This window comes from Populus alba, chromosome 6, assembly GCF_005239225.2.
Source record: "Populus alba chromosome 6, ASM523922v2, whole genome shotgun sequence".
Lineage (NCBI taxonomy): Eukaryota > Viridiplantae > Streptophyta > Magnoliopsida > Malpighiales > Salicaceae > Populus > Populus alba.
Genome location: NC_133289.1, coordinates 17,261,432 through 17,323,195, shown reverse-complemented (window position 1 = coordinate 17,323,195; position 61,764 = coordinate 17,261,432). Strand labels below are relative to the sequence as shown.

The 61,764-nt window shown below is 33.3% G+C and overlaps 7 protein-coding genes and 1 non-coding gene across 12 annotated transcripts in view; 4 read left to right on the top strand and 4 right to left on the bottom strand.

The window, feature by feature from the left end:
* Window positions 1-1,308: 1,308 nt before the first annotated feature.
* On the bottom strand, window positions 1,309-13,021 carry LOC118043793 (FIP1[V]-like protein). The gene is made up of 9 exons (XM_035051866.2): window positions 12,022-13,021; window positions 9,729-9,970; window positions 7,811-7,937; window positions 7,669-7,737; window positions 7,403-7,540; window positions 6,824-6,925; window positions 6,380-6,714; window positions 3,435-5,082; window positions 1,309-2,509 (listed from the first exon to the last, which is right to left on the bottom strand). Exons 1-9 carry the CDS (start codon window positions 12,793-12,795, stop codon window positions 1,925-1,927), a joined length of 4,020 nt encoding a protein of 1,339 aa, XP_034907757.1. The 5' UTR covers window positions 12,796-13,021; the 3' UTR covers window positions 1,309-1,924.
* A 2,724-nt stretch (window positions 13,022-15,745) lies between these two features.
* Window positions 15,746-19,643, top strand: LOC118043794 (uncharacterized). The gene is made up of 8 exons (XM_035051867.2): window positions 15,746-15,993; window positions 16,109-16,197; window positions 16,542-16,605; window positions 17,724-17,801; window positions 18,068-18,144; window positions 18,260-18,326; window positions 18,416-18,523; window positions 19,293-19,643. The coding sequence occupies exons 1-8, from the start codon at window positions 15,922-15,924 to the stop codon at window positions 19,320-19,322; spliced, it is 585 nt and encodes a 194-aa protein (XP_034907758.1). The 5' UTR covers window positions 15,746-15,921; the 3' UTR covers window positions 19,323-19,643.
* Window positions 19,644-22,401: 2,758 nt separating this feature from the next.
* LOC118043795 (probable CCR4-associated factor 1 homolog 6) lies at window positions 22,402-23,650 on the bottom strand. The gene is made up of 2 exons (XM_035051868.2): window positions 23,467-23,650; window positions 22,402-23,297 (listed from the first exon to the last, which is right to left on the bottom strand). The coding sequence occupies exon 2, from the start codon at window positions 23,270-23,272 to the stop codon at window positions 22,463-22,465; it is 810 nt and encodes a 269-aa protein (XP_034907759.1). The 5' UTR covers window positions 23,273-23,297; window positions 23,467-23,650; the 3' UTR covers window positions 22,402-22,462.
* A 4,938-nt stretch (window positions 23,651-28,588) lies between these two features.
* Window positions 28,589-31,651, bottom strand: LOC118043744 (uncharacterized). The gene has a single exon (XM_035051809.1). It carries the CDS (start codon window positions 31,649-31,651, stop codon window positions 28,589-28,591), a length of 3,063 nt encoding a protein of 1,020 aa, XP_034907700.1.
* Window positions 31,652-32,400: 749 nt separating this feature from the next.
* TRNAT-AGU (transfer RNA threonine (anticodon AGU)) lies at window positions 32,401-32,474 on the top strand. The gene has a single exon. It is a non-coding gene; the product is annotated as a tRNA-Thr (tRNA).
* Window positions 32,475-34,723: 2,249 nt separating this feature from the next.
* LOC118043796 (uncharacterized) lies at window positions 34,724-37,120 on the bottom strand. Of its 2 annotated transcripts, none has more exons than XM_035051870.2 (2): window positions 35,847-37,120; window positions 34,724-35,218 (listed from the first exon to the last, which is right to left on the bottom strand). In XM_035051870.2, exon 1 carries the CDS (start codon window positions 37,006-37,008, stop codon window positions 35,887-35,889), a length of 1,122 nt encoding a protein of 373 aa, XP_034907761.1. In that variant the 5' UTR covers window positions 37,009-37,120; the 3' UTR covers window positions 34,724-35,218; window positions 35,847-35,886. The 2 variants fall into 2 exon arrangements, with proteins under 2 accessions (XP_034907761.1, XP_034907760.1); XM_035051869.2 differs by having other exon boundaries at window positions 34,724-35,194.
* Window positions 37,121-48,722: 11,602 nt separating this feature from the next.
* On the top strand, window positions 48,723-53,492 carry LOC118043798 (NADP-dependent glyceraldehyde-3-phosphate dehydrogenase). 2 transcript variants are annotated; one of them, XM_035051871.2, is made up of 9 exons: window positions 48,723-48,994; window positions 49,454-49,647; window positions 49,749-49,877; window positions 50,962-51,081; window positions 51,358-51,494; window positions 51,600-51,755; window positions 52,333-52,711; window positions 52,829-52,945; window positions 53,048-53,492. In XM_035051871.2, exons 1-9 carry the CDS (start codon window positions 48,850-48,852, stop codon window positions 53,159-53,161), a joined length of 1,491 nt encoding a protein of 496 aa, XP_034907762.1. In that variant the 5' UTR covers window positions 48,723-48,849; the 3' UTR covers window positions 53,162-53,492. The 2 variants fall into 2 exon arrangements, with proteins under 2 accessions (XP_034907762.1, XP_073265941.1); XM_073409840.1 differs by having other exon boundaries at window positions 48,861-48,994; window positions 49,465-49,647.
* A 6,380-nt stretch (window positions 53,493-59,872) lies between these two features.
* LOC118043799 (uncharacterized) overlaps window positions 59,873-61,764 on the top strand; it is a 4,782-nt gene continuing 2,890 nt past the window's right edge. The window contains exons 1-3 of one of the 3 annotated variants that reach the window (XR_004686700.2): window positions 59,873-60,049; window positions 60,847-61,050; window positions 61,249-61,430. Coding sequence is in view for 2 of the 3 variants with exons in the window: in XM_035051872.2 (XP_034907763.1) it covers window positions 59,948-60,049; window positions 60,847-61,050; window positions 61,249-61,430 (488 nt within the window). In the remaining variant the exon portion in view is untranslated. The remainder of the gene's footprint in view (window positions 60,050-60,846; window positions 61,051-61,248; window positions 61,431-61,764) is intronic. The other 2 variants (XM_035051872.2, XM_035051873.2) reach the window with 2 other exon arrangements.

Sequence of the window (61,764 nt, the reverse complement as noted above, 5' to 3'; positions counted from 1 at the left end):
TTGCAGTGCCAAGAAATGACGTGGATTCTGGAATCCGGACAAAAATGTCGTTTTTTTTTTCAAGATCTTCTTTGACCTCCTTATTTTCTCCAATTCCGTGATTCTTCTCTTCAATGTTTCCCTGGGACCATCACGGGACACTATTGTATGCAAGGAGTCTCCCAAATGACATAACTGCTTTCCTCAGCCCTAAACCAATACCACCATACATTATTTTTCAAGACCAGTCACGCAAATGATTCAGCCCCAATTGAAAACGAGAGAGAGAGAGAGAGGTGTGCCTTGCGTCATTTACAGACCTCCGTTGCAGTGAGCTCGAGGTTTTCTTTAGGGTTTTAATGATCTGAGAAAGAGATGCAAGGGAAGGAGAAAGCTCTGATTTTTGTACTCTTCAGCGGGCTGTATGCAACATGCATATTTCTCTGCCTTGTGAACCCATCCAATCACGTGAGTTTTGGTAATTAAAAGCATTGTACCTTTTAAAAATAATTTTTAATTAAAAATATATTATAATAATATTTTTTATTTTTAATAACAGTCACTAAAATCATAAAAATAACTAAAATTTTTAATTTATTTCAAATAAAAAATATTTTAAAAAAACCAAGCATTTCCTAACTCAATCATAACTAAGCCATCCTGACAAAAAAAAAATATTATATATATATAGTTTTAAGCAAGACATTCACAAGAAATCAAGTTTTGTTATCTACAATAATAATATGGAAAATATAATTACTTACCAATCATTAGTTAAAAATACTAACTTATCCCTTAACCTTTTAACTGCATCCAATTTTTCTTAAAAGATTTTTATATTTTCAATCTATCTTTTTATTAAATTTCCCCCATTCAAGCTAACAAAATATCGTCATATGACTTTAAAATTAATTTTTTTTAGTTTATTTATTATCATTACATTTTTTATTTATATTTTTTAAATTTATTAAATTTTTTTTTGTTATTGTTGTTCTTAGAAACACTGTCATTGTCTTTGCATTATGTTTTTACATTAAAAAAAATTAAATTAAATCAACCCTCAACACTGTACAAGCCCGCTGAGCTCTGCATATTTAAACACGTGGGTATGTTTATTTTTTTAAATGTTTTCTATAAATATATTAAAATAATATTTTTTATATTTTAAAAAAATAATTTTAATCAAAATAATTAAAAAATATTAAAAATTTTATTAATTTTAAACAAATAAAAGAATTTAAATTTTTTTAAAAATACTTTTTAAAATACAAAAACAAACCAGATATTAAACTAAACACAAGGCCAACGCCCAAGGCAGAGGGCTCTATATAGAAAACCGAAACACTCCATGAGAAATATAAAAGGTGAACAGAGAGCCACTAATAGGACTCCTTTTCTGCCCTGATCATTTCCTAAAACTCATTCCTCTTATACAAAAGCAGATTTCTGATCACATCTGCTTCCCGCTTCCTTCCCCAAATAAAGAGGGAAGAAATGATAAATACAGATAATCGTGCAATATCACTAGTCCACATCTACATTTATGAGAATTTCTTCCAGCATACAAAAGTATTGCACCAGTGCTCCTCCATACAGATTTCTTTCAACTAGTGCTTCATCTCAAGGACTATCCTGTTAACAGTATTTGTGGGTCTCGTATCTCACCCTCACGCCACCGCAGATTAAATCGGTGTACTGCAGTTCAGATTGGCACTAAATGTAATTCTGGGGCCAGCATCAGTGACCAGTTCAATGTTACATCTATTAGTATGTACACATAGATATTAAATAAGTATGGAAACAACATGGTTACGAAGATTTTATCGCTGTCGCTGAGGTACATGGCCATCCCTGGAAGCCATCTTAAATCACTGGCGTATGACAGGAACAAGGCTCTCAAAATCAATAGGGCAATGCACTTGAACATGTATTCTCAACTTCGCTTTCAATTGCTGATCCACCTTCGTTTTCGAGGAGGCCGCTCTGGTTTAATCTCTGAATCTGCAGGAGTCTCAGGTTTGACAGAAGGCACTGCCTCGCTCTCCATCTTTTTTACTGAGAAGGCATCTTTCTCACTTGGCATTGGAAGCTTGAACCTCTCACTCCGCTTCTTCAACTTCTCAACCGTGTCCAGGTGCCGGTCCTCCGATGGCTTTGTATCAGTATCCTTATTCTCTGCATCAGCAACATCTTTCTCTTCACCTGTGCAATGCTTCTCAACAGTCTCGATTTTTGCCTGCTTCTCAACAGTCTCAACTTTCTTAGGGGGTTCATCAGAAAGTTTATTGCCTTGTAAAGATCCACCATTGTTATTCCTATCAGTCTCTTTAAACTTTAAGGAAGCTGATGACTTGCTGATATTGTAATCCCTCTCTTTATGGCTTGTCCAACGCTCCAATTTTGAGCGTCCTCTCCTGGAATCTTGTTGTTCATCATCCGAGGAAGCATTTTTCTTGAGTCTTTTGGAAGAGTTCAATTGCATCAAGATCTCAGCCTCTCTGCTTCCTGGCTCACGAGAGCGTTTTAAAACCTAGAAAAAGTAAAAGATGAACAGCACCAGCTCAGTTCAAGGCACTTTAATCAGCAAGTGGTCAACTAGTTGACAACCAAATGAGTTGCCTAGGGAAAGAGTACATGTATGAAAACTTGATTTTAAAATTAATGATCACACCCCATCTAAGCTCTCGATGTGAACTTCAAGAAATCTTAACAATAAATAAGTTTCCATAAAGAAAATCAAATCTGAATGTAGCCCACCATTGTGAACTAATTTCAAGAAATCTTAACAATCAAAATGGCTAGGCATTCCTAAGCATAACCCTAGGAATTTGCAGCACTGCCTGCCCAATTACCTAGATCTCCACTGTACCTGTCATTGGTAATATTAGATACTGAAGTTGAAAGACTATATATAACACATATCTTAAAGTGAGTTCTGCATCATGTTGAATATCAGTTCAGATTTTATCAGACTTGCTTAAAGTGAGATGACCTCACAAGGCTTTTATCTCCTTGAGCGTGTATGATGTGCTTCAGTAACAGGAAGACTACACCTTTTCTTTTTTTTGCATGGTTCTGTGGCATAGAGGGTGGAGTCATTCGGATCCACCTGAAGGGTTTAGGAAATGAATGGATGAGAAAATGTTGTGGATGAGCGGTATCTATTGGGTAGTTTGGCAGTTGGAGATAAAGCAGATTAGAGAATTGGTAGCTATTCAGCAGCTGTTGTGCATTTTTAATTTCAGGGCTTTTCTGTTTGGATATCCCAGTTGCTTTCTGCTAGCTTAGTTTTGTCATTAGGAGGATGCATCCTTGTATTTATGTTCTGTTTTACCTTCACTAATACAGTTTTCTTCTATCAAAGACAGTTTTATATGTTACTTCATTTATCAATTATCTGCCTTAAAGAGGGTACTCCTTAAGTTCTATTTTCTAGAGCTAAGCATGGAACATACCGTTTCATCACTGTGACCATTCAGGTTGTCTTGGTTTCTTTTGGAAGGGCCCCAAGTGCCATGATCTCCACCATCAGATTCTTTATTCTTCCTTGGGTTTTCTTTATGCTTCTTCTCATGCACCCTTTGGCTAACAGAAGTATCTACAGTGCGATCAACACGAGAGCTTGACCTTTCCTGCCTGGATCTTCTCTCTTCATTACTAAACTGATTTCCTCGTGCATAAACATCATCACGTCCCCTATGATGTGAAAGGCTTTCATCCTCCATTCGGTCCCTTCTTTTCTGGTGTTCACTGATTCGAACTGTATCTTTAAGTTGGTACTCTTTATCAGAAACTTTATATTCATCTTTCCCCCAAGCATGGCCAGCCCATGCTTTGTCATCCACAACACGCCCGCTCCTTGCAGATGCTCGCCCTTCTTCTCTCTCTCGTTTTGGTAAATTTTCTTCACTGGATTGTTTTACCCTATATAACTCCTCCCTCTCCCTCTGCCTCTCACCCCGCTCTCTTTGGAGCCAGACCTCGTCTTTATGCTTAACAGAGTGATAACCATCAAGATTGTCTCTAATCCTTTGCTGATCATCTCTTTCGTGCCTTCGGCGACCGGTATTTTCTCTGTGGCCATGCAGGATCTCCTCCTTATCAGCATATTCTCTTTTCACATATTCTTCATCTTTCCTCCTTTTGCTATGGTAGTCATCTACCATTTCAAACCTACTCTTCAAATTGTCATCTCTTTCCCTGTGCCGTGAACTGCCATCCTTATCATGATGGATCCTGTAGCTGCCATTCTCTAACTGTTTCCTTGAATGAAGATGTTCATCTTTGTCACTCCTCTCAGTCTCCCGAATCTTACCCCGGTGCCTTGATCCCATTTCATCTCCATGTTCCCTCTTCCTGTCTTCAGTTCTATGTTTTCTGCTATGTGGATCTTCATCTCTTTGTTGCCAAGAGATATCTGGATTTTCACGATCCTTTCGCCTATCATAGCTCTCAGGTTTCATATGCAAATGATGGGGCAAGCTAGGATCCAGGTCTCTACGAGGATAAGAATCCTCCCTCCCTCTTATTACACCACGATTTCTTTCCATCTCTCTTCTCACATCACGATCCTTTCTTTGAAAATTCTGTTCATTTTCATCAAGGTGCCGTCTGATGCTCCCTGAGCGTTTAGAACGTCTATCTTGAACAACTTCCTCCTCAACACCATCTTGCCATTTCTGATAATCTTTGCTACTGCCTGATCTTGCTTTGCTATTTTCACTGCTTCTTGCAGCCTTTGAGTCTTCCTCATCATCAAGCTGTTGCAATGCAGGCTGTTCGACATGAGAACTTACCTTTTGTTTCCTTGTAGAATGGTGCACATTTCCATCCTTATCATTAGTGGTTTCTTCATTCTCAGTCATTTCATCCCTTCCCAATCTAGAGCTTCCTTCAGCTTGCAAAGGCTCAACATCATCTTTTTCCTCAGTACTCAACTCTCTTGCATCTCGAACTGTGATAGGAGATGATATCAGTGGACTGATTTTATCATCTATACTTTCAGTTGATTCTTCCTCCACGTCATCAAGAAATTTCTTTTCTCGTGAGTTTTGACTGGGAGTTAAATGAGGAGAACTATCACGTGATCTTCCCTGCATCCGACTGTGAAGAAGAGGAAAGAGTTAAAAAAATTTCAGTAGTTCAGGTGCAGTTTTAACAAGTGAAGACTAAATCAACATCAAAACTAAAAGAAAACTACGACTAATGAATTCTTGATCCATCAAGCATTCACTATGGCAACAGCCTATGGCCTGCTAAACACGAGATTTACAGCTTAAAATAAATTCTCTAATACAAAAAAAAACTATCTCATCACAATTTATAACTGAATAGGTTAAAGATGAAAATATCCATGGGTCCATTAAGTACTCCAAATTCAGGGGCAGACGAATGTGAGTTTTCAGATTGACAAGTAAAACACTATAACCAGCAGTATCACACAAGAGTGTAATTATGACTGAACATAGAAATGTGCATACCTCTAGTTTCTCTCCTAAGAAATCATTAACTCACATTCGTGATCTTTTAGAACTCGGTCTACATTTAATCTATAATTCACTATTTTCATGATCTTTTAGAATCCTCTGACCATGCTTCGGTGAAGCATATGAAAGGTGGCCAAATTGCACCTGCTGGCACTACTCTTGTGAAAATTGATATACATATAAGAACCTCCAGATGGGGGACTTGTGCATCCCTACCCACTATTTATGGCATCCTAAGTATATTCTCTAGAATCTCCTCCTATAAGGTACTCATCAAGATTATCATGTCTTTCAGATGCTTTCAAATGTCAAATGCCTATCACTTGATATCTGAAACACAAAAAGATTCATAAAAAGAGAGAAAATAAGCAGATGCTGGCATATTAGCTCTATCCAAATTGAATACACGCGGCACAGGAAGTATCAAGAGTATTTGGTTTAATTAAAGGCATTTCTATAAGAATTCTCTCATTTTGTTTTGAACACTTATTCTTCTTCTCTAAATGTTGCCACTGCCATAATTATTCTACAGCCCCCAAAGTATCCTCCAGTAGCCACTATCAACCATTATGCCAGCACAGCCCTACTTTTCACTTTTTTACCCCAACTCTTTCTCAACTCAATACCCATTAAACCACTCAAAAGAAAACCAAAATCTTCAACATTTAACCACCATACTCATTCTTCTCCATTTTTATTTTTTTTCAATTTGTCAACATTTTGTCACCAAACTTCATTGTTGTCCAACCACTTGCAAAACCTTAAAACAATTTATACATTCCGCATCAATCCGAAACCCTAAATTCCCAATTTAACAACCCTAGCCCATCACAGAACAAACAAATGCATATTCCTCGAACCTGTCCTGCATTGCCATAATAGAGTAATTGACTATGGTAAGCCTTATTTCATACCTTTCCTCATGAGGGGTGCCAGAGTCCCTACCAGGGTAGGAAGGAGGGTGACCCCTAGAACCAGTCTGGTGGTATGGAGCTGGTGCTTTGGGATGGAAGGGCAAAACATCTCCCTCAGACATATTGTGGGCAGAATTCATGTAAGGTGTTCTCCTCCCACCCTTTCGACCATTGTAGGCCTGTGGAAAACCACCAGCATATTCATTTCCTGTCTGTTCCATGTCATCTTCCGATGCATCGCTCACTTTAAAGTCATCTTTTTGAGGATCATTGTGCGCTCCATCCTGGACACCATCTCTTGGGGGAGAATCATCTAGAGAGCCCTGGCAGACAATCTATTCATCAAAGAAACTTTTAGTTAATCTACACTGCATATGTACTGCACAGATATCAATCAAATGAATATGGCTATATCAGTGCAATTAAAGACAAATGTTTATTTACCTCTATGATGGCATCAGAATCACGTAGTCGAGGAGCTCGACCTTCAATGGAGGGGATGCGTTCACCATAACCAGTTTCAACTTGTATTGCTCTTCCAGTTGGCTAAAAAGCAAATAAAGTAAACCATTGAGTCCTCAGAGCAACACGGAACCAATGATAAATGTAGAGTATCTGACATCTTTAAAACATTTTTATAGAAAACTGTGTTTTTTTGGTTCATTGGGAGGCCAATGGGCCTTGTACTACACAATAAGAGTAGCCCTCCTCCGATCCCTAAATCCACACTCCAAGCCATCACTCCCAACGTTTGAATCTGAGACTTACTAGTGAAAATCCTAAGTCTTAATAGATGGAGTGTCCCACTAGGAAAAATAAAAAACCATGTTTGAATGATTTGGACAATAAGGATGAGTCATTCCTGGCTATGCAACAAGAACGGATATGTTTAAGTTGCAGGCAGTAGATGAATTATACAAGAGAGCCTACTCAAAAAGATGAGGATTTTTGTCTCTGGTTATGAAAAATTAATGGTCAAATTTTATGCTAAATATGTAGAAGAGAATGGAAGTCAAAACATACTATTTGTTGGCGCATACGAGCAGATCCTTTAGTCAAATCACTCTGTCCAATGTCTGACTTTCCAGCATTTGAATTGTCAACTGGAGCATGGAAACCTGTTGCTGCTGCTAGTTCTGGTGGCAAATCAGGATCGTATTCCTAAAGTGAATTCAATTGAAAATCAGAAACTTTCCTCTTCACCAAGTAAAAACTGAAATGTACAATTTATTTTACATGTATGAATATCCATAAGCCATAGCATGCATGATGCCTAAGCATACAATTACCTGCTCTGCCCGCCCACTTTCATAAACACGAATTTTGCTTTGCATTGTAGTCTCCAGTCGATATTGTTCCTGCACAATTGAAATGATCCTCTTACATATTCATATATCTAATAGATAATACAATTTAAAATGCAATATTCACCAGCTGTTTGCAATAATCTTTCCAGCTCTCCTCATTCAAACCAAAGTTGAAGTAGTCTGATATGTCCACGCCAGGATATTTCCATGGCTTTTCCTCAAAGCCATCAATGTCAAAATCAAATATGGTCCTGAAAATAATATTGAGGATTGATAATCATTCATCAGGAGTCAGGACCAACCATACAGCTCAATTGGACAATGCATGGTAGTCCCATACTGAAATGGACAGCTCACAAATTAAAGACCAAACAAAAGGATTTATGTGACATGCAAACACATAACAACTATAGTGAATTTCAACTCACTAGATAAAGACATCAGCATGACAAGGCCTGGGATTAAACAGTGTATTAGGTGAAGATTGAAGAGCAGGATGATTGTGTGGTGGTTGTTCCATATAGGAGTTTATGCGATTATAAACCAAACAAACAGCTTGCTTAGGTTGAAGGTCAGACAGTACAGTACATGCACAGATGGCGATCAGAAGATGTCAAGTCTCAAAGGGGTGGGGTACATATTTCCCATTTCCAAGAAGCATCTGATTTATAAATCTATCTAATTATTGAATATGGATTGACCAAAGTACAGATTTAAAATTAATATGTTTCACAGAAAATGGTATTCCACACAACACATAAATGTAGGAAAAGGGCTCATATATGCAACCTTAATGGAGCCATACTAAAAAAAAATGTTGCTTTTATTCATATAAATTTTAGGAAGGGCAGCGTCAACAGCCTTTTAGGCTATGGAAACAGCACCTGCATTTTGTACCATCTCAACAGGTTCTGTGTCTCCTGCAAGGTGGTGGATCTCAAGTTCAATTTCCACCATATTTGAGAAATATCATCAGGATCATAGTTGATCCAGAAGAGAGTATGCAGGAAAAACTACAGGCTGTTTTGAAATGGAGAAGCCCCCCTTGATGGCTAATCCTGTCCGCCACCCATGACAGGTCTCATATGAGAACCCTAAATCCATCTCATACTTTACTTCAAGAATGCCTTAGAACTTGCTGCATCTCACCTTATTTAGTGAACTTAAGGAAATGGAAAAGATTCTAAAATCAAATCATCTAAAGGACTCTTTTACAAAGGCTTTAAGAACCCATACATCTAATCCAAACCCAAGGTAGAATCTATAGCATGAGGATGATTCAAGAAAATCAATGATGGTGCAACCCTAAATATTACCAAACATGGAATCATGTAAATATGGAAGGCTTTGATCTATCGTTGATGAACTTGTCATTTATTACTCTTGTAACATGAGATTTTGTGCCTCTCTAGCAAATAGTCAGTCAGTCAGAACACCCAATGAAACATGGTAACAGACAATGAAGCAACAGCACATATATATGCTTCTCCTACTATAATGATTAGAGAGAAAAGAGAATTTGTAAACACACAGAGAGAGAGGGGGGGGGGAATGAAAGAATTGATACCCCCAAAAAGATTAAGAGCAAGAAAGTTTCTTGGCTCAGTGCTTTTCTTTTGGCCATGGGTCCGTAGCATTGCATGTGTTATCCACATATGCAGGTAAGAGAGAGAAAGATGCAGACAACAAAGATGAAAGAAAAGCATGAAACCATAAGAATATACAGCAGATATCTTGAACACCCAGCATAGTTTAGAAATTAAATTTCAACTCAATAGACAGTGAGCATCGTATTCAAATATATTTGATTAAGTCAAATTCAGATGCATGGAGCCTCAAACACACACACACACATAGTATCAACAACTTTTATAGAATGTCACATGGACCATTGACCAAAAAAACTAGCTGTGACAATGTAAAAATCCAGCTAATGATGTAAATAATTTACAACTTAAATGCAAGATAATTGATAAAAACAAAATAATGTAATGAAACTCAGTGAGAGAAAAAACCAGTTGATGAATTTAAGTGAAAATTACTTGTGGGAAGGAAGCGTGAATTCCATTCCACTGCCAAAACCCCTCCCTGCACCCCAAGCAGACCCCCCAAATCCTGGATGAAAGTTCTTTTGAGGGGCGCCTTTTATTCCTACTGGTCGCCAGTCACCTCTACCTCGACCAGCTATAGCACCCATGTTCATAGGAGGACGGACTTGACCTGGAGTTCCTCCAGGACCAACACTAGTAGCTGCAGGCATCGGTGCTGCACCAGGTCTTACATACTGCATTCCAACAAAAAATAAGCCATAATGTTGATAGGGAAATGAAATGAAAATAAGAGGCAAGGCCATCAAATTAAAAAGTAAAAACAAAAGAAAGCCATTGGCACCAAATTAAAAACAAAAGTAAGCAGTTGCACCGAACAATGCAGGTGAAGAGAACTCTACATACACAATTAACTTGAAAAAATTATTCTTATGTGCACAGAGAAACTACAAGCTGGCATAAGTTAAGCATGGCTCATCAAAATTAAGCTTCCAATTTAGGAACATAAATCATATCAAAATTAAGGCTACTTTTCATCATACTAGCAACAAACAACAGAATTGGCCCAAATCAAAACATGGGAAAAGGTCAACCTATTCAGCTTTAGAATATATGAAGTTCAAGCCCAAGATAGAATCTGCAATGACAAAGAAGTTATAATTTTCCCTATGAAACGTTCCCTTGGCAAGAAAATGAAAAAAAAAAAATTGCACAAAGAGACAGGCAAGATGGTGAAACTCAAGGTATGGAAAGCAACTTAACAGCTGGGCGTCAAGGAGGAAGTGAGCAATAAGAGCAAAGATGGTAAGAATAGTTTCAAAAATACCAGGCGAGTAACCACATATCAATTTGACCACTGGGGCTATTACAAGTTTTCAACCAAAAGAAAAATGATTATGAATGTTCAATGGAAAGGCATCTCAAACATATGGATTCCAATTCCAAAAAGTAACATGTCAATGGAATTAACTAGTTGTAGGTTTTGAGTTTGAGTTAGACAATTCAATGAATGAAGAGGAATAAATGAGTTTAGCTCAGAATAGTTCATGGCTATCTGAAGCAAATAATACCAGGAGAAAGATATGCATATCCTATGTCATTGTAGGGTGCATCAAATAATACTACTTACTACCTCTAATATACCAGGGAAAATGTTCACTTAAATATTTGTGGGGACTATCAAGACATAAATAATAGGCTGCAGACCATTTGTTTGCAAAATTACATGCACATCTTCTTGGCCATAACAAAATGGAGCAAATTTTACCAAGCATCTCAAGCACTTATTTACCTTCTCAGGTGTTCCTACCGCAGCATTACCCCTATTATACAAATGCAATAGGTCAACCCAGATAACGATTACAACAACCATGAACTTAATTGACACATTTGAGCATGGAGAGACATGCCTAGCTATAACAGCTCCCCATGCATCAACAACAAAGATATCTTGATCGTCATTTTCATCCTCACAATATCCACCTATTTAAACTGATGATCGCAAAGGCCAAAGATTGTTATTGTGACCCACAGGGAAAAAATGCTGACTGCAAGGCATTCTGACATGGTGGAGCAAAGGAGCCCTTCATAATCAAAGGCTAAACTTGAGCAGGGGAGGTAAAATGACAATCATGAAATCTAAGAGGAACCAATGCCAAAGTTTGTTGGCATGCCAAAGATTTCCACAGGATGTAATCTTGGTGCTAGCATCGTTGTCCATTGCATCTGTTCCCGAGCAATAATGTCATTGCAGGAGAATCCAAGGAAAAGTGCTTGCAATTAGAAAAGCTTTTCAAATTTTCATATTTGCATAACAACTAGGAATCTACCCAAGTGGTTACTTCATGAAGATCCCGCGGTTGTTTAACCCAAGAGAAACATGTTTAACAATTGACTAAAAAATTCTCCACAAATATATGCTTCCCAGATACCAAAGCTCGTTCGAGAAATATCAACAATTGAGGTGAATGAAATTTTGCAAACCAATTAATCCTCGATGGCTTGCAGTATTTAGGGAATTTTGAAACTTGAAGCCAGATAATGTATCTAGAAGAAGCAATACCATGAAAAAAGCACATAAAATTCTTGAGCATAACCAAGTAAATTTAAGAATTTTCATTCAACTTTTTCAAGTAATCATACATTTATAAGACAAGGAACTATAAAACCCACTCATATCATATGTACAATAGTTACAAAAGCCCTGACTTGCTTTTCTTTCTTTCTTTCTTTCTTTCTTTCTTTCTTTTAAAGCTCAACATAGAACATCAACAACTACAACACTGACCTTAAACTGAGAATGAAACGGATGATGATGATACACATGATTGCTATACCCAATCTTCGGTCCGACCACCGCATTTCCTTTCCCCACCGCTTCTCCTCCTTCTTTCCTCTCGCCTTCTGCCCCACCTCCTGCAGCCGCACCCCCATCCTCACCGCCACCCCAGTCCTGCTCCTCTATCGCTTGATTTGGTCCATCTCCATCAGCGACAATCACGAGCGGGTCCCCATCCTCGTCATCATCGTCATCATCACCGATCTCTCTATCAATTCCCATGGTCCCGCCAGGATGAGTGTTATCATTCAACACTATTTGCAAATCATCCTCGCTATCACTCTCCTCCTCGTCTTGCCAATCGCCACCACCGCCACTGATCTCAGCAGAAGCTTCCATCTTTCTAGAATCATCTCCCATCAATCCAGGGATAATCGGGCCCGAATCTTCAAGAATCCCAGTATTAACCTCCTCGATATCAAAACTGACCTCTGTGTCCTCGCCAATGGATCCTTTAATAGGCGATTCTGCATCTCCCAAAACCCTAATTCGAGGAGCTGAATAAGAGGTAATTTGAATTGAGTTTTGATTGGATGGATCAGGAGGATTGCCGTGGAGGATCTCGTCATCGTCGTCCTTGACAGCGTCGTTGATATCGATCGGACGGTGGAGAGAAGAGGGTGCAGAGAGAGGTTGTGTTGGTTGCGGAGTAGAGGATAAGGATGATGAGAATGGACGTAAGACGTCAGTGTAGAGATCTCCAAATTCGTCGTCGTCTTCCATCGTAGAGAGAGAGAGTGATAGAGAGAGTTCTTGGTTTTTCAGAGAGAAGTAAAGAGAAGAAAGCTAGCGAGACAAAGGGTTTTGAGGTTTGGGGGGCGTGTTTGTTTCGTGTTTTATTTGTGAAGTATTGAGCATGGCGAGAGGCGGTTGGTTTGGGTCGTAGTTACGAGATCCGGCAGCTTCATTTGGTTTGGGTCAGGCACTTGATGGGTCAATTGGAGTTTTGATCAAGCCGAGTTTTTGGAAATATCTTCTTTTTTTTTTGTATTCAACGTGATATCTTCTGAGTTTTTTTAAAAGATAAAGGTTTAGCTCATCTAAGTCAACTACTAATTTATAACTTGGATTTTAAATTAGATCGATTCTATGATTGGCTCTTTATAACTATAGTTTAGATTTGGGTTTGTTTTTTGTTTTATTTTCTGACATTTGCCTACCAAACAATAGTTAACTCCTTGAATTAAATTGATTTGTTTTTTATAGTTAAAAATCTTTTTTTGAAATAATTTTAAAAATATAAAATATATTTGGTTGGAGTTATTAAAAATACACCATTTACTCAACATAAGAAAGGAAGGAGGAAAAGAACTGATTAGTCAATATTTTTTATTGATTTGGCAATAAAATAAAGTACTAGACCAATATTAAACTCATCTATATTAGACCTGACATATTGCTATAACCAATATATTTGGATTTAGCCATTAGCTAAATTTAATAAAACACAAGTTTAGTATGTTGTCATACTTAATATATTTGAATTTAGCTATCTGTTTAAATCTAAAGTAACATAGGTTTAGTAAATCATATCTTTTTTATGAGTTTGGCTATATGATAGGTCCAATTGATTTTAGAAATATAGGATAATGAAGCTCTATATTTAGATTAATTACATGAATTATTCATATTTAAGGTAATAATATCTCTATATTTATAGATGTATATTAGGTCTCTTAGGAGTTTTACCACACTTATTAACTCATTAAAGAAATGTAAAGGTATTTTACCTTTATTAATGCTATTAAAATAATAAAACTTCCTAGTTTTTTCTTTTCTTAAAGATGACTTTGAAGGTTATAAATATCCAATGAACCATCTAGTGAGAGGGTTAAGACTTTTTCAACTTTAAATAGTTTTCATATGCTTCAAACAATTGATAATCCTAAAATACAAGAACAAAAACCTTTATTCTTATAAGTTACAATTTAAGAATTTTTTAAATTATTTATTGTCTTTTTCATAAAGTTATTGATTTTATCACCGAAACATCTTTAAATACTGTTGATTGATATTGTTTTTCCAGATACTTAGGTTTTTTATCATTAATTTGGTACTTCCTAAACTAAGAAGAAGAAAATAATGTTCTTGAACACATTGATTAACCATTATCATCAAAGACTTTATAATTAGAGGATCTTTAGATACCATCGATTGAAATTGTTTTTACAAGTACTTAGGTTTTTACTATTAGTTTAGTACTTCCTAAGATACTTCGGTCATTGATTAGCGACACCATTAATGGAAAAAAAATGTTCAAAAAATCATAAATAACTATTAGTTAATTCTTTATTTATTTATTTATTATCATCAATGACATATAATAAATATACTTTTAAATAGGTTATTAATCTCCCTACCACAACATATATTGTTGTGTAGCCAACCCTCTAACAATTTATTGACCAAAGAATAACAAAAAATCTTTGGAAAAAATAAAAAGTCGTTTGAGGCTATTTTTTTTTTTTTGCTTCTAATTGTATTTTAGTCATTCCATTGTGCATTTTAATTTTTATTATTTTTCAAGCCTAGTCAAATATCAAATGTCTCCTCATCTGACATTATAATTATGTAAAAACATTGTAAAAATATCAAAGTGTCATTTAACTATAATCTTAATTGTTTGGATTCTAATAGTATTTTAGTCATTTAACTGTGCACTTGAAATAATAAAAGACATTTTTTTTAATTTGAAATGACTAATAAAATTTGTAAAAAAAATTCTCCACTCACCGGTGTTAAATTTGTTTGATGTGAGGGGTAAAACTGTAAAAACACTTCAAGAAACAATGTTTACACTTTATGCTGTGTTTGTTTTCTGGAAAGTGGTTTCCGAGAAACTACTTTCCAAACTTTCATATGTTTGTTTGTCATTAAAAAAATTGACCAACTAAAAACACTTTACAGTCAAAGAAAAATTTTGTTTTGTTTCCATAAAAGTGTTTTCCTAGAAAATTTGGGCGGAAAACACTTTTCGGAAGTTGTGAAAAATTTAAAAATGTCATATTATTTGCTGATTATATTAAATTTGATCTTCAAACTTTTGATTGCTATATATATTTTGTTTTGAATATTTATTTTTTAATTTCATCTCTTAAAATTTAATTTTTATATTAACTTTGGTCCTCATTTTTATAATTGTTATTTGCTTTTTTCTTATCATTTTTTTATTGAAATTTTTTATCTATCAAATTTGGTTCTCATTCTTTTGATTGTTACTTATTTTATTTGAAATAATTTATAAAATGTTAATTATTATTATTTTAGTTTCTTCATCTTTGATTTTTTTTATTTTTTAGATTTGATCTCTATAATTTTTTTTATTTGAGATATTTTATGAAATTATAATTTTTTCAATTTCATTCTCATTCAACTTTTTAATTTGTAAGATTTGTTCCTTATTATTTTAATAAACTTGTGAAAAATAAAACATTAATAAGTTATTTTTCAACTTATTTTTCAAAACATAACCATATACTGAAGAATGTTTTTTAACTTATTTTTTATTATATTACCAAACATCAGAAAATAATTTATTTTTTTAAAATTTATTATTTTTTAAAAAAACTACTTTTCTGGATATTAAAAGTGAATAGCAGTGGATGGATAGAAATAAATTTGACGGTGGTCCATGCAAATACCTCAACAGGCCCAGACCCATAAAAGACCCGAGGTCCGCAAGCTCAATACAACCGGAACGGCAGCAACACAGAACAGAGCACAGCCAATTACCACTCCATGTTCCTGTAATTTCTCACCTTTCAAAGTCCAAACAGACCATAGTATAATAAACTGACTAAAAAATAAACAATTCCCGTAGAAAGAAAGAAAATCAAACCCTAAAAAAACATGATCGGAGTAGGCAAGATCAAGCAATACTCTAACGTCCTCGAAAAACCTCTCAGCAAAGGCAAACAAGAGGTAACCTTCTTGTTCGAGTTTTCGATCTCTAACCTACTCAAGCCATTGGTGTGGTTTTCATTTGTTTCGAAGTCTTGAGCATTCAATTGATTGTTAGGGATTTTGTTTTTTGCAGGTGAGTTTGAGTGCGTTTGCATTTTTGTTTTCGGAACTTGTCCAGTATAATCAAACACAGGTTGATAACATTGCTGAATTAGAGCGAAGGTGAACATCTTGTTTTTGCAATATTTTCTTACTTCAATTCTACTATGATCGCAAATTGCTCGATTTTATATAGTTAAGCATGCGTAATTGATTATTTTGATGAAAAAAATCAGTTATTTTAATCTCATATTAGTATATAAATTAATAATTTTTAGTGTGATTTTTGAAGTGAAAAAAAGAAGAAGGAATGGTTGAAACTAGTGTAATTAGAAGTGTTTACTCTAGACACCTGTAATTTAATTTCGTAACTGTTGTACGTGGCCTTCTATTTATAATTTATTTTTGATATCAAGTATTCGGGGTGTTGTCACTTGTTATAATAATCTTTGTGAGAAATGGAGCAGGCTAGAGGATGCAGGATATGCGGTGGGGGCTCGAGTTCTGGAACTTCTTTGTCATAGGGACAAGGTATTCATATTGCTAAGGGTTCTCCTTGGAACTCCTGTCACAGTTAAAATTTGTTGGTCATGCCTATATCGATGCAATTTCTTATCCACGTTCTCTGAAACAATCACACACATGAGAAGTAGACAAGTTCGGTTAGAAACTTTTTACTTATTTCTTTGGCAGTAAGCTGCAGGGGCAATATCATCACCCCACCCCCAATACAGTGATTATGTTATCTGGCTGTTTTTTATTTTTCTTTCAGAGGCAGCAGGAATTTAGGCATTATACATCTGTATCTCTGATCAGAGTTCTTGGCCATGATTGTATATGATTGGGTTTTTGAATTCGGTGTGAGTAGCATGTGATATGAATTGCAGTTTGTGGGTTAGTTGTGAATAACGAATTACTTAATCAATGTTCCTGTGCTCGAATTGCTGGGAGAGGAGTCACAGTCCATTCTCGTTTTCAGTTCATGAAAGCATATGCTTAGATTGCTGAAATTAGAGTAGCTATATGTTATTTGATCTTCCACTCCACATTTGATGTCTTTAATGGCTCTACATTTTGCTGAATGGATACTTAGAATTTCATGCTGTCCACGGAATTGATACCTTATTTTATGCTGAATGGATTTACTTACGAAATAACTCTTAACATGTTATAGCTAGATCATGACATCAATCCAGAAATTGCTTTGTTAGCTATCTTAACATCATCAACCTTTAGTTTTTGTCTGTGAAATTTGTGACTTGCTAAACTTTGAGCTTATGCATAGATGTTTATATTCAGTCAAATGCTATAAAGGCAATGTCCATACAGTGAGTCAATGGTGTGGTGTGGTCATTAACTGTAGTTTATTTGCATTTCTTTAAGGATCTCATTTTGCATTTCCCTCCTATCTCTCTCACCCTTGTGGCAACTAGTTTGTGGTTATACAAGGGTGTGATTTAAATTGTCTAGAGCTCTGGCTAGTTTGCCTCAGGAGGATTCTATTGAGTAAACTTGTGTTATCTATGATTTGACAAAAATGATTTGGCTTCCCTCTGGAAATAGACCAATAGGTTTGCTTCATTGAACTTTATGTCGCTTTGCATTTGGTTTCTACAAGTGCTGTATCAATGCTTCTTTTGATGCTGCAGGGCAACAGAAGGGAAACACGATTGCTGGGTATTTTGTCTTTTGTGCACAGCACTGTGTGGAAAGTGTTATTTGGAAAGGTAAGTTTATTTGCAGTATTTGAAAGTTCAATGACTCCGTAAGTTCCATTTTATGTGAAAATGGAAAGTCATACCAAGGTGTTTTCTTTATTATTTTATTTCCATTTCTAATCTGCAATTCAGCATGTTTTACCCATTTTTGTCTTCTCAAAGCATTTATTTGTGTACCCTTTTCATTTCCTTTTTCTATACATATGGTTGAAATATAGGTTCATGAAAAATTCAAAGCTGGACCCTTACCAGTCTCTTTCCTGCTATCATGTTAGGTAGCTGACTCCCTTGAGAAAGGCACTGAACATGAAGATGAATACATGATCAGCGAAAAGGAGCTCCTTGTCAACAGGTAGTAATTATATCCTTGCCCTTTTTTGTTCGATGATATGACAATTGCTGTCACAAGTAGCTGGATTTGAGGCTATAAGTTATGATCTAGGTGCTGAACTGTCTTTGTGCTGTAGATTCATTTCAATTCCCAAGGACATGGGGACATTTAACTGTGGGGCATTTGTTGCTGGAATAGTAAGGGTAAGTACTAAATTTAATTCATACCAGTTAACTGACCTTCTGGTGGGCGGAATCTCTGATGAGCTTTTTTTTCCCTTTTCCCTTTGTAGGGTGTTTTGGATAGTGCAGGTTTTCCAGCTGTAGTAACAGCTCATTTTGTACCTATGGAGGGCCAGCAACGACCTAGGACGACCATCTTGATAAAATTTGCTGAAGAGGTAAGGATTACTTTGTTTCCTTTCCCATTCACCTTTGCAAATGGATCAACAAAGATTGATTTTGCTTTAAATTCTGCCTATTCTATTCCAGTTCTTGCAATGTTCTTTCTCATCCCCTGTCTTGAATCCTTGTCATGTTATGTGAAGTTTTGGTTTGCTCCTTTTGAATTGGACTGAAGATTGCAGATAACCTGTTATAAAACTGGATTAACATTTGCATATTACTACTGCAAGGGTATGCACTAGGTGTTCAGTAGAACTGTCCATTTTTGTCAATCAATGAAATTTAAAATAAGTACTTGTATAGGGACATTGCCTTTACTGGTTGCTCCATCCTTGCATTTTTTGGTTGCCGACATCTTTGCGCCCATCTGTTTTGTCCTTCTGAAGACCACTATGGTTTATCTGAGAGCTGCATGAGCCTTGCAGGCTGAGTTGGATGATTAGATCATATCTGATTAGAGATCACCTAGTAATGCCACTCATTTTATTACATATTCTTGTCCAGATAATATTTTCCTTGTCTTCTGAAAAGGACCCTGAAGCTTCAACTGTTTCAGTTTTACTTATCTGCGTTATCTTGCCAAGTCTTTGGGTGACGTAGCACAATATTTTTTTGTAACTGTTTGTAAGATTGGCGTGTAGTTTAGCTTCTTATTCGTGGTCTCAAAAATTTGCTCTATTGAGTGGAGGGTGGACCCATGCTTGCGATATTTCTCACCTCATTCTGGCCACGGCTTTTTTCTCATTTCTCTTTTCTTTATTTCAGGTACTAAGAAGAGAAGCAAGACTAGGTTGATGTCTGTATGAATATTTCATCTGTAACCTTCAGTCTTCTGCAACAACATGGTGACGAATAGTGAACTTTTCAGCTGGTTTGTCAACAAACGAGGATTTTCACCTGGCAATCCTGTCAGCTATACTTGTGACTCTATTCAATTTCTGTCTGATTTTTGTGTATGCTCTTCAAAGCACGGAAATTTTAATGATCTTGTAAAAGCAATTATTGCCACTTCAGTTGATGTGAAGTAAACGATCTCCCTTTTTCACTGCACATAAGATGTAAACATTAGACAGTTTTTTTTTATATTTTAAAAGCGTTTGTTTTTTTTTTTAATAATTTTTTTATAGTGTTTTTAAATTGTTTTGATTAAAAGTAATTTTTTAAAAAATAATAAAATTATAATTTTAATATATTTTTAAATGAAAAGTATTCGAAAAGTAATAATTGAGGTGAATTGAATGTGTTCTTCAAACTTGATTGTAAATTCGAGTACAAATTGTATTGAACTTTCTATAAACTTTGCAATCTTTTCATCCTCTCAAATGAAGATGGCAATGGAGGTTCATAGAGTTTGAGAGGATACACTCTTTACCTGCCCTTCCATGGAACTCTCTTGATTTCTATATCGGTCTCTTTTATGTTATGTTGGAGGTAATTCGAGATGAGGGAGCTATTTTAGATCATTTATATAAAAATAGCCATTTATGAGTTGGATTTCTCCATGTTTTTATCTTATTTATTACTTATTCAATAAAAAATATAAATATTTATATTTATTATCAGGTTTGGAATATCATATAGGTATCTTCAAAATAAAATATCATAATAATATTTATGTGTGTATTTTATTAACATTGAAATATGTAAATATTTTATTGAATTTTAGAAAATATAAATATTTGACGTGTGTATTTATATAATACAAATAAATATTTTAGATTATATTTGGGTTGGTTTAGGTTTGTATCTACAGGGTTAAATTAAATTAGTATCCATACCTCTAGAACTGTCACAGGCAGGCCTTTCCAATATAGATTTACACGGTTTTGTTTTTCAAAATAAATTCATTAGATAAAGTATATTGGTAAATTTTTTTATATATATTTACGAACAAAAATCTACTTGTTCTGTTAGTAATTTTGTTCTTGTTTACATGGAATGCTTAGTGACAGAGGATTAATTTTCTACTTTTCCTCCGAATAGGACTCATGGAGTGGATAGAAAGTATTGGACCGGCTGCCACATCCGGGAGTGCAGACGGCACCAAATGATGTTCCGTCAGCCATCAAACATGTTAGCTTTTACATTTGCTTTGTGGATTTGATTTAGGTAAATAGTTTATCGTTTGTGAAATAACAGTTATGAGAAGAAGCATTCGCTTTCCTTTTAGATTTAGAGTAGACATGACTCCGAAGTGCATCTATGTTTTATTTTTTAAAAGATAATTATTCTATTATAATCTTAATCTTGATTGAGTTTAATAAGTTAATTTTTTTCATTAAATAATTAAAAAAACAGTGATGATAAACAAACTATTTTTTTTTTAAATAATCATGATAACTTAAAAAAAAATATTTTCAAAATAATAAAATTTAGTAAAACAAAGGAAACAACTTTAATTCAAGTCAACTCGAGTTATGATGATAAACATATAATTTGATAATAAAAGACGAGCCAACTTGGATTAATTTCTATACCAGATTATGATATCAGAATAACCTAATAGAAAAGAGATTGAGAAAACTACAAATCTATTTTTTTAAAATAATGTTTAAAATAATGTTGGATGATAAAATAAAAAAAAATATTAACTCATATTAACTTTTCAAACTCGTAACTCGGTTTATTAGACTTGAAGTATTATACATAAAAAACCATAAAATTTAATCCCTAATAAATTAAATATTAAAAGATAAAATTAAAAAAATTAATTATATAAAAGAATTCAAAACAAGAAATAACAATTAAAAAAAAAAGAAGCAAAATATCAATTACAAATTTTAAATTGAATAGTGAAATTGAAAATAAAAATAATTTAAAAACAAAAAAAAATGAGTATCAAATTGAAAATAATATACTAATTTTTAAATAATATTTATTATATATTAAAGTACAAATCTGCCCTTTAGCTCACCATATAATAACAAAAAAAACCATAGAAAATGACAAAAATAACTCTGGATCAAAAGGTAAAGCTTCTGTGCGCCAGCTTTATATTTTTTTGGCTTCAAGAATAATTGTCTTTTCTTGTTTAAAAAACTGTAAAAGACCCTATTACCCCCCGTTAGGCCAATTTTTTTTTATGTTACGAGGGGGAAAATCGTAACTTAACTATTACAATCTACACTGCCACCAGGTCTAGAGCTAGAATAATTGGCGCTGTGGATTTTACCTTTCCGTTTTAGTTTATTTTGTTACCCTCATTGCCTGGACTTCTTCTTCTTTAGATCAAGAACTACCGTCCTCACCTCCATGGCAGAAAAAAAAGTACCCAATTCTTGCTAGACCATTACAGAATCACACTAGGAAAGTCAGCAAAGTCAGCGAAATACCAACTAGACATGACCAATCAACAATTCAGAACAATTTGACCAGGCCTGTCGCTACCTAATACTCCCTCCTCAGCACATCATATCATATGTCTAGTGTCAGCATAAATTTTCCATAATTGATGGTAAGCCACAATTGATGCAAGAATGTCTTCAATAAATAGCAAGATCAGATTGATAAAGGTTCAAGAATAACAGGACGCAACATCAGAACTTACTTGGAGCAGAATCAAGCAACTAGAATGTGTCCAGAATTGAAAGGTCTGACTGCTTCATTTGTTATCAGAGTTAAAATGCCACATTATACTGAAAAACTCCCAGGAGATATGGAAATGCGGTTGGGAGAGACTCCATGCAAGAATCCCAGTCCCAGAGAATGGGACACTTAGAGCACCAAAATATCCTCCTCCAAACATGAGCCCCTCAAAGTTACAGAACCTATCATCTCATCACTACAAAGACTGATATGGAGTGGTAAAACCATCACTGAACGATAAATGAGCAGAAAAGGAAACATGCAAAACAAAGAAAATCAAGAACATATGTGCAGATTAACAAAAATGATTTTATTTCATATTTTTCTTTTGGTAACAAGTATTAAGCCTGTCAATTCTCAACACCAAGACCATACAAAACACCAGCATATCTCTCAGGGGAGCCACTAAAGAAAATCTCCTTCAATTTCATGAAAGCGCTACTAGTAAGCAAACTATCAGAACCTGCTTGGTGAGAAACACCAATCCTCTTCACACCCAACTGCTCAGCCAGCTTGTTCAACCCACCGTGAAGTCCATTACAAAACTTCATCAAATGCTTAATATCATAAAGCACAGGGAAATAAATCTTGATCAGCTTAAAAAAATCTGCTTGTGTATCAGGCAGTTTCTTGCCAGTAAGCATCTTAAGCAAGTACCCAAAATCATACCCACTATGAAATGTAACCCAATGAACATCATCATTCAAAACAATCCCGGACGTCATTAACAACTCAGTAAACCTCGTAGCATCAGCACCTACTTCTGCATTCTTCACAAAATCAATGCCACTTTGGGATAAAAGCTCGATAGAATCATTAGCATAGACATCTTCATTGGGGTTAAAATCACAAAAATTGAATTGCCAAACACAATACTTATCAGTTCCACAGGTTGGCAAGTTCCCTTTTTCATCGGATAATGCAAGGCCCAGTTGAATTAACTTCAAAAGATCAACATTTGCCTTTAGGGTTCGATAGTTGTAATCAGAGCCACTCTGGACACCCCCCACCGGGCGTAAAACAATGCCAGGAAACTCAGTGTCCATTGCAATGTATGGGAAGTCATCAACAATATTGAGGATCAATTTGAATTCTTTTTCAAGATTATAATTCCATACTTCCCTGATAACTACCAAATCTTTGTTATGTACAACCGACATTTTAGAGTTCAAGGCCAAACAAACCCTGAAAAGAAAAAGGAAACAAGAACCCGATTCAATATATGAAACAAGAAAAAGAACCCATTATTAACAAAAAAGAAATTAAATACAACAAAACCCATTTCAATAAATAATGAAACAAAGAAACGAAACCCAAAAGTTAAGAACCCTAAACTTGAAGAAAGAGATGTTACCTCGAGAGATGAAAGACGATGTTCTTGGAGAGGGAAAACAGAGGGTTTTGTCAATGAGTTATAAGGTTCTATTTTTTTTTATTATTATTTTTAATGCTGAAGGCTCTTCCCTTTGCTTGGCTGCTTACATGCTGGGTGGCAGCATGCTCCAAGCGCTGCGATATGGATCAGAGAGACATGGAAAGAGACTTGAGACTGCGAGAGTAGTTACTCGTCTGTGTATATATATAGGCAGGATTTTTCTTTCTTTCTTTCTTTTCTTTTCTTTTATTTTTTTTAAAGAAAAAACAAATATTCGGATTAAGCTATTTCTACATTTTTTTAACCATGGGATAAACGTTATATTTTCATATAAGAAATAATTTAAATAATTTTTTTTTAGTAATATTCATCACAAGTAGGATGACTTTATTATTTCTAAATTGAAAAGTTTTATAACTTTATCATAAAAAAATAAATTAAAAGCAGATATGTAGCAATAATTAAATTTGAAAGAGAGAAAATGTCTCCCAAATCATTTCATAATCATTATAATAATGATTGAGAAACCGATGCCTCGTAAATATCATAATGAGATTGTTTGATTTTTAAATATCCAAATCATTTAATTATTAAGAAAATATAAGTGACATGATGTTAATTATTTTCTTTTAAAAAAAAATTATGAATATTTTTTTTATCATTAATAACATTTTTGTTTTTGTATTTTAAAAGTGTTTTTTTAAGTAATTTTATTTTTATTTTTTATTTTTAAATGATTTTTTATTTATCGTTTTCATATGCTGGTATCAAAAATAAATTTTAAAAAATTTAAAAAATAAATGCTATTACAATACCAAACGAGCTCTAAATCAGAACATATGTTACTAATAGGGATGATAATTTTCGGTTCGGTTTTTATCAAAAAAATAACCAAAACTGGTTTTTTTTTTTTTTTTAAATCTGCTTTTGCTTTCTCTTTCTCAATATTTCTATCTTTCAATATGCCAAAGAATGAAGTCTTTAATTCAATTGCCTTTAAGAAATGGTGTTCTTTTTGTCGGGACTAAAACTCAGTGTCATTTTCATGGCTTTTGCTCATTACTATTGAATCCTCAATCTCACAAAAGCTGCACTCTTTAGCACCTCCTTCTTCTCCAACCCCGCCCCCCTCCCCACACTTTCTTTTAATAAAAATCAATTTGATTTAACTTTCTCTTCTCCCTTATTGAAAACTAAAGCACGCAAGCTATCTACATTTCCCAAATTCCGTCCCATTAGACAGAAAGGTAAACTCATAATTTAATTATATATTTTATTACTTTTCAAATAAATTATTGGATGACTTAATTAATTTGGAATAGTTGTTTTAGAAAAGACAAGGATGAAAGAATCAGAAGTCAATAGTTTTTCTTAATTTTGTTAAATTTGGTAAACTTTATTCGAGTTTACCGAGTTTGACCAAGTTTGCTGATTTTTAAGTTTTCTATCCGATTTTACACGGTATATCTATTTTTGACTCGTAAAATCATAAAAGATATCTCGCAAGTATGATAACCATGGTGTTGTCTATTAGTTTATATTCAAAATATCAGAGAAAGAGAGAGAGAGACATAAGTGGCTGAAAAATTAATTCCTAGTTTTTTAATTTAAAAATTTATTTTTATATAGGAATATTTAATAAACTCCTAAAAAATTTAATAAACTCATTTTCAATCTTAAAATACACCAAAATTAGTATACAAAATGCAAACTTAAATTGAATAAAAAATTATTTTTAACTATAATCTATTTTTTCCAGTGATATGAAAGTTTAAAAATATCTTAATAACACTATTCTACTCTAAAGGAACCTTTTACCACCAAGGCCGGCTCTTTTTATTGCTAGAATAGAGTCAACCAACAATTTTCTATCTTTTTAATTTTCTAGTAATTTTATCTTTTATCTCTTAAAACTTAGAGACTAAAATGTAAAAAAAATAAAGTGTAGGATCTAAGCAAAAAATTCTAAAACTAATGGGACCAAAAATAACTAAATGAAGACTATTAAAATGAAAATGATGTTTTTAATGCAAAAAAGAAAAGCCCTAATAAGTCTTTGTTCTTTTAATTATTTTTAATACTATAATTTTAATTCTCATAAATTGGCATCCAATTCAATACTGAGATTTCACTAAACTCCTTGTATTGTCAATAATATGAAAGAAGAAGAAAATATCAACACATTAAACTCCATAAAACATCACATGAAAGGATGGAATTGACAAAAACGCAAAGTTCAAGGATTAAAATAAAAATTAAAGAAGGCAATGCTCAATGATTAGTGTTGACCGCAGTGAAAGCAAAAAGCTTCGAGTTTTATATCCATTGTATAATAAACCAAAAAGAGAACAAGTTTTCATAGACCACCCGTTAAGCAAGGGGGAAACTCTTGAGTTCGACTCCCAATAATACAAGAAAGGTCCTTTTCTTAGGGGAAAGTTAATTTTCTTTTTTATGAACAATATGATTTATCAAATAAAACTAAAGGCAGCAGTTAAAACAAATATTCCTAAATATTCTAATGATTTGAATTAACAAGAAAAACAATTAATCAAAAACTTCATTTTTTTATTCATATTTTTTTTTATGAAAAGATGTTTTTTTTTTTATTAGAAGCGTTGTTTTTAAAATAAAAAAATCATTATAATCATGAAATGAAGTTAAAAAAAACATGAACCAATCATTTTTATATAAATAAATATAATAATAGTATATTTAGAAAAAATCATATAAAAAATAAAATAGATATCCTATTCTTAGTAAATATAATGATCAAAATTTAAAAAAATTATGTTTATTAAAGTAATATATAGTTGATCATAAAGTCATTATACCATAAAAAGTTCTAATGCTCTAGAAAACTATTGCATAATTGAATAATTATTTTAAATACATTTCTGGCGAGCACTCTATTGTGAGCTAACCAAAAAACTTTTCAACGTAAAAAAAAAAAGCTAAGAAAAAAAATTAAAACTTGAGTCATTGGTTCAATTAATAATTTAAATTATATGAATAAAAAACACAACAAAAAATAAATTGTCAAAAAAATAATAATGAAAAAAAGGTAAGAAGAACCTTATCTAAGTCCATTTAGATTATTAAACAACCAAACATTGAAAAGCAAAATTAAAAAAAAGAAATTAAAACAAAAAAATACCCGAGCTAAACAAGGTTATCTCAAAAATTTCACAACCATGGATATAAGATTAAGATAATCTCATACAAAGAAAAACAGGAAAAAAATTTGAAGACCAATTCCTAGTAAATCGAATGAGAACATGATAACCTCATATAAAAAAAATAAACTGAAGTTCAATCTTTAGCATATAAAATGTTAAAAGAGGAAAATTAAGAAAAAAACATAATTAAAAAATAGGTTGAAAAAACTCGATCCGAGCTTAACCGAGTCAAGATTCAAAATTTCCAACCCAGTTATGATACCAAGTTAACTCCGTTTAAAAGCAAATTGAATAAAATCATGATATTTAATTATTGAATAACCTAATGTAGAAGGAAGAAAACGAAAAAAGAAATTTAATTAAAAAAGCAACAGAAAAACATATGAGTCAACATTGGTTAAGTCATTAACCCTATGATCATGAACACATGATCTGGATAACCCAATAAAAATAAAAGAGAAAAAATTACGAAGACCAATCAATAATAAATCAAATATTGAAGGATGAAATTGAAATATATTACTTTAAAAAAGAACAAAAGGACAACAAAAATCAACCCTTGTTAACCTTTGAAATTGGTGACCCTAATCATGAACCCGAGACTAACTCCATTGAGGGTAAACCATAAAAAAATAACAAAGCAAAACTATAAACAAATAAGAAAACATGAGCTTAAAAAAAAACAATAATTAAGCAAATTAGGGTAACTCTTCTAAACCTAATCTAATCTCTAAAACTTGTCATCCATAAAATATTGGATCTGAATTCAATCAAGAAGTTTCATTTCCAATCAATTTTTAAAGAATGAAATTGTGAAAAACATTATCAATATAAAAAACTTACCAATGCAAAAAAGTTAGCAATAAAAAGAATGGAGATCAAACTTGATTAAAAAAACCCAATGAGAATGAAATTGTAAAAAAATCTAAAAAATAATCTCAAACAAAACAAATAACAATCAAAGGAATAAAGATCGTATTTGAAAGATTAAAAAATGGTAGGGAGTTGACCGATTATTTATAGATTAAAGATGATTTGGGTGAAACTGAAAAATATTTATAATTTTATAGATTATTGAAAATTAAAAAATAGTAATTAAAAGGACAAGGACCAAAAAGAAAGGATAAATAAATTGTAGGGGCCGATTTGGATTCTTGAAGGGGCTAGCACTAGATTTGATGAAGAGAAAGAGACAAAGAAAGAAAAAAGAAAAGAAATGATTGCAATGCCAAACTAGAGGTGCGCTCATTAATGAGCCATCCCATCACGTAAGAGGTGTCAAGACCTTTCAAACATCATAGTATAAGAGGCGTCCCATTTGTGAAAGAGTTATACTAGAATGTGCTCGATCGACCTCTTTTTCTCTTCTCTTTTTTTTTGACGACTTTCTTTGTTCTCTCTCAACATTTAGGGATGAGAAACTAACAAAAAAGAACATTAAGTTCATAAACATCAGGGACCAACTATAGTATAAACTAAGAATTCAGGGACTAAAATGTAATTTTATGTACCTTTTCAACATTTAGATCTATTTTATTTTATTTTGTTTATTTTTATTTTTATTTTTTTAATTACAATTGAAAATTATATTTTATAAAATTAATCTTTAATATAATATAAAAAATTCCTTGATCCTTTGCACATGTGAGAGTATACAAGACAAAAAAAAAAAAAAAAATACTGACACATAAAACTACGCAAAGATAACTTTGTAGAATGAAGAATGTCATCCCTAATGTTATGTTATTTGAGGTAGTAAACAGTGCAGCACTGCTCTGTTTTTGTTGTTGCTGTAATTTCAAAGGACATGCCTCAAAGGAATTTTACATCCATGACTCATGTAGTTCTGCATAATCATAAACATGCCTGTTGAGTAGGAAACATGATAATCAACAAGATTACAATTCTGGAGCAATTATATCTCAGATTTCTTCGTCAAACTTATCGGACAACTTTCTTAATTCTAATAACTGGCTTAGCTTCTTCCAATTCTGCTGGATGTGGACTATTACTGCTAGCACAACCATTATTATTACAACTGCAGACTTTCTAAACTCAGAAGTACTCTCCGGGCTCACAAATTCTGGATCTTGGAATTTGGAGTCCAGAAAAGGATTGCTGATATGGTCGTAAAGATGCAGAACAAGCCTAATCAAGGTGAGCCCGATGTAGTGTGCTTTGTGCAGTGATTTAACATTTGTCTGCAACAAGAAGTTGCTGATAATCTGAGGAAGTAGAAAGAAATCTTGAACATCTCCTGCAAAATCTTTTAGGATTCTCATCCAAATTTGATGCACATGAATAGATCCTGTTTTATAGCCACCATTTTCAGGAGTAAACAGCATGTCTCGATGCCCATATACAGATAGCCATATAAGAACACCTGTGTGTACAGCCGAAGTACTTAGAAGGACCAGTTTATTGTGAGGAACCCAAAGATGTTTCATCTGGGAAGTACAAAGTGGTTTGTTCTGATATTTGTACACCGTCAGGAAAATCCTTGAAGTGAGCAGCAAAGAAACCAAAACAAGAAATCTTCCAGCATAGTCGAGGACTTTTGGCAACAGCTCGTACCAATCAAGATCATAAGAAGAAGATATGAAGAGAATTTCAGCACCACTGAGCACTGGAAGGCTATAACCAAGAACCTGAAGAGCAAGCATGACAAGAGATACATAAGGAATAACATTTGTTTGTTTCTTCATATAATGGAGTTGGATCCATGTCATTGCAATTACCCCACTAAGCAACAGAATTCGAAGAATCCCTTCAAATGTTCTTCGATAGGCCACAGTCAATGTACGGTTTTGATAACGAGGCAAGCTGACAGGGCCAAAATATAAGGGGTCATTTTGACCCATTCGATAGAGTGAGCGGTCCTGACAAGGAGTCTTGTTAGTCAGCAAGCTAACAGGGCCAAAATATAGGGGATCATCTCGACCCCTTTGGCTGGTGATGGTGATTTTGGTATGTTCCATGTTTCCAGAGGGGTACTGAATTTCAACTTCAATCAAACAATCTAGGCCCCGTTCTACACCAGTGCCTCCGACTGCAACCTTTCTGCAGCCAATAAGATGCATCTCACCAATAACTGGATCATATATACCTTCCAAGAACACCTGTGACATATTCCTGTAAGATATCATGGTAAATTCCCGAGTTTCTTCTTTCAATTCTCTGAAAACAAGATGTGTTGAGACATTCAGAAGCTGTCTGTTGGTGAAGGTGACATTAGCTGTTGTATTGAATGCAACCTCCTTTGAACCATCATCGTGGAAGTGTCCAATTAGTGGACCCAGCGAAAGTACCTCCATACGAATGGAGATACGTGTACCAAGACCATCAGGTAGCTGATCAGGGGCAATACAGCCATCAACGAGGAGCTCATCGGAGAGCGAATCAAGCTGAGCTCGTGATTCTGCTCCTTTTAGAGCTGGATACCTCGACAGAGAATGGCTGAGGGTAGTGAAACGCTGAGCTCGCTTTTTAAAGGAACTAGCCAGACTAAGCTTTGAGTAATTGTATGACAAGTAACGGGTACTATACGAATAGAATGGGTTCCTCAAATATGAAGGTTGCATCACTAAATCAAAAAGAAGATGATAGTTTGAGCTTACTCCATTTCTTATGTTAGATATGCTTCCGAACACTAAACTCCTCTGCTTGATCGACAATGCTCGAGGAAAATAGAGTGATATCCGTAAAGTGCATCTTTTGAGTTCTGAATCACCTCCAGTACGACAACCAATCATACAAAGTTTCCCGCTTGAAGGATTCCAGCTCCCCTCAGCATTGAAAACCAAGCCTGAAAGACCGGTCAGTGTTCGTACTAAATTTGGATCCATTTCTGCAGGAATTACTCTCAGCACCGCTGAAACTTCTGCACCATGACTGTCATTTGAAGTTGCTTGACTGCATTGGACATGTTGCAATATAAGCTTAATGTGTTTGTAACTCAAATTCACGTCCCCAATGTCCTTCCCAAATAAGACGGATGTCAATTTTCTGTCCTCTAAATAGCTTCCACTAAGTTTATAATCTGGAAAAACACTGAGAGCTTCCCACGAAACCTGATCGAGAACTGTACAGAACTCTGACCAAGTAAACTTTTGGACTCCATCTTCCATCACCTCATCATGAAAATATGGATATGGCTCACAAGTTGTTGACGCCTGCACCGTTGAGCTAAATTGATACATCGATTGATGGCCCAACTGAGAGGATATGTAGACTGTATCAAAGTACTTAGGACTCGCCTTTTCATTTAAGCTTTGCATTTCTCCATGGATTTCTCTATTTCGCAGACTGAAGGTCATAGGATAGCGAAGGACAAGTGAGATTTGATCAGTTTCTAGACCAAAGCGATTCGCGAAATCTGAAGGAACATAAATCCCGATGCCGCTAGTGACTGTTGACTTTCCCAGCAAACACAAGTTGCGTTCCCCTCCATTCTGTTCCTTCTCGGTATAAAGCCCCTCAAAGGCAAATGTAAGGGCAGATGTACCAGGTCTAATGAAATTTGGCTCTGGGTTGAAACCATGAACAAACGAGCTCTCTCTGGACATGCCGATCACCAAATATCCTCCAACACTAACCGTGTTTTGAAAATGCTGGATCGGGCTAACATCCTTGACCTCAAAAGACACCAAATTCAAGGCAGCGGGGAGAGAAGTAGTGCTGGTTGGCAAGCCACTGTCAAAAAATGGCATCAATGGCACCCCACCAGTTTTCTGCTCCCAGTCTCCGTTGCTGAAAGAGAGCCCTCCCATAAGTCTAAACTTTGTATCTTCATCAGTTTTCAGTTCAGAAGCTGACGACAGGAGAGAGCGGCACTGCTTTTCAGCTTCAGATAATCTGCTGTAAGTGAAAGTAACCGAAGGATCACTCAATGTACGGTACACGTCTTCATCAGGAACTGCGAAGCTAGCGATCATGAAAAACTCTAACAGGGCCAAAAGAAACAAAAGCAAATTCTGGATCTTCATCAAAAAGAAAAGAAAATACAGCAGAAATCAAGTTGCAGATAAATTAAATAGCAACCATGACCGATCTAGAAATCATACAAAAGTAAATAACAAAATCCCAGGAAAAAAGATACGAAAATCACAAATAACCTCAGTTTCACTTGATCTTAAACTGCAGAATATGGTAATGGGGCACTCGCAGGATCAAGGATATGTTTATTGAAGAAGTCAAAAGATAAAGCAACCGGTTGTAGCCAGTAGCAATGGTTGACTTTACAAAATGGCTTGCAAATATTTTTATCTTCTTCCAGAAAAACAGCCTTAAAGAAAGCACTGGGATGCAGAGCCAAATTGTCCCATGAAAGCGGAGAGGCTAAGTGGATATGTTGTGGAATCTTTTGTTACAAGGGACTCAGGATCCTTTGTAGTCAATGATCAAGCATAATTATTAGCATTGCAGATGATTTTGCCTGGAAAGAAATATCACACTTTGTGTTTCTGATTCACTGATTCAAAATAATATTTTTATTTTATTTTTGTAAAATTATTTTTTATATTAGCACATTTAAATTATCTAAAAATATAAAAAAATAATTTTAAATAAATTTTTGTAAATCTTTGAAAAACAAACGGCTCCTAAAAATGTAGTCAAAGTTATTAATATAAATCGGTTATCTAAAATTAATGATAAATTAGATTTAATAATAACAATATGGTCCATAAAGCTGTTGTTTGCTTTTTATTTCCAACAGAGAAACTGGTGACAGCAAGCTTTCATAGCTCAGTTGGTTAGAGCACCCGTTTAGTAAGCGGGAGGTCTTGAGTTCGACTCTCAATGAAAGCAGGAACCGCTGCTCTTCTTCACCCTATTTTTTTTTTCTATTTTAATGGGTAATGGTGAAGCTACCTCTCGAATGGACTTTTCGGATGCATGGAGGACAATTTGGGGGAGAACACAAGCAGCTTAAATTCTCGTCAGATGCCTATAAACTGAGTGAACAAGAGGGCCTGCAAATGGTTTTTTTTTTCTACAATTTCAAGCGACTAAATTAGTAAAACTTCTTATTTATTATTCGAATGTCATCCATCAAATAAATATGACACAAATCAAATTTGAACAAAGTTAGCAGATTTCAAAAACTGCAGCAAATCCCATTTGCGGCACAGCCTTCTCTCCCTAATTACAATAAGTTGCTGGGTTATGAACTCTAATGAAGAGGTTCAAGTGTGCTTGGGTCATACTCTCCTTTCTTGCTAAAAGGCATCAAGTGTTCATACAAGTGTTCATACACTCTCAGCAAAAAACAATGCATGACAAAAACACACGAACTCACAACATAGTTTCTTCATGTGGCAGATGAATCCTAAGTGGAAGGTTTCGACTAGAAAGATGTTAAAACTTAAAACTGCATAATATTAACATGGTTGGAGTGAAAAGGAACTAGGGCGTCCGAGCATTTAACTACTTTGGTTAAAAAAACTAGAACTATCAGGTACCATACTATACTAAGACCCTGTTTATTTGCTAGAAAATAATTTCATTTTGAAAAGTAAATTCTGGAAAAATAAAGTTGGAAAACATTTTCTGATGTTTTATTATGTCATGGAAAATAAATTAAAAAATAACTTATTAATGTTTTTTTTTTTCAAGTTTATTAAAATAATAAGAAACAAATCTTACAAATTAAAAAGTTGAATAAGAATGAAATTGAAAAAAAATATAATTTCATAAATTATCTCAAATAAAATAAATAATAATCAAAATAATAGAGATCAAATCTAAAAAATAAAAAAAATAAAAAATAATGAAATTAAAATAATAATAATTAACATTTTATAAATTATTTCAAATAAAATAAGCAATAATAAAAAAAATGAGGATCAAATTTGATAAATAAAAAATTTCAATAAAAAAATGATAAGGGAAAAACAAATAATAATTATAAAAATAAGGACCAAAGTTAATATAAAAATTAAATTTTAAGAGATGAAATTAAAAAATAAATATTCAAAACAATATATATATAAAATTTAAGGACCAAATTTGATATAATCAGCAAATAATATAACACTTCTAAATTTTTCACAACTTCCGGAAAGTGTTTCCCGCCCAAATTTATCAGGAAAACACTTTTTTAAAATCAAGTTAAATTTTTCTTTAACTGAAAAAGCATTTTCTATTAATCAATTTTTTTTAATAATAAACAAACACAAGAAAATTTAGAAAATAATTTTTCAAAAACTATTTTATAGGAAACAAACATCGCCTAATAATAGGTTTGTAATCCACCCACACAGATAGCTGTACTCTCACTTCATGTTTCTTTTCTTTTTAACTTTGCCTTGGGCATTTCATTTAAACTACAGTTTACCAGATATATTTCAAATCATACAGTTTTTATAATGTCAGAATGTTAATATCAAGTCTGCACCAGCCTAAAAAGCTTTGCCATACCCATCCTTGGCAGACTTCAGCCTATCAAAATTATCACTACCAAACTTATCCCAGATACTCAATACGTTACAAACCATAACTTACTCTCCCAAAGGCATCATCTCCCCCATAAGACACTGATCTTGGACCTTTAATTTTATGGGAGGGCGATGGTAAAAGATGAAATTTTATTGAGGAAGGAAGGGTACAAAGCTACAGAGCTTTTCAATCGCTTAGCGCATCTGCTCAAGAGACATCTCTGAAAACAGCTGTGGCAAAACACCATAAGAAGCCAGAAAAAAATGCCAGCTGCTTGTCCTGAAATATTCTAGAATCTAGAGTTCCTCTCACACCACACATGCCAAAACATTGGCAAAGAAATTATACATCTCCACAAAGCTTTTACCTCCCTTAGAATTAATAAAACCCTCAGACCTGATCAGAATAAACTCCAAGTTTTGTGCAAAACTAAACCCTAAAAGAGACAAAAATGAAAGCTTGCACATTATTTGAACTACAGGAAAGGAATGCACAACCAGTAGCTCAGAGGTGTCGGACTAAGCAACCATGATTTGGATGAATTTTTTTAAAAAAGCAGGCTATTTATAGGGGAAGTTTAGGATGCCAGCGTAAGAGCACACATAAAGACAGCTAGGCAGTACGCAGCAGGCACAAACAATATTCTCACATTTAAGTAAAGCCCAAATATAAAAGCAATCCATGAACTCCACATGGATGTCAGAATAAAGAAGGGTGTATGTGGGCAACATTGAATAACTCTTCCCAAATAACTACATGATGAAAAAGTGAAGCTAGAATTTATCATCCAGTTTTAAGAAACTGGCACTTTAAATTAATATATTTTTGCCAAAGTTAATTTAATAAAATTATTTTATAATCCTGGCTGATCAAGAAGAAAAGGTAGCACACTGCAAGAACAAAGACACCGAGGAGCGACCGCTAAGGAGCTGTTCCAGTTGTTTCGTACATAGGCATATAGGCAGCTAATCTTCCAATGGCAGTAGATCAGTCAAGGGTGATCTCAGTCATGGGATCAAGGCCAAGAAAGATGGAGGTTCAATGGGATCCATTCTCTTTGATTGCCCTTATTTGTCTATTGACTTGATGCTCTTCATCTCAAACAAAAGAGTTCACTATTATTAAACAAAATTATAAAGGCAAAGTAAGATAAAAATTACAAAACTCTTGCTCAATGTTTTAATGTTGACTTGGTAAATGTTTTATTAATCCAACTTTCTATCGTTGCTCCCATCTGAATCTATGTAACTGATTTTGGCTCTCTGAACTCAGAAATAAAAAGAACTAATGAAATCATAATAGCTTGGGATCTACCAACAGCACTTGTAAAAACAGGTAGTGCAACACTTAATGATAAAAAATAGAACATGCATAGAAATGTTGATTTGGGGGCATGCAATCAAGTGAATACAAGGGTATATTAGTCCCAACATATCAATAGTCTATTAACCAACCTTTTGTCTAGGTTGCACCAATGACCTTAGTAAATTTCAGCCCAGTAACGGTATCACTATTGAACTTAATACATCCGGATCATCAATAAACTACAAACCATGAACAGAAATCTGCCAGCAACACTTGTGTTATATAACACATTATAATGAAAAACACAATGCACAGAGCAAGTTTGATTTAAAATCAAACAATCAAGGTAAATACAAGAAAATACCAGTCAACATATCAATACTTTATGTTCACAACAATGAACTGTAAGCAAATTAATTAGGAAGAACAAAGAATCACCTCATAAAGGAGGCCCTATGCCCTCATACACATTCAACAATTAGTTCCTACCAAGCGGAAGGGATCTGCAACTATATGTCTCCTTGAATTTTTTCTTCTGTGATGAAGTAAATATGGATGTATATACCTCCTTAGTGGCATTAGCTGGTACCATATCTGCCGCCTTAAACCGCTTCAAACCACCATTACTAACCCCTTTCACATTCTCAACCTTCCCATTTCCTTTCACTTTCCCAGCCAACTTATCCACTCCCTTAACATCAACAATCCCATGCTTTTGACCACTCAACCGTGAAGACACCACGCCCTGACCTGCAAACTCCTCTCCATTATCCTCCACTTCCCCATTCTTCACCTTCCTTTTCTTCTCCTTCACCTTCAATCTATCCCCCTCCATTCTCTCCCTTAAAACCACCACCTCTTCCTCACTCCCATTTATCACAATCTTATCACACTCCTCAAACTCCTTATAACAAACCAAACATGCTGACGACTTCACCTCCTTCAATGCCTTAGCACTCAAAACATGCCCACAAGTCTTTAAACAAAAAAACTTATACTTCCCATTAAACTCTAACCCCGTTACTGGACATTGAAATCGGGCATTACCCAACCCCTCACCTGGAACCACCTCTAACTGTATGTTAATCATATCTTTCAAACCTTTTATATAACCAAACTCTTTAGGCAATTTTTTACCAATCAACGCCTCAACTAAAGCTTCCTTATTAAACATATTACCGAGGCGATCAATTACGCAAGGTTGCGTCAAGGGCTCATTTGAAAGTGAGCAATTAAGCCATTTCGATAGGCGTTGCTCATGTGGATCTACTTTATCAGGCTTTTTTTCAGCATACATGTTGAGATAGCAGTCCCTGGACTCTGCCCCCGTGGCACCGCCATCGCCACCGCCGCCAGAAAGCCGGGTTTGTAAAATTAGCGTGGAGAGGGGGGTGATTTGGGGATTTGGTAAAACAGAGGAGTCTTTTAAAGGTTTTCCATTAAGGGTGAAGTAGAAAGAAGAGGGGTTTTGGCTGTTGGGTAAAAGAGAGAGCTTGAGATTGTGGAGGGTTAGGGTTTGAGTTGGGTCCAGAGTTAGGGTATGGGTTTTGAATTGGGGATTTTGGGATTGGATGAAAATTTGATGGCTTTTTGTGTGCATTTTGGGAGATGAGGTGACTAAGGATTTTGGGATTTCTAGGGTTTTTATTTTGATGATTTTGGGAAGAGAGCGAGGGAGATTTGATCCAGAAAAGGTCAAACGGGGATTTTATTCGATAATCGGAGTCACCGACAAGATTATCGTCGAGCAACTTAAGGACATGTCGTTTACAAAACTGCTGTCTTCCAGGTTAGATTTGACGGGCTGCCGTTCATTGGGCCTATGTTTTTCTTTTCTGAGTAGTTACTGGACTTACTTGGCTTGTTCTAAATGGGCTTTCTAGCTTCTTTTTATCCTTCTCCAAAGCAGTCCATGATCTTAAATTGGGCCAATCCCTTGACTTTTGAAACATCTGATAAATAAATAAAAACTTAAGAATTTATTCGAAGAAATTGAAATATTTTTCTTGTTTATATGGTTATATTGCATTTTACCTATGAAATGTTTTAGAACATAAGATTTTTATAGGTTGTTTAAGTAGCCATGGACAACACCGATTAATTACGGGTAACATTCTTCCTTAACAAGTACTATCTCATTTTATTATTATTATTATTATTATTAATGTTGGAAGATTTTGTTTAAGAAGAAGGTTAATGGATATATTTGAATTTAAATTAAAAGCGAATTTCATTAATTTTTTAGGTAATGGTTTTCATACGTATATATAGAGATTCACATGGTTTCCTAATTAATTTCATAGATAAATGCTTGGAATTATAAAGGGTAGATGCCTAGATTTCAAATTCTGTAAGTAGAGTATATTTTCGTACAGTACAAAATAGAATGATCACATTGCTGTGGCAATGTTAATTTGAATATGATATTTGTCCCGTGTTGATTTTATACCAAATTTACAATTGGTGACTTCCATGTCCAAAAGAAAGAAAAAGAGAGAGCATAATTGCTATAAAAAATTTCATGAAAGGTTTTTTTTTTTTTAATTAGCACAATAAATTAAAAATATTAACATAATATAAAAAAATTGGTGAAATAATACTTCTTGTATATGCTATAATTGAGAAACACATTAAAACTTATATATATATATATATATATGAAATGAGTAAAAAAGAGGAAAAAAAAAATTTCGAAAGCACATTAAATTACGACACCACTTACTATAAAAAAATATAAATAAGATGAATGTAACAACATCAATAAACATCACCAACGATGACTCAAGTGGGCAACATTTCCTACCAAAATCAAGTGAGCCACCCATCATCTTTGGATGGTAAATGTGATCCACTCGAGTAATTGTTGGTGACTTTTCTTTATGTTGTTGAATTGATCTCATTAAGATATTTTTGATGATGCAAGTGGTGTCATAATTAAAATTTTGATGTATCTCTAAGACTTTTTTTTCTCTCCTCTTTTCTCTCTCTTGCTCATTTTATATTTTTTATTTATAAAAAACTGCTATTTTAAATAGCAATAAGCTATAAATATCATATTTGTCCATCATAATTTGCATAAAAAAATGTTATTTTAAAAAATTATTCTATGTTATTTCATTTTTTGAAAATGCTAATAATCCAAAATAGCAATAAAATAATGGATGAAAAGTGTGGTCCGAGAAGATACAAATAATTCCATCTTTATGGTAGCTGGGGCGGGGACAAGCAGCCTCTCAACTGTCCGTCCTCCAATTAATTTTCAAATTTCTTATGTTTCAAAATATATTGACCATCTAGCTACCACCCTTCCAAGAAGAGATGACGGCCATCTACCACCCTTCCAACCATCCTTATAATAAGAGATGATGGCCGTCTGCCACCCTTCCAAGATTTGTGGTTCTCCTCTGAGCTGCTAGAGCCGGTGGTTCACCCTTCACCAGTGAAGACAACGTCTTCTTCTAGCAACCCCATGCTCATCTGCCACGGTCTTCGTTTTCACTCCTTTTTTTCTTTCCAATTTCAAAAATATAGTTTCACAACAAAATATCTTGGATCGTGGAAACCATGCAGCAGCTGTTTGCTAAACTGAAGCTATTCCTTCTTTCTAGAAGCATAGTAAGATCCGTTTTTTTATTAAAAAAAAAGAGAAGAAAAAGCATCTAGAATTGATGTTTTGTTTCCGAACGGAGTGCTTCAGTCAGGGAGACTCGGCTCAAAATCTATATAATTTTATAGTTTATTTAAAATAAATAAAAAAAAGTAATTAAAAGGTGAATTAGTTCTTTGTTTCTTATATTTAATAAATTTAATTCTCAACAATGCTCCTAGTACCATCAAAACTTATAATAAAACCAATATAAAATAATAAAAAAGCCATTGAGTGAAAGTTTTATTAGTTTTGTCTTTAAAAACATCAAAATAATTAAACTATTCCAAAAATAAAAATACCCCTAAGTAGTAGTAATTAGATTATTTTATTCTAGGATTAAATTAAAAAAAATTGCTACACAAAAAAGCTGAAATGATCAATCTAACCCTGTATAATTTGTAAAAAATAATTATGTCATTGTAAAAAGACTATCTTATTGAATACGGTACCTAATTCAATTTTTTTCAATGATAATTTTATAATTACACTATTATAATAAATAATAAAATGAGTCAACAATAACTTTTTTAGTAGAATTTTTTTTTTAATTTAATGATACAAAGTCATCTCCAGCACCATCCTGTCTTAAAGGAACACATTAATATATAAAAGTAAAGAAGTTAACAATTTGTGAAGATCTGTAATGATATGGAGATGCAAATTCCGCATGATTTGTTTATTTACAACAAAATTTACCATTGATCAATATCTCATCAATTGTAGGCTAATTTAGACTAATTTGCTAGGTAAAGATGATATTGAAAGGAGGGAACCAAAATGAAAAGGATGGGAATAGGTGGCCTTTCTATTTTTTTGGGAAATATCTATTCTGCTCTTAAAAACCCAATTTATTGGGAGTAATTTAGTACTCATCATTTAAAAGGGGGCAATTATTTCTTTTTGTTTAATAATATAAATGAAAAAACTCTTGTACCCTAGACTCACTTCTTTTAAAGATAACGTTAAGAGATGTTTTTATCTTTTTTGTTTTTGATGAACAATTAAATGAGTCACACGCCCTTCGGAGATGATTTTCTGTGCCTTACATTCAAGAGCTTTTTTGTATTTGTATTCATGTATTTTTTTTTTTTTAGTTTAACGTGGGTGTCGGGCCAACTTGCGCGTACCTCGACTAATCCCACAGGTCCTGAAGTTAACGATCATGTAAACCTCCAGTGGCCATCATATAAACAACCTAGGGCTCGAACCTGAGACCACAAAGGGAGCAAACCTCTTGGTCTCAAGCTCATTGTACTCATGTATTTTTTAAATTATAGGGTTGGTGTAAGGGCAATTGTATAATTTAGTATATACAAAAATTATTAAAAAAATTATTATCATGTGGATAACCCTCGCGCTCTTGGGCAACGAGTGCAGAGCTCTTCAGTGGTCAAGCATTGTCTTCTGTAGTAGTATTTTATAGTTTATTTAAAATAACAAAAATACCCTTAAATAGTAGTAATTAGATTATTTTTTTAAGGGTTAAATTAAAAAAAAAAAATTACTATACAAAAAAGCTGAAATTATCAATCTAACCTTGTATAATTGTAAAAAATAATTGTATCATAGTGAAAAGACTATCTTATTCAATATGGTACCTAATTCAATTTTTTTCACTTATAATTTTATAATTACATTATTATAATAAATAGTAATATGAGTCAACAATAACTTTTTTAGTAGAATTTGTTTTTTTCTTTTAATTTAATGATACAAAGTCATCTACACCATCCTGTATTAAAGGAACACATTAATATATAAAAGTAAAGAAGTTAACAATTTGTGAAGATTTGTAATGATATGGAGATGCAAATTCCGCATGATTTGTTTATTTACAAAAAAATTTACCATTGATCAATATCTCATCAATTGTAGGCTAATTTATACTAATTTGCTAGGTAAAAATGATATTGATAGGAGGGAACCAAAATGAAAAGGATGGGGATAGGTGGCCTTTCTATTTTTTTGTGAAATATCTATTCTGCTCTTAAAAACCCAACTTATTGGGAGTAATTTAGTACTTTTATAGTGGTTTATTTATTATAATTTAAAAGGGGACAATTATTTCTTTTTGTTTAATAATATACAATGAAAAAACTCTTGTACCCTAGACTCACTTCTTTTAAAGATAACGTTAAGAGATGTTTTTATATTTTTTTGTTTTTAATGAACAATTAAATGAGTCACACGCCCTTCAAAAAGATGATTTTCTATGCCTTACATTCATGAGCTTTTTTGTATTTGTACTCATGTATTTTTTAAATTATAGGGTTGGCGTAAGGGTAATTGTATAATTTAGTATATATAAAAATGATTAAAAAAATTGTTGTCGTGTGGATAGCCCTCGTGCCCTTGGAGCAACGAGTGCGGGGCTCTTCAGTGATCAAGCATCGCCTTATGCAGCAGTGTTTGAATTATCTTGGCGTCGCCTCCTTAGATAGGTGACGTGTGTGGCCAAAAGCCGTTGAGTTTGGCTTCAATGATCATTTTTTTCTTTATCTTTCCTCTCCCCTCCCTCGAAATTCATGCTTGTCATTTAAAATTTCAAGGTAGGCTCCGTTTATTTGCAGAAAAGTTGTTTTCTTTTGGAAAGTGAATTCTGGAGAAAGTGCATTCATGGAAAGTAAATTATTTTTCAATGTTTGGTAGTGTTATAGAAAATGAATTGGAAAATACTTTCTAGTGGTTATATTATGGAAAATGAACTGAAAAATAATTTATTAATTAATTAATTTTTTTTTCAAGTTTATCTAATATATATAAAATATTTAATATAAATATTTAATCACTTACAATAAAAGAATGAAATCTAAAAAGTATAATGATGAATTTTTTTTTTATTATATTCTATATTCATACATAGCGTATTTTATAAAATATAACTATATATGTCATATCATATTATAGAGAAATAACCTTGTGAAATATTTCTTAAATAAAACCTATTAATATATTTTTTGTGGTTTTAAAAGCTTAAAATAAGTTTTTTTTTTTTTTTTTCATATGAAGAAAGCCAAATTAGTTTATGGTAAGAGTTATATATTTGGGTTTTTTTTTTTGTATGAAGAATTTTTTAAAAGATAATAGATACAAAAATATTTTGATGGGTTTTTTTGAATAAATATTTTTTTTTTTAATACGGGTAAAGGCAATTATCCCTTTAATATCCCTTTAATATATATCAAATAAGCATCGAGAAATAAATATAAATATCTAACATCAAACATAGTTATGCATAAATATTAAGTTTTGATGTCATATACATACATATTAGTTCAAATTATAAACATAAACATGCTAGACCAAATTAAACAAGTAAACATATTTGTCAAATAACAAACATAGTCTGAACCCAAATTTTGAACATAGTCAAACCATCTTAGCAAGCAGGCCGATAGTAGTGTTGGTTCATAAAATTTTGAACCCAATTTTTCTTCAAATTAGCATTTTTTGCCATAAATGCTTTTGCTAACATTTCATTTTGGACCAAGTGATCAAATGCATCCCCGAGAGTGATCTTATCAAAGCCTTCAATTTCATCACTTTTGTATACAACGCATTAACATCAAGTTGATTTTTGCTGAGGCTTTGAATTGCAAATGCTACATCTCCAATCTGTTTAGACAACTTTTCAACACCATCATCTTCATACATGCGATTTCTCTTTCTATGTTGCTTCTTTTGTGTACTAGAGGAAGATGTCTCTTTTCCCTTAGAAGTTTCTTCATATTCCCCTTCATTTTCAATTGAAATTGATTGCTCTTCAGTGTTCTCTTTGAAGTTGACATCAACATATGATTTGGAATAATTTCCGGTTGCCATGTCTTTTCCAACAACAATTGTCATTGCCTTATACATATCAAGTTTTTTGTTGAGATACTTGTCATGATTGGGATGTACCTGTTTATAAAGTTTAGAATATGTAATTTTTTAGTTCATTGTATAACATTTTAGAAACAAAAGTAAATATAAAAATTACAAAGAGTATAAATATTTATCATACCTTTACTTCTTCATCATATATATCTTTCGAAACTGTAATTATCTTCGAACAATCATCCTAGCCAAAGCCACTTTTATTTTTAAGTTTGGTTATTATTCCCCATTCTTTTTTTACAGTCTTGAGATGATTATCCACATGCTTATGCTCGCATTGCACATTGAACTTTTGACTAATTTTTGTAGCCATCTTAACAAAATATTCTGCTTTAAAGGTGGAAGAAGGTCTGCTTCCTTTAAATGCCTCCCCAGTTAATATCTCAAGTAACATGTGAGATATAGGCTTAGACCATGTGAAGTGCTTGCCATTGCATTTTTCATTCTGCGTGGAACTCATTTTTATATAAAAAAAGTTATAAATCTATACAAAATAAAATCATACAATATTTAGATTTAATAAATTTCATATAAAAACTACAATTAATAATTAAAAGAGAAATTATAATAAAGTTAACATCTACTCCAAATACATAACAAAAATAATACAAACTCAAGCATGACATAATAAAAACAAACACATATAATTAACACTCAATTACTAGTTTCTTTGAGTGTTATAATCATTCCATATTGTTAATGCAATCATTTCTCCTTTTGTTATCCACTCCCTATTCTCTTCCCTTTCCTCTCGTTGACTTAAGTTGATTGTTTGTCTAATTGGTTCATTATTCGAACATATTTCTTCCATAAGAAAGTCATAAGGATCAACTTCTATTATGTGATTATGAATAATACAACATGCAAGCACAACATCTACTTGTGTTTCATAAGACCAAAAAGATTTTCCATCAATTGATCTAAAACAACTCTTCAAAATACCAAACCCTCGCTCAATAGCGGTTCTCAATGAAGAGTGTCGAAGATTAAATAGCTCCCTTTTCATTTTCTAGTGTACGTTCTGTAAACTCATTCAAGTGATATCAAACTCCACGAAAAGGAGAAATGATTTCTTTTCGAATACCGTAACCAACATCACTAAGATAATATTTCCCTACAAATTAAAAAAAATAAAACATATTACTATCTTTATCTAAAAGACATTTTATATGTTTATTGTATATAATACATACTTTATTATATACCTTCTGGAATTTTTAGACCACTAGGTCTTGATAATGCATCACCTAAAACCTGTGAATCATGTGCACTTCTTTCCCAGCCAACTAAAACATATATAAACTTAAAATCAAAAGTTATAGCTGTTAAAGTATTTTGTGTTGTTTTTTCTTTTTGAACTTGAAACTTTCCTTGAATCTCAACAAGAACGTGTGTGAATTATCTTGGTGTTGCCTCCTTAGATAGGTGACGCGTGTGGCCAAAAGCTGTTGAGTTTCGCTTTAATGACCATTTTTTTTTCTTCTTTCCTCTCCCTTCCCTCGAAATTCACACTTTTCATTTAAAATTTCAAGGTAATCTTTTTAGTTGAGGATATTTGAGTATCAATCTTCATTCTTTTGATTTATAATTTTTATCCTTGGCTCTTTTGTGAGTTTTTGATTTGTTTTCAATTTTATACTTCAATAATTTTTTTTTCAAATTTGATCCTGATTTTTTTTCTTGCCTCTTTTGTAAACTTCTCATTTGTTTTTAATTTTATCATTTAATCAAAAAAAATTATTTGTTGTTTTTTCTTTAAGATTTTAGCTCTTTTGTTGAATTAATGCGCGAAGGTGTGCCAATGAGAACACTGATGGGATCTCAGCAACATGTATATGCAGTGGCAGCATGTGTAGGTATAGGTAGATTCACCAGCAATACATAACGGCTGTGTGCGAACATTGGGTGCATATTCAACACAACTTCAGACTTGGATAGAGGGTTGTCTAAGATGTGCAAAAATACAACCATGTTGGCAGAAAGGGTTTAGCTAACTGGCTTGATGGTCCATGAGGTGACAAACCAAGATAACTTACAGTATGGGTAGTTGAAGATAATATTTTGCAGTTACTGTTTTTAGCCAAATTGTCCAGTTTTGATAGACTTATCTAGAGGGCAGTTTTCTATGAAACTTATGTATTTTTTTTTTGTAATAAAAGATGGCCAAAATTATGTAGCATATAAGAGAATTGTGCATGGCATACACATAGTTTTGTGTATCCTTTGTTTTGGTATTAATAAAGGGTGAGAGCCTTTTCCTATAAATTGTGTTTATGATTTTGATTTCTAATACTTGTGTTATTGTTATTTGTCTATTACTTGAAAGAGTTTGGGGAAAGTCTTTTGAGTGTGTGAAACACCTTAGTATATGGGCTAAACACGAGTTGAAATTGTGAGGTGGGTTGAGTTTAGTGTGGGACTAGATTGCTATATTGTGAGTAAGATTGTGTCGAGAAATTTATCCTTGTGTCAAGTGGTATCAGAGCACGGTCCATTCTGTTTGAGAAAATTATTGGCTTGTGGATTAATGCCATTTGGTATGCAAACAATTCAAGAGAGCCTCACTCATCTAAAAAATGTTCTAGGTCCCATGGCTGAAAACAAAGACCAATCTATAAATGAAAGGCTTGCGTATGTAGTAAAAATGATAAAAAGGGCTGCTAGTCAGTATATGGATGTTACAGTTGATGTAAATTGTAAAATGCAAGTTTTTGAGGATGAGATTGTTGTTCTAAAGAAGGCTACTGCCAATTGTAAACATCCTTGGGGCTGGTGGCTCGTCCAAATCAAAACTGCAAAAGCCAAAGTCATTTGGTGGTACAAGAAGTTCAAAGGAATTGAAAAATTTCCTTTAGGACATGGAACAATACTTCGATGTGGTGAAAATTGGGGTTGACAAACAAGTGAACATCATAAAAATGTACTTGTTAAGTGATGTGCAGTTGTGGTGGAGAACTCGGATCAAAGAAGATCTAAACATAAGGCATTCTAAGATTGAGACTTTGGATCATTTAAAACAAGAACTGAAGGAACACTTCTTACCAAACAACTTATCTTGGCTGACGAGAAAGGATTTGAATAAGCTAAAGTAGGACCGGTCCAATCATTGAGGGATTACATTAAAGAATTTAGTTCTTTGATCTTGGGCATAAAGAACATATCTGAAGAAGATTGGTTATTTAAATTTATGTCAGGTTTGTAACCTTGGGCTCAAGCTGAATTGCAAAGGTAGAAAGTTAAAGATTTGTCTTTTGATATTATTGTCGCAGATTGTTTAGTTGATTTTAAGACAATGACACGAGATAGACTATTCTTGTCTCTTTGAGATTTAATACCAGGGATAAGAGGGTTGAAAAAAAGAGTAAGAAAAATAAGCTTGGTAGGGGTAGATTCAAGCTTTTGATTGATAAGAGTCAAGCTAAGAAAGCATATGTGCCGACGAAAGAAACCAAATTGAATGCCGAATATTTCATATGTGGAGGGTTGTATTATACTAAGGAATGTCCAAAAAGGGAAAAATTAAATGCCATTCTAGTCAAAGACTGTGAACATGAAGAGACAATCACACATATCAAACCTAATATATGTGTTGAACTGTTTGGTTGCATAATTGGGGGATTCAGTGGATGAATTTATCCTTACCGACACTAATTTGATGTGTTTGGATGCTTTGTAACAGGGATAATTAGGTGTTGTGGATACTCTAATGTATGTAAAAATTAGAGTGAATGACAAGGAAAGTATTGCCGTGTTAGATTCGGGTGCTATGAACACCTTTGTTGCTGACAAGTTAGTGGCGTAACTAGGTCTGCGATTGAGTAATAGTCAAACAACAATAAAGATAGTGAATGCAAAGGCACGATGGATAATAAGAACTACTTATGGTGTGCCATTAATATTGGAAAAGTGGTAAGGGAAGTATGATTTATTGGTTATGACCTTTAATGATTTTGATGTGATTCTTGACCTTGATTTTTTACAAAAAACTAAGATTATGTTGATGCTGTATTTAGAAGGGATTTTAATTGCTAGTGAAACATGCCCTATTTTTATTCCTTGTTATAAGACTTTGGTGGTTGAAAGCAAGAAGGATAATAACAACATGATTTTGGCCATCACGATCATCAAAGCCTTGAAAAAGGACATCGAAGTATTTCTAGCAATAACAATAGGTGAGGATTCTGGACATAGTATGCAAGTGTCGAATGTCATTTCTAGAGTATTGAAGGAGTTTGAAGATGTTATATCACTTAATTTGCAGAAGAAGCTTCCACCAAGAAAGGTTGTTGATCACCGAATTGACCTTATACTTGGGGCAACACTACTGTCGCAACCCTTATATCGCATGTCTCCTAGAGATTTTGATGAATTGAGAAGACAATTAGAGGAATTGATAGACACTGGGTTTGTTCAGCCGTTTAAAGCTCCGTAGGTGCTCCTATCTTGTTTCAAAAGAAGGTTGATGATAGTCTTCAAATGTGTATAGATTATCGTGCACTAAACAAGGTGACGATAAAGAACAAGTATCTGGTGCACGAAACTGGATTTGAGGTCTGATTGTTGGTAAGTTGGAACTATTGAGGGGGATGAGCACAAGATGACTTGTGTGACAAGGTATAAATCATAAGCATTTTTTTTTGTTATGCCATTTGGCTTAACTAATACTCCAGCTACGTTTTGTAAGTTGATGAACGATGTGCTATATGAGTTTCTGGATGACTTTATTGTCATGTATTTAGATGACATTGTAGTGTTTAGTAAAAGCATAGATGATCGATCATATGGTGCATCTATCCAAGGTTCTGTCTCGACTAAGGGAGCATGGGTTATTCATCAATAAGGAAAAATATGAGTTCACAAGTGCTGAAATTATGTTCCTAGAACATATGGTAGGTATGGACCAAGTGAGAATGAATTCGAAAAAAGATACAAGCCATATTGGAATGGACAACCCCTATGACGGTGTTTGATTTACAATCCTTTTTGGGATTGGCAAATTACTATCATTGATTTATTAAGGGTTATAGCAAAGTGGCGGCCCCTCTTTCTGATTTGTTGAAGAAGAATTGGAAGTGATATTGGTTTGATGGATGCCAACGTGCATTCAAAAAGCTGAAGAGGAATGTTACATCAACGCTGATGTTAAAGCTGTCTGATTTTGAGAGACCATTTTTTATCATTTTGTATGTTTATTTTTTTTTTTTAATTTTATCTTTCAATTGAAGATTGAGTTTTAAGGTTTTTAAAATTTATCGTTTCTATAAATAAATTGGGTCACGAGCTTAATGGATTAACATGAGTTATTATTGTTTTCTTAGTTTTTTTTTCATTATTTAATATTACTTTTTTCCATTAAACATTACATTTTTTTCTTTAAAACATGATTAAATCACTTGAACATTATTTGTCTTAGCTCAATTTTTTTTTGTTCAACCAGCGGTGACATAGCTAGTTATGGATTATGCCAATTTTGCATAACTACTAACTAACTCAATCCATTGCAAAAACGACTTTGAATTTTTCTTTTTGATAGGTTTCGTGTTATGGTTTTCGTGATAAAGACATTTTCCTTACAAATAATAATAAATAAATTTTATTTTATTAATTTTCTTCGCAGATAAAAATTTTCAACACTGAGAACAGAAGTTGTCATAGTAATGACAAAGTTGGAAATTAAATGCCCACATGGCACTCTTTGAACAATCTAATCAACTTTTTTGGATCGAGTACGACGAGTAGCTGCCATGCCAAAACGTGGCTGCCCTTCTTATATATACACCATCAAAACCAAGCCACACATTCATCACTCTCTTACCTTCATCGCTCTTTCTGCAGAGGAAGAGACTGCAGTTGGTTTAGTTACCAGCTACTATACTTTCTTTTCTTTTGTTGCTTTTGTTGTTGGAGCAAAAAATAATGGCTGGGACTGGAATGTTTTCTGAAATTTTGGATGGTGATGCGTACAAGTACTACTCTGATGGAGAATGGAAGAAGTCTTCTTCTGGCAAAACTGTTGCTATTGTCAACCCAACTACAAGAAAGACTCAGTACAAGGTTCAAGGTATAGTTGATTGGATTTAGATCACTCCCATATCGCTGTTCTTTGGATAACATGCATAATCAGTTTTTTTTTTCTTTTTGAGAAATGTTCCCAGGAGTAATTCCATGGTGCATGAAAGAATGTGCATGTATGACACTACTCCACCGTAGTCATGCCTAATAATTATTTGGGGATAGAGAGATTCCTTAATGATGAAGCATGTTTTATATTCATGCAATTACCTCTATTTATGAACTGAGAGTATGAAAAAAAAAATCAATTTTATATATGTAAGAAACTTGTTCAAGCAAGAGATGTATAGTTAAGAATTAGGAAATTTGATCTTGGGACTGTTGATTTTTCTTTTGGCATGGTTTGAAATGACGGGAAGAGGGGAGAACTGCAATTTTTTTTTTTTTTTTTCCTGATCCACCGGAAAAATTTAGTTTACGTATAAAATTTGTTATGGTTCTGAAACAGCTTGTACACAGGAAGAGGTTAACAAAGTGATGGAATCAGCCAAAAGCGCACAAAAAGCATGGGCTAAAACTCCACTATGGAAGAGAGCAGAGCTTCTTCACAAGGCAGCTGCTATCCTGAAAGAGCACAAAGCCCCAATTGCTGAGTGCTTGATAAAAGAAATTGCAAAACCAGCTAAAGATTCAGTAACTGAGGTATATAATTAGTTTTCTCCATTTTCACATTTGAACTTGACCATGCAAATTAATGATAAAAGGGAGTGATTCATCTGATTTTCTTATTTGATTCGTTGAAGGTTGTGAGGTCAGGAGATCTTATTTCCTACACTGCTGAAGAAGGGGTTAGAATTCTAGGAGAGGGAAAATTCTTGGTCTCCGACAGCTTTCCTGGGAATGACAGAACCAAGTACTGCCTGACGTCTAAGGTATAATTCTCAGCTCACATATCTTCTTTTCTTACTACCTGTATAATTTATGATTATGACTTGTGAGGGTGAGTATAAGGACCAAGAAAAGGTAAAGGAAAGTTGACTCCCATATCTTTTAAAAGTATTTATATCATCGGTGAACAGAAAATGCAGGGGAAAAGTTTGTTTCATGATGTCAACATAACTAACATTTTGATTAAAATCTTACAAGGTGGAGAAGAGTTCAAGTATAATTAAGAACAGAAATTGTCATAAATGATTATGATGTAAGAATATCTGCATGAACGCAACATTACTCACCGGAATTAGAACCCGATGGATCAATCCATATGTATTTGGGAGTAGCCACAGTTAGGGAGTTCGTTTAGATAGATATTGGTGTCATTTGTCTGCTACTGTTACATTAAATAGATAATGGATGGGAGAAATTAACTAAAAGCCAATAGTTTGGAACTGTATTCTAAAAGTTGTAACAGAGATGGTTCTCATGGTTTTTTTCTTCACTAAAATATTGTTTGTCTTCGTTCTCCTGCTGCTAATGCTAGTTTTCTGTGTCTTTTTTCATTTCATTACTCTGTCACCATTGATTTATCTGTCACCACTAGCTTTATCGACTCTTAAGGTTCTATCGATTATCCTATTCTACATACCCAATAAACTTCTTCAGATTCTACTTCGATATAGATTAACCAATGGCATCATGATAGGCTGAGGTTGAAGGGGGCAGCTGTTGACTGTTGTAGTTCACTCTCCATCCATTCAATCATTTTTCAAGGAAATGAATGAAAATAGTAGATAATAATTAGAATTCTTAAAATAACTTTCCACGGCATAGTTAAATGAGATGCACGAAGGACAGGGAACCAGATGGTATCAATATTTTTAAATTCATTGCTGTTGGATGTGTTATAACCCATGTATGATGCCCCGTTCCAGATCCATATACAGCAATCCAACTTTCTTTTCATGACCAGTAAGAAACTTTTTTCCTGAAGAGATGTCTTTCCATAACTTTCACCAGTATAATTGTCTTCAAAATTATTCATATTGGTTAGCTAATTCGATAACACTAAAATCACAGATTCCACTCGGAGTGGTTCTAGCCATTCCACCCTTTAACTATCCTGTCAACTTAGCTGTCTCAAAGATTGGTCCTGCATTGATTGCTGGAAACTCCCTCGTGCTCAAGCCTCCAACTCAGGTACATGAATATCTCTTTTATCTTACTCCTTATAATGTTTTTCATCAAATTTAAGGATCCTTATGTTGGTTGACTTGAGGTTGTGCCTAAAAATAATGATTCAATTGTATGCATTTGGAGGACCTGCTTTTTTAGAGGGTTTTACATGAGGACATAAAACAGAAACTCTTTTCAAACACAGGAAAAGTATAGCAAATATGCATCTAATATTTCCTCTTATTTTAATCATAGAGGAAGGGTTGATCCTCTTAGTCTCACCTTTGAATTTTCTTTCAGGGTGCTGTCTCTTGCCTGCATATGGTACACTGTTTTCACTTGGCTGGTTTTCCCAAAGGCCTAATCAGCTGTGTCACCGGGAAAGGGTCTGAGATTGGTGACTTTCTTACTATGCATCCTGGTGTGAACTGTATAAGGTGATCTTTCATTTATCTTCTTTTGAAACTTCATTACCTCCTTCCTTGTACTTGTTTGATGCATAACGTGGTGTGTAAATCCAAAGTTGCATTATTTTTCCTCAGCTTCACTGGTGGAGACACGGGCATTGCAATTTCAAAGAAGGCAGGCATGATCCCTCTTCAGATGGAATTGGGAGGAAAAGATGCCTGCATAGTGCTTGAAGATGCTGACCTAGATTTGGTAGCAGCAAACATAATAAAAGGAGGCTTTTCTTACAGGTATGGGAATTTTCTATAAATCTCATTAAGGTTGCATTTAGCATGGGGATGATGAAAATGTAGAAATTGTCATATTGTTTCGTAAAGCCAAAAATGGATGCTTGTGTCGATGTGTTACACATCTTCAAGATAGTGAAAATATCTTCTATCTACATTTGATGAGGAAATTTCTGTGTCAATAGGCTGGCTAGATATAGATGCATCTAAATCATGCTAATTATTTTCTTTAACGAGGATAAACTGGAAGCATATCAAAGATGTTGGTGAGAACTCGTTGAGATAACTTCACTGCCAATTTTTCGAAGGAGCACAATGCAATAACGGTGGCTAGAATTTCACTATATTTGAAGCCAGTTTCTGGACTCTGGCCAATGAAATCATTTCTTTCATTTTTCTATGAACACATTACATAGACATCTTATTATATGACATGTTGATTTACATGTGATCTAGATATATTTAACACAACTCGAACCGCTCTTTAGTATGCCATCTTAAGTAATCTATCTGTTTCTGTCTCCATCCTTGTTTTGTGATTAATACAATGTGTATATCTTTTCTGCCTCATCTATAACAGTGGTCAAAGATGCACTGCAATTAAGGTTGTCTTGGTGATGGAATCCGTTGCTGATGCTCTGGTTGAAAAGGTGAAAGCAAGAGTTGCAAAATTAAGAGTTGGGCCACCAGAGAATGACTGTGATATCACCCCTGTAGTCACAGAGTCATCGGCCAATTTCATCGAAGGACTGGTAATGGACGCCAAAGAAAAAGGAGCAACTTTCTGCCAGCAGTACAAGAGAGAGGGTAACCTCATCTGGCCCTTGTTGTTAGATAATGTGAGGCCTGATATGAGGATTGCATGGGAAGAACCATTTGGACCAATTTTGCCAGTAGTAAGGATCAGTTCTGTGGAAGAAGGAATTCACCATTGCAATGCTAGCAATTTCGGACTCCAGGTATAGCTCATCTTCCTTCACAACATTTCTGTTTTAGTTAAAGCTGAAGCCTCTCAATTGGATTAACTTCCACCACCCTCTCCATATTTGATATCAATGCTTGTTTCTGGTTCACAGGGTTGCGTATTTACAAAGGACATCAACAGAGCCATGTTGATCAGCGATGCAATGGAAACTGGGACGGTTCAGATCAACTCGGCACCAGCTCGTGGACCAGATCATTTCCCTTTCCAGGTGAACCAAAATTTTCTGAAAATGCTACAGATTATGTCACTTAATTACTTAGATTTTGCTTCGTGGCATTACCCTGAGGACTAACAACAGCATTGTTGACAGGGTTTGAAGGATAGTGGTATTGGATCCCAAGGCATCACCAACAGCATTAACATGATGACCAAAGTCAAGACCACAGTTATCAACTTACCAAGCCCTTCTTACACCATGGGTTAGTGTTATCTGCAAGGGAACCAGTAATCGCTACTACATCCTTAGCTGATTAGTAATATTCGAGGGAGAGTTATCTTTTTCTACTACATCCTTATTAATTCATATCTAAGAGCATGATGCGGAATAAAGATGCATAAATCAACTGCACAATTGGCTGCTGCCAGACGGCTAGTCGTTGCGCGGCTGTTGTAAAACGTGGGCTCTAGCACTGTGCTCCTATTTTCCGATTTTGCTGAAAATGTTTCAACAAGACTTGATAAATAGACGAATGGGAGTTGTATTTGTTGCTATAGTATTTATTTGAAGCATGGTAGTGTTAACAATTGCAGATGAACCTGTTTGCACTCGCTTGTTAATTTCTGAACTCATTGTAAAGCGATCGAGAGGAACAGTATTCTGTTGTGAACATGAACACAGGTTGCTAATTAAGCTGAAACAAGTGCATAAGGTTGGCCTTGTAAGCTGCCTGGAATTGAGAAGAATTTGGGGAGCCCGTTAGCCTGCTCGTCTCTCAAATGAAGATGCTTGTGTTGATCATTTTGTTCTCCACCTGGTCTTCGTCTTGTTTGGCCGTAGCCTTTCGACATTTTTTTGTTTCTTCTGGCTCTTCAGGATCCTCCATTAGAAGTAGAATCTGAAGAGTATAAGCAAAGAGAGGCAAGGGAACTGCGGCTGCAAGGAATTTTTAATAAATCACATGATGCAGATGAAAGCATCCGAATTACGATTCCCTGCTTGTTCCTCATTGTTTAATGCCACATTACAGCCTTGAGGATTGGCCTAAGCCTTCACACACAATTCATCGGTAACATTTTTACCGACGACCTCATCGACAGAATATGTCTATTAGAATATTAATCATATGAAAAAAATTCACGTTATTATACCATTGCAACTTTTCAAAAATCTATATGTTCTGTCGGCAATACGATCGTAATATACCAATGAATTCTGTCGGTATATGCCGACCATATTGCCGACAAAATTATTCCAAAATCTTGATTTGAAATCTTACATCATGAGCTTTTAATTAATTTAAATAAAAAATAAAAATATTTTAAGAAATCTTGATTTGAAAATTTCAATTTAAATATTTTTCTCTAATTTCTTATCTCCTTAAATTTCATTAATGATTAACTTTTACTTTTTATTTTTTTTTATAAGAACAAATGACATAAAGGACTTATATAGCTTTATAATTTTCACATTTGTTATAATATAATTAGTTAATAACTACCTATTTTTCACGTAAAAAAAATAATATAATAAACACCCTTAGAATCTCAATAAACTAATTTCTCAACTCAAAACACAATTAAATCAGTAAAAAAGCACAAAATCAAACCAAAAAAATCTTTTTCATCCTTAATCTATTTTTTTTTGGAAATAAGGAAGCTCATTGACACTTATCTCATCAAGAGAAATATATTAACACCAAATTTAACTTTTTTCTTATGAAATATAAGACAACCAACCTCTTTCTCTCTCTTTCATTCTTTTTTAATGTTTCTCTTTCTAATCTCTCAAGAAAACAAAAATAAAAGTTCAAAAATAAAAGAACAACAAATGAAAACAAAAAATTTATAGAGGAAAGTTTTTTTAAAAATGGTGGATGATGAATAGATTAAAAAAATTTTGCAAATTTGTCTCATTATCAATTTTGGTCCTCATATTTTTTATTTTTTATAAGCAATAAAATAAAAATTTTTATTGCAAAATTTTATTGCAAAATTGATCTATAACAATTAAGATTTAAGGTATCAAAATTCAAACAAAAAATCTAAGGGTTGAAAAAAAGGCATGACAACTTTATTGGCGCCTGCAATGCATACGCTAACATGTGGTAAGAGATTGTCATGATCTAACAGCATGTGCATGCTCTTCTGATGGCAAAACACAACCATCCATGAATGATTTGAAATTGCCTACCAAGATCTTTCAAATTATCTAGCGTGTGTTAGAGGAGAATTGAAGGTAAGGCCTCAACAATTTTTTCTTTCTTTCACTCTTTTTTTTTTCTTTTTTTCTCATCTCCTATAAAATCATGCCGACCTATCAAAATTGAATGAAGATAAAGGTAAAATCGGTTTCAGATTAATAATGCATACAATGATTAGCAAGGGTATGATTCCTATGAACTTAATGATAATAAAGATGAGGGTGTTATAGGTTTAATTGAAATATTAGATGACAATGATGAGATAATGAGTTTGTTGTTTTGGAATTTGATTATGATACCGAAATTGATAATATAGTTTGCAATGATTGGTTTCTTTAACTAGAAATTCAATTGGTAATGTTGATTTGGTAGTTGGAAAAACTTTCAACACTAAAGATGATTTAATAAATGTTGTTAAGTAGTGACTTCTTGTACATTTACTTGAATATCGAGTTTAACATTTAAACTCATCATTTATTCAATAATAATGTGTTCAAGCACTTGGATGTCAATGGTACTTGTATAAGGGATATAATAAAAGGTACTTATATTGTTGCGAGCATAAAAAAAGAAATTGAATTGCACTATAAGTTAAAATTTCTTACTATAAGACATGAGTTGCAAAATAAAAGATTCTCGAGCAAATGTTTGGTACACATAAGGACTCATTTGAAATGTTACGTAGATTGTTGTTGGCACTACAATAATTAAATCCTAGGACAATTATTGAGTGGCTTCATAATGGACAACTTGAGAATTGAGGGGTTCAAGTTTTGTAGGTCAATTATGAAGCTTCCAAGCATAAAGTTGATGCATTTGATGATATGGACAATAGTCATCCAAAATAGAAAGAATGATTAGAGTATGAGCTAAAAGAAAGATAGGCACTATCTTATAATGGGGGTCATCGATATGACAATATGATAATAAATCTTTCTGAATCTTTCAATCATATTTTGAAAGTTGCATATAATTTATTTGTTTTTGCTTTAGTCTAATTGACATTTTATAGGACAAATACATATTTTGTTACACGGAAAGTGAATGCATATGACTATATTGCACGTGGGATATTATGGCCTTTAATTGTTCAACTGGAATTAGATGCCAACATACTTAGATATATAAATCATATTATAGTATTGTTCAATATTGATAATGATATTTTTCAAGTTCACACCTCTCATAAATCAGGTGTAAGAAAAAAGTATGATGAACATTTAAATTGGCTTAAGAAATATGCACATATGATAAATAACAAAGTTCTCATATACCTTATTTACAAATTCTTGCATATTGTGTAGAAAATCATCTTAATGTTACCCAGTACGCTGACTTGTATTATAGTGTTCAAATGTAAAAAGAACATATATAAGACTTTATCCCATCCTTTACCCTAGAAATTAAATTAGAGTGAATATATTGGTCATTGAGTTTATCTAGACCCTTCTAGATGAAAAATCAATCGGGTTGTATAACTAGATGAATACAAAAAGAAGAGGCATTCCCAATATAGATATGGAATATGTAGTCAAATATAGCAAAATAATAATAATAAAAAACATATGAATACAGACTTCATATGCATTTAATTATTACAAAGTTAATGTGTTACATTTTTATTTATTATTGTTTCAAATGTGATGTTATATATCAAATCTTATTTTGTATTTTATCATGGTGATGCTAAAAAATATTTGTTTTATAGGTACACTTGGTTAGGATGTCACATACACGAGTTGCTTTTTCATATGCATGTAGATGTAAAGTTTCTCAGTGCATGGATCTCAATTCAATTGACCCTTCTAGATTATAGGAGTTGCATATATCAAAAGCTACATAGAAGAAGAATGTTAGTTTGTTTTTATATCATAAAAAATAAAAGTATTATGCTAATTATAATAAAATATTCACCATATATCCTATAAATCATGTTAATACATTTAATATTTTTTTTGGTTTTGCAGGATTTAGGTAAGATGTATTTTTAATTTCATAAGTTGATATCGTTTCTAGATTTGGTGATCCCACTCATTATGCAAGTGAGTTTTTATTGCATTACTCGTTTAGAGCGTATCAATATGGATTATGACTTGTCCAATGCACTTATTAAGAGATGGAGATGAGAGATTCATATATTCCATCTTTGAGTAGGTAAGAGGACACTTATATTGTAGGATGTTGTTTTTATACCCGGCTTGCCTATAGATGGTCAAGAACTTACTGTTATAGGTATTTAAAATAAGGTTGCTTTATATGAGCATGCATTCGGATGAGCACCCTCTCCTAAGATGTTTAAGGAGAATACTTTATGTATGAGATGACTTTAGGATAATTTCTTTGAATTACTTATTCATGTTGATGACAAGATCCTATGATGGTATTTTAATACAAACTAATAGTGCAATTAATATATTAATTGATATAATATGGATTTTAAGTTTTTTTTTTTTTTGTTGTGTTGGTATACTTCATATATTTAACAACAAACTCTTCACGGATCTCAATGGAATGTGTGTGCCATTGTTATACCTACCATTTTTGAATGACTTCAACTTCATTCCACTATATAGTTGGGGCTTAGACATCCTTTTATATTTGTATATGTAGCTGCATCAAGTTAGCTTGGAAAAAATAAAGCAAGTTGGATGATGTTTGCTATTTTTACAAATTAAACAATGTACAAGGTTTTTTGTATTTGTATTTTTCAAGCAATATTTGAGTTGATTATTAATCATTATTCCCCCCCTCCATATAACTATGATCACGGGAGCATCTTCACTTGGGGTGTCCCCGAATTAAGTCAAAACCTGATATGTTTGTTCAGGTTTTGGAGGTAAAGCTGCGACTTCCATTAGCATACAAGTAATATGTTGTTGATAATGTAATATTCAAACTAAGAATAATTTTTATTTTAACATTATTTAATAAGTTCACTGGTTCTTTATTAATAGATGGTGTGATAGTAGGTGCTTTGAAAATAATCCAACACATGTTTTGTTATTTTATCATAATGAGTTAGATAAACATTAGTCTAACCAAGTATGTTATAGTAAATTGCAATGTTGATGTTATAATTAGTTGATGTTGGAAATTGTTTAGGATAAATTGCATTATTGATATTGAAAAATATGATAATAAATTGCATTGTTGATGCTGAAATGGGTTGTGTGGCATTCTTATCCAGAAGATGTTCTATTAGTTGCATTGTTGATGTTGAGAAATTTCAGGAAACAATTGCATTTTTTTATGATGGATAATATTTAGATAAATTACATTGTTGATGTTGAAATAGGTTGCGTGGAATCCTTACTTAGAAGATAATCTATTAGTTGCTCATGTTATATGTATAATGGGCAATGACTTGTGAACAATAGTGATTCCCCTTATATTTTTTGAGCTTGTTGAGATTTATTGCTCAAATTGTATGATAGGATAATTCAACTTCTAGAAATACATTCCATATTTCATAGATATCAGTGATCAATTGCACGTCATTAGTCGTTTAGGTAGGCACATTGATTATAGTTGGATGATCCACCATTTACAATACATATCAATGTAAAAAGTATAAAGAGATGTGATCTTTAGAAGGGTGTATTTTGTAATTTTTAAGGAGAAATATATAGACTAGTACCTGGGTATAATACGCTGAGTCATTCCATCAAACTTAGCTCATATTCCTCCACGCGAGAAGATGGAATATGAGTCAAATGTATGTTAGATTCAAAATATTACAAGTATTTGTTACTTTTATATATAATATGTGATAACCAAAATGTTTTACTTATGAATTCATAAATGTATTTGTTTAGTATTAGATTGGTTTGTTGTTATATGATGATTGACATATCATGGTTGATCTTCATGATCTTGAAGATGATGATGAACTTGTTTATTATTATGCATCTTTTTGGATAAAAGACATGTCACATCATACTTGAGTTGTTAAGAAAACATTAAATCTTGATAATGTTGTCTTAAAGAATAATACCACACAAATAAGTGAAAGCTATACTATTGATAAAATTAACCCAATCACTCATCATCGCAAATATAGATACACTCATATATTTGTTGAGAGGAATAGTTATAGTGTTATTTTTTTTAGTTATGAAGTTTTTTTATTACTTTTATAAAGTTATTTTGGCCAATTATTAGGTTGATTTTAATATTGTTTTATATTTTATGAATTTTCATTTATTTTGGATGAATAGAATTTAAAATTTTTAATTTACAGAACATATTTTTTATAATTTTAAATAAGATATTTACATGTTAAAAAAGAGACATTGTTTTATTCTATTATCGACAACATTAATTATTTTTATAATTAATAAATAAAAAAATAAAAAAAATATTATATGAATTACCATTATTATTAAAAAAAAACAATGTTAAAATATCACAATTGTAATTAACAAATAAAAACAACATTAATGATTAGATTTTTTATTGGACTTTCTCCTACATCCTTTGCTTTTTTCACCACCATGTTGAAATATTGATTTTGAGTTTTGGATTACACTCATGAATTTAATTTTAGACTTTATGAAATTAAAGCTTGAATGTAAAAATTTAGGGTTTTAAAATTTAGGATTACTAGAGATTATGAAATTGGGCACGGGGTTATTGAGTTGAGGGATTTGGATTTTCCAACAACACAACGTGCTTCTTCGCTAACAATTTTTTTTTTTTTTTTTCTTTTAAATAATCCGCTTAACAAGCCACCGTACAGTGCCTTTTTAAACTATAAAGAAGCTTTAATATTACAGGCACTGTTTCTTTATCTTTCTCTTGTTTTCTTTGAGTAACCCTTTTCTAGGCAATCAGAAAAGGCGATAGGAGAAATGGAAAGAGAGGAAAAAGAGCTGGAAGATGAAATCAAGTTGGCTGGGAATGCACTTCTTTCATCTCCATCTTCCGTTTCACAACTCCTTCTTTTGCTTGAGGTAATTTTTTTTCTTTTACCATCTCTCCACTTTACTTTTTCTCTACTGTAATTTTTATTTTTGGAATAATAAAGGGTGTGTTTTAGGGTTTCTGTTTTCTAAGCAATTGAGCTTTTTTATTAAATTAAATTTTCTGTTTCTGCCAACATTTTTTTATATGGGTTGGAAATAAATTACAACCATCTTGAATCTGCTAGAGTCTGCTCTTTTTTAGGAGGTGTTTTTTTTTTTTGTTTGTTTAATGAAACTTAGGTGTGACTATATCAGATTAATTTGGTTCGACTTCAATGTGCGGGTGCATCTTCTTGTAAGCTTTGGTTTGGTTGATATTGTAAAATTTTCTTTTCGAATTTCTTTTAAAGTTACAAGGGTGTTCTGAGGTTGATCTTGCATGCACACTTTAATTTTGGGTTTTGAGTCCAACTTGAAGTAAAATAAAGTTCTTGAAATGGAATTGGTTGAAGTTTGTCCTGCTGTGGTTATGCCAATATTCAGTTTGAATGCAATCTAGAATGCGTTTTGGACTTCTTTTGGTTATTTGACTGTCAATAATTTTGATCAACCTGAGGTTCCTAGTGATCTTGTTGATTATCCGACTTGTACTGGGAAATGTCACACAATACTTAAAAGTTAAATGTCTCAACCTCCGAGGTGAAGATGTCGGTTGGAGTGTTTTATCTATTACCCTCTATTTACTATCTGTTAAGCTCAATTCTTCTTGTCTCTCTCTGTTTAAATGCAGATGCAAATGCATTGTCTCATTCATTTTCCTTTTGTTTTCCTTTCCTTTTTCTTAGAAACTTGAGGATTGTTTAAAGAGAGTGAATCAGTCTCCTTCCAAATCAATGCAAAGGGCTGTAGAGGTTGCAATGAAGGCACTTATGGCCAAAGAACTTTTGAATCATTCGGATGTGGATGTGAAAGTTTGTGTTGCATCATGCTTCAATCATATTTTAATAATAACAGCACTAACTTTTTCATATGATGATGAACAAATGAAGGTACCTACCCCTTTATGTGTCTCATGTTTCTATTTCCAAAGGGACTAAGAATTTATTTGGTGCATGATTGTAATTGCATAGTCTTGTGCGTACACCAAGATACTTTAAACTGACTGTGTTTTCAATTTTCATAGTCTTGTGTATGTGTATTTTGTCTTGCTTTTATGTGTTTTTATCTAACATTGGATTGTTTTACAGGAAATTTTACAGCTGATTGTAGCTTCATTTGAAAATATATCTGACACCTCAAGCCCTTCATACCATAAAAGGGTTTTGATTCTAGAAAAGTTTGCAAATGTCAGATCATGCGTTTTGATGGTGGATCTTCAATGTTATTCCTTGATCATGGAGATGTTTAAACATTTTTTGACAAATATAAGGTGAGATTGACCAAGTGCAAATTTTTTCTTTTTCAGTCAACTTGTCTCAGCTAATTCTCGAGTAAATTAGTTTTGTTACTTTTTCAGCTTTTGTTCAGGTGGTCATCGATCTTTTATATTTTGCCACATATAGTTGGTTTTAAATAATTAGGACTTGAATGCTATTTTTTTTCCATCTGTTTTTGGAACACACGAAGTAATCCACTCATGAAGCATAGCTTGTTGGCAATGATTCATATTGCAATGCTTTTTTTTTTTTTGTCACTCTTCATGCTTCTGTTACTTGAGAATTGTATCCTTTATTATAAACCTTCTGGTCCGTCTTTTGGTTGTA

What these genes read in the sequence shown, in the direction of transcription:
- LOC118043793 (XM_035051866.2), bottom strand. Translation starts at nt 12,795, where the DNA reads ATGGAAGACGACGACGAATTTGGAGATCTCTACACTGACGTCTTACGT. An exon ending in AAAGTGGGCGGGCAGAGCAG is followed by an intron (nt 7,541 to 7,668) that starts GTAATTGTATGC and finishes AATTCACTTTAG; the next exon opens with GAATACGATCCTGATTTGCC. An exon ending in GGCACCCCTCATGAGGAAAG is followed by an intron (nt 5,083 to 6,379) that starts GTATGAAATAAG and finishes TCTTCTTCACAG; the next exon opens with TCGGATGCAGGGAAGATCAC.
- LOC118043794 (XM_035051867.2), top strand. Translation starts at nt 15,922, where the DNA reads ATGATCGGAGTAGGCAAGATCAAGCAATACTCTAACGTCCTCGAAAAA. An exon ending in TTCTTTGTCATAGGGACAAG is followed by an intron (nt 16,606 to 17,723) that starts GTATTCATATTG and finishes TTGATGCTGCAG; the next exon opens with GGCAACAGAAGGGAAACACG. An exon ending in TTGTTGCTGGAATAGTAAGG is followed by an intron (nt 18,327 to 18,415) that starts GTAAGTACTAAA and finishes TTCCCTTTGTAG; the next exon opens with GGTGTTTTGGATAGTGCAGG.
- LOC118043795 (XM_035051868.2), bottom strand. Translation starts at nt 23,272, where the DNA reads ATGTCGGTTGTACATAACAAAGATTTGGTAGTTATCAGGGAAGTATGG.
- LOC118043744 (XM_035051809.1), bottom strand. Translation starts at nt 31,651, where the DNA reads ATGAAGATCCAGAATTTGCTTTTGTTTCTTTTGGCCCTGTTAGAGTTT.
- LOC118043796 (XM_035051870.2), bottom strand. Translation starts at nt 37,008, where the DNA reads ATGCACACAAAAAGCCATCAAATTTTCATCCAATCCCAAAATCCCCAA.
- LOC118043798 (XM_035051871.2), top strand. Translation starts at nt 48,850, where the DNA reads ATGGCTGGGACTGGAATGTTTTCTGAAATTTTGGATGGTGATGCGTAC. An exon ending in GACTCAGTACAAGGTTCAAG is followed by an intron (nt 48,995 to 49,453) that starts GTATAGTTGATT and finishes GTTCTGAAACAG; the next exon opens with CTTGTACACAGGAAGAGGTT. An exon ending in AGTACTGCCTGACGTCTAAG is followed by an intron (nt 49,878 to 50,961) that starts GTATAATTCTCA and finishes CTAAAATCACAG; the next exon opens with ATTCCACTCGGAGTGGTTCT.